This window comes from Benincasa hispida, chromosome 4 (assembly GCF_027475165.1).
Source record: "Benincasa hispida cultivar pf3 chromosome 4, pf3_genome.v1.1, whole genome shotgun sequence".
NCBI lineage: Eukaryota > Viridiplantae > Streptophyta > Magnoliopsida > Cucurbitales > Cucurbitaceae > Benincasa > Benincasa hispida.
Genome location: NC_143481.1, coordinates 64,702,611 through 64,774,699, shown reverse-complemented (window position 1 = coordinate 64,774,699; position 72,089 = coordinate 64,702,611). Strand labels below are relative to the sequence as shown.

General features: G+C 37.5%; 1 protein-coding gene across 1 annotated transcript; it reads left to right on the top strand.

Annotated features, from left to right (window-relative positions):
* Window positions 1-47,108: 47,108 nt before the first annotated feature.
* LOC120076576 (laccase-22-like) lies at window positions 47,109-51,089 on the top strand. Its single transcript, XM_039030448.2, has 6 exons — window positions 47,109-47,271; window positions 47,354-47,505; window positions 48,001-48,245; window positions 48,318-48,446; window positions 49,418-50,338; window positions 50,737-51,089. The coding sequence occupies exons 1-6, from the start codon at window positions 47,185-47,187 to the stop codon at window positions 50,865-50,867; spliced, it is 1,665 nt and encodes a 554-aa protein (XP_038886376.1). The 5' UTR covers window positions 47,109-47,184; the 3' UTR covers window positions 50,868-51,089.
* The last annotated feature ends 21,000 nt before the right edge of the window (window positions 51,090-72,089 follow it).

The following is a 72,089-nucleotide window of genomic DNA, read 5'->3' as shown; positions in this document are numbered from 1 at the left end:
GAAGGATAATATAATTTAAATTAAGCATGATAAGGATGTAGATTTTCAATTTAAAGTGAAAAGATTTTAAGGATTTAAAGGTTTGAGATTTAATTTATATTAAATTGAGTTTGAACTAAAATTATATGGGCTTCGATTAGTTTAATTTGGAATTTAGGAAGGAAAAGAGGGAAGGAAGAATATATATTTAGGTATTAGAGTTTTAAGGTTTTAAAATAATATAAATAAATAAATAATCAAGAAGAAATGCCTTTTTCTTCTTGCTTACGCCACAAGCACTCCCTGGAAGCTCTCTCCCTCTCTTCAACTAGAAGTCATCTCTTCTAGCACAAGGGTTTGGGTCTGACCACGTCCGACCTCATTCTCGCGTTCGACGTCCATGCGACGTCGGTTTGTTCAGCCATTGCAGATCTGGTGCATAGTGCAAATTCAGCGTCGTCGACATCCTTAGCGCCGCCACCCGACTCTGATTCATGCCACGTCTACCGTTTGAGTTCTAGACTTCTCTTAAGCAGTCATCACTCGTCAGATATACTAGTTGGGTGAGATTTTGGTGTTTTCTTGTGGGTTTCTTGATTTATCTTGGTTACCCATTAATTTTTTATCCATTTCATTGATACCCATTGCGTTTTAGTTCTAGATTAAAGATTGAGAGTATAACTTTAGCTACTGTTATGCAAGTTTGAAACTGGTTATGGTGGGTTTTTTTGGTAAGTATTTCAAGTTTAGAGCTGTTGGGTATGTTAAGTATGTTGCCAATTAAGTTTATAACAATTATGGTTTGTGTTCAGGTTGGGTTACTTATTGTGAGTCTTAAAGGTGATTTGGATTAAGGTATTAGTTGGGTAAATGAATTGAAGGCTTCTAAAATTATTTTATGTTTAGAATTGGGCTTAAAGGTTAAGGTTAATTTTTTTTCATGTCCTAGGATTGGATTCAAGGTTGTGAAGTTAGATAGAAAAATCATTTGAGTGCAGAATTGTTTTTTGGGTTTATTATTGAGGTAAGTGTCTTACTATTGGTTCGCCCTTGAGCAAGGTGCCCTAATCAGGTTGTTGATGTTAGGATTGAATATCTACTATGGAAGCATGCTTCTATGTATTGGGTTGACTTTCTATGTATCAATAATGTACGGTTTGCTATGGGCGAGCTCGAACCCTATGAGCTATATTCATATGAACATAACATGGGATCTTATGTTTACATTTTTCATGTTGGATATATTGACTAAGATAATTGTTGGTTTTTGTGCCATAAAACTCGTAGATAGTAAATGTAGCATTAGACCAATCATTAATAAATTGTTATTGATGTTTATTTCAATAAATTATTATTGTTTTATCTTGCCTAAATAACCATAATCCAATAAACTAAGATCCTAGGTTGTTGTATGAGTCTTGAACTGTACATGGTGACATATGGGGATCAGTATTCAAGATACAACTTAAAAGGTCTATGGGATAAGGTTGGGTACCTTATCCTAGTGACACTATGGATATGACCCACTTTGTATTTGATACAAACGCAAAAATCTAATGCATTCGTGTAGGGGACATGCAAGTGGAGGTATCCTATGTAATGAATTTGCGTTCGTTGTGTTCCCTTTAGTGGCGTCTTCGGATCATGAGCAAAGGGCCCTACTCTCTCGTCTGCTTGATAGGAGTTTTCTATTTGATGGTTGGACCATAAACAGAGTGTTCATTAGAGGAGCACTGGTACTTAAGAATGTAGAGGTAACCCAGGGGTAAAATGGTAATTTGATCTAGTTGGTGTTACAAACACTCATGAAAGACTAACTTGCTGTTATTAGTCAATATTCGTGGACACAAAAATATTCTGTCGTGAGATGAGTGAAACTGTGGATGTATAGTGGAGTATTCCCACAGTTAACGAATACTGATTAACTTTGTTAATGAGTTTAGTCAATTAATTTCATGACGTTGGAGCTTTTGATCTATAGTTCCATTAGGTCTCACTGGTATCAGAGTCATCAAAGAGAGTAAGGGTTTCAAGATTTTTATTTCCTCTGTTAATTTTTTATTAAAATTTGAGAATGGTCTGAAACTTTTTCTGCTGCGCTTGGAATTTTAACCCAGCAATTGGTATCAGAGCAAACTCATAATTTTAATTAACAAATTAAAATTTGCTTTGATTTTTTTAAGGTGGGATATGCATTATGAATTTTGGATTTTGAACTAATTTTGTTAATTGGTCTTAAAATTTACAATTTTTTTTTATGTGATTCATTCATGTAAGGGCCCCTGCATTTTGGGCATTTAAATTGTAAATTAAATCTTCTATAAGTCCGAACTACATTAGGTCTCTTTTTGATGAGGATTGGTGAAAATCAAGACCAAATTTGATTAAAAACGGTAGAAAACAGAGATTGACCAAATTTGGCTGAAAAAGGCAGAAAGCAGAGATTGAATGATGAATATAGAGGTTGAAGATCGAAAAAAAAAGAAAAAAAAATTGCGGCTGATGCCAGTGTGACGTCAGCATCACGTGTAAAACAAAAGATGCTGATGTCAGCCTTAGTTCAGCAGTCTGGTCGATTCTTCAACGGTCCAGTTCGATGTCTGGTGTGCGGTTTATTGATTGGTCCAGTGGTTCATTGACTAGGCTAGTGGTTTTGACTGGTTTAAGTGGTTTTCGACTGGTTCGAGCAATTTTGGCTGGTTCGAGCAGTTTTGGTTCAATTCTGGAGTAGCTGAAAACTTTTTAGATGAAATTTGTAAAATTAATGTAGTTTTATTCTTTAATTTTATCCTAGGGCCAGTTAACTGATTCATATGCTGTTTAAATGCTTTACGGATGTCATTTATGAAGGAAATCAAACATGAGAATTTCCATGACTAGTGGAAGGATCGTTCCAAACTCCATTCGAAATTGAACATCAACAATTGCAGTACAAGAATGGAAACTAATAGGTCATGCACAACAAGAAATTATAGCATGCTAAGATAGGAATCAAGAGATTAAGTATGTGTACCTCTAAACAACCATTCTTCAAACTCCCTCGATCAATCCAATGTGTCCAAGAACAGCAACGAACCCCATGAACGCAACGACTGGTGCAACACGATCACCAACACGAACACAACGAACACAAGAACACAATGACCATGAACTCAACAAACGGCCTCCAGATCCTTGAAATCAATCGAGTTGAGTGAGAACACCACCATAATAATTACCTAGGTATTCTCGGTGTGAGAATCTAGGAGTTGTGGGCTTTATATGGACTTGGTTAGAGGAAGAGGCAGGAGGACAACAATCATGTAGACGATAGAACAAGTGGGAGATAGCAAGCTGTCTACCATATAGACGAATGCTTGATCGTGTAGTAAATGGTAGCCTATCGTATAGACAATGCCACACGATTGTTTAGCCACGATCAGCTAATGAACTATCGTATAGTCAAACTCCATGATCATTTAGTCTCTCTATAGCTATCTCTTAGGGAAAAATTTTCACTTGATAGCCTTCTCCGTGAGTTTTTTTCCGAATCAAGTAACTTCTCCTTTTAGGAAAACATTTTTCCTTTTATCTCCGGTTATTATAAAACCACCAGTAACCTCCCACCCAATTGGTTATTAGAGAAAAAGAGATAATTATCAAATAATTAATATTATTATAAATAAATATGATAACCAATTTACCATATTATATTTATAATCTAGAGTTTTAATATTTCATCTCATGAAAACATATAAATCATAGTTCTTTTTCTATTTTATGGCACTTAATGTAAATCATATTTACATTAATCCTCCACTTGATGTATCTCATACATCACACCAATTATATCATATATAATTTAATTTTCTTATGTTAATTTGAACACTTCAAATCAACCCTAAGAACTAATTCTCAACTTGAATCCATTGAGCTACCAAGGGGACCTTATGGACCTGTAGCTTGAAGTTCCAACGGTACGTGAATAATTGATTAAACTGTTTAGTCACGGGATCCACCATCCGTTAACTACTGTGCACTTCTCTAAAGATCGACAACTGCACTCTCCTCACTACAGATATATTTATGTGTCCATATCAACCAATCAAAGTGCGATAACCCTTCACAGATCGCTCGTAAGTACAGCTGGACCAATTTACCATTTTGCCCCTATAGTTACATCTAACTCCTTAAGTACCACTGATTCCTCTAATGAACATAAGTCATAGTCCTACTATGACTGAGTCCTTTCTTCCAAAGAATGTGGCCACTATGTTCAAGACTCGGAATCAGCCTTTAAGGGAGCAATCTATCTACTTACTCCTACTTCGGGAAAAGAGTGAATTCCATCTTGTGTAGCTGAGTTCCCAGCTCCCCAATCAGACAAATCTCCAAAAAGGTAGGCTTGTTGAGTTGGAAATCTGGCCACTCTCACCCATACTAATCAAAGGACCGCCCTCAAAGGCAAGAGTTCCTAAAACACTAAGGATTAATGTCATGTCACCTATGGTCATTTTAGGTGAGATGTAAGTTTTAAATATCAATGGAGTTATATAAAGAGACTAATCATCTCGTGGTCTGATCTTATACAAACTCTTTGTATAGGACACCTCTGCTCGCATGTCTCTACATGAATGGTCAAGATCAGACAATCTGTAGTAGTTCATAACACCTGTAAACCTCTACAAAGTGGGCTGTATCCATAGTGCCACTATCCCTCCTTTATCCTTATAATATAGACCTTTTAGGTTATTACTTAAGGCATGATCCACTTTTATATCTTATATACATGCTTAAGTTTACATACAATAACCACGGATCTTTGTTTATTAGATATAAGTAAATGCAAATAAAATAACTCTTATTTTATTCATAACAATGTGTACAATGATTATAAACTACAAGACTCCAGGAGAATTAGGATACCAATCCCAACAATCTCCCACTTGTCCTAATGCCTCGAGAGACTAATGTACAATACATGAAAAAAATAAGTACTATATCCAATCAACTAGGGCATACTCTATACCTCAGTATCATCTCCCACTTGCCCTAGACAAGATGTCGCATGTCCCGTAGACGCAGACTCTCTAGATGACGCTCGAACACTTTAGCCGTGAGGGCCTTTGTAAACGGATCAGCAACGTTGTGCGCGAACTTTGTGACTATCACATCATCGCGATGCACAATCTCTTTGATCAAATGATATTTCCGTTCTATATGCTTGCCTTTACAATGACTCCGAAGTTCCTTCGAATTTGCCACAACCCCACTGTTATCACAATAGAGAGTGATCGATACAGACATATTTGGAACAACTTCCAAATCTGTGAGGAATTTTCTCAGCCAAACAACCTCTTTAGCTGCTTCACAAGCGGCTACGTATTCGGCTTCCATTGTGGAGTCCGCGATGCATCCTTGCTTGATGCTTCGCCACACTATAGCCTTTCCATTCAGAGTGAACACTGACCCTGATGTCGATTTCTAAGAATCTCGATCAGTCTGAAGGTCAGAGTCTATGTATCCTATAAGGATCAAATCCTTATCTCCATACACGAGCATGTAGTCCCTCATTCTCCGAAGATACTTGAGGATTGTTTTGACTGATAACGATTGACAATCCCTACTGCATAGCAAATGTCAGGTCTAGTACATAACATTGTATACATTAAGCTTCTAACAGCGGAAGCATAGGGAATCCGTCTCATCTTCTCAACCTCTTGAGGTGTCTTAGGACATTGATCCTTAGACAAAACAATTCCATGCTTGAAGGGTAACAAACACCTCTTGGAATCTTGCACCCTGTACTTGATCAACATTTGATCAATGTACGATGCCTGAGACAAGGGTAACCTTCTGTTTTTACAATCCTGAATGATTTGGATCCCTAGAACATACTGCGCCTCTCCTAAATCGTTCATTTGGAATTAGACAGCTAGCCACTTTTTAATGTCAATAAAAAAACCTACATCATTCCCAATGAGTAGGATATCATCCACATACAGTACCAGGAAAGCTATTGAGCTATCGATGATCTTCTTGTAAACACAAGGCTCATCAATGTTCTGATCAAAGCCAAACAATTCGATCACACTATTAAATCTAATGTTCCACGATTTAGATGCTTGTTTTAGCTCATAAATAAACCTATTAATCTTGCAAACTCTTTGATTTGATCTGGAACGATGAACACCTCTGGTTGAGCCACATAGATGGTCTTCAAGATTACCATTAAGAAAGGCAGTCTTGAAGCCCATTTTCCATATCTCGTAATCATAAAATGTGACTATGGACAAGAGTATCTTGATAGACTTCAACATGAAAATAGGTGAGAAAGTTTCCTCATAGTCCACTCTCTCGACCTGGGTATAACACTTTGTCACGAGTCTAACCTTAAAGGTTTGCACCTTTCCATCTACACCTTGTTTTCGCTTGTAGATCCACTTACACCCTATAGGTTTTACCCCATCAGGCTGATCCACAAATTCCCAGACATTATTGAAGTACATAGACTCCATCTCCTGGTTCATGGCTTTAATCTACTCATCTTTGTCAACATACTCCATTGCTTGTTTATAAGACAATGGAACCTCGACTCCATCATTAGAAATGATGTTCTGGGCATTCCGATGGATTCATTACCCTCCCACTATGTCAAGGCAGTCTCAATCTTGAGCTGGTTGACTAGATGTATCGACATCAACAACTTTTGTTGATCTATTGGCCTATTTAACAACTCTTGTTGATCTATTGGCCTGTTTAACAACTCTTGTTGAACCCTCAGTAGTCTCACTAGAAATCTCATGTAAAATAAGGTTGCTCGTGGTTTATGATCCCTGATATGGTCTTTTTCCAAGAAGATAGCGTTTTTCGACACAAACACTTTGTTCTCACTCAGATCATAGAAGTATCCATCCCTCGTTTATTAGAGTAGCCTACAAAGAGGCAAACTTTCAACGTGGTTTCAACTTCTTCAGGCTAGCCACACGCACGTGGGTCCTAGAGTGGTTTAAACTATCTTTACGGCTTTTCCACAGCTCAAAAGGTGTTTTAGAAACACTTTTTGAGGGAACGTTGTTTAGAATATACATGCAGTCTCCACTGCAAATCCCCAAAACGAGTTTGGAAGATGAGCATAACTCATCATAGACCGAACCATGTCCAACAAGGTTTTGTTTCTCCTTTCTGATACACCATTCTGCTAAGGTGTACCTGGGGCCGAGGGTTGAGACGTAATTCCATGTTCTATAATATAGTTCTAGAATTCGAGGTCCATATACTCTCCACCACAATCAAATCATAGTGTTTTTATCTTCTTACCTAACAAGTTTTCAACTTCAGCGTTGAACTTGTCAAGGGCTTCAGACTTACATTGCATTAGGTAGAGATATCCATACCTTGAACAATCATCTATGAAAGAGATGAAATATTTATACCTACCTCGAGCTCTCACACTTATCGAACCACATAGGTCTGAATGTACAAGCTCCAAGGTTTTCTTGGCTCTATAGCCTTTTCCAGTAAAAGGTCGTTTGATCATCATGCCTTCGAGGCATGATTCACACATCGACAAGGAGTTTTCTTCTAAACTCTTTAGAAGTAGTCCACATTTCACAAACTGCTCAATCCCATTGAGGTTGATGTGACCTAACCTTAGATACCAAAGATGGGCGTTTTCCTTAGGAGAAACCTTTGGTCTTTTAGTGTTGTCGCCGTACTGAACATTTCAGTATGAAGCAAGGCTTTTATGACTAATGGCCTTAGTACATATAAGTTATTTTCCATTGAACCAAAACCAATCTCCATACCATTTTTGAAAATAAATACTTTACTCTTAGAAAAGGAGACAGTGTAGCCTTGTTCAATGAGACAAGAAACCGAGATTAAGTTCCTTTTGATATGAAGAACTACAAAAACATTATCGAGTAACAGATAACGTTTCTTGTCCAAAAATAACTTCAGCTTGCCTACAAAAACAGCTGAAACAACCTCACCAGTAGCGACTCGAAGAGTCAGCTTTCTCTGTGGCAATGTTTGCCAGGAAGTAAATCCTTGGTAAGAGGAATTGACGTGATTTGTAGCACCCAAATCAAGGATCCAGACAGAATCATCATTCTCTACCAAACATGTCTCCAGGACCAATAAATCACATTTACTATCTTTAGACTTCCTCCTCTTTTGGAGAGTAGTTGGATTAGTATTAGAACCTAAACAAACTCCAAGTTCCATGTCAAAGAACACTTCTCGTCGATGAACTTTAACAGAGTCAGCAACATTTGCTTTCTCTTCCTGGAGGTTATCTTGGGAACTGACACTATTGGGTTTGTCATCCATCCCTTTTTGCTCGAAAAGTAAGAACTGACGTTCAAACAATTCTTGCAACGAGTCCATGATCTCATGTGCAATGACCATATTCTCAACCCTTTTGGCCAAAGCATCAGGTATGCTAGCCAATATGTGAAGTCGGGCCAACAAGTTAGCCTTCATCCATACCTCATATGCATTACGAACACTTCATAGTGCATCAAGGGTTGGAACTTGAGGACATTCATCAACCATGACAAACTCGAGGTCGTTTACTAAAAAATATGTTTTAACAAACTCTTTCCACTATATGTAATCGGTCAAACTAGAGGCATTTAACGGAAAAACATTCATGTTGCTGAAACAAATAAACACATTGACGTACGTTATGTTTTAAACAAATACTCGTTGAAAAACATACAAGATCCAATACGGTTTAGCAAAACTGAAATGGCAAAACTGTGCCAAATATCCCTTTAGAGCTACTCGAGAGAGAGTCTAAAGAAAGAACCTAATACTTGAGAAAGCTAGGTTAGAATCTAGACTCGAGAGAGCAAGATTAGAACTACATAAATAAGAGATAGGGACTTAGAGATAAGCTCTGTTTGCCAACCTGCATCGCATGCATCCTAGAGATGGGAATGATATTATGTGGTCACCTTATTTGTGTGTGTGTCATTTTATCATCGCATAAATAAGAATAGAGGCTTATGTTAGGTCCTATAGACTTATCGCATATATCGCATGTGTTTTAGCCTTAGAAGCCGTGGCATTCACACCGAGAGGTGGTTTACTGTTGTATGCATGTTGCATGATCGCATAGCATGAACGCATCCTAGGAAGTGTTAGCCGAAACTTTTCTCAACCCATTCACCACATACTCATCACATCTTCCGTTTTATCAACTCTTTTTAAACTCCGCCGCATTTGTTTATTTTTCATTACCGCAAACAACCACCTCAACAATTACTTATTTATTTGGTTACCGCAAAGTTTTCCTAAAATTACCACTGCATATTATTTTCCCAAGTCCCTGAGTTCGACCCTGGACTTACTAGGAACTCAGTGGGGTTTACACTTGGATTCCACTGAGAAAACTTAAGTTCTCAATGCAATTTCATCATCACATATCATTCATAATTTCATATCATAAAATAACGCATCAAGTTTTTGGCGCCATTGCTGGAGACTTCGGCAAAATAGTGTGCTAACGGTAATCTCTTTGATTTCTTTACAAACTCTCAATCTCTGGTGAATTACGACCAAAGATTGAGAGGACATTCAGAAGAGAATTAAGAGACCACTAACAAAAACAGTCAGATAAAGAAGAGATGGCGGAGCAGTCTGGAAACAGAGCACCAAACGAAAACAACGTCATAGCAAATCTAATCCTTCTGGCTAACGATCGCAATAGACCCATTAGGGACTATGCATCGTTAAACCTCTATGATTTTTCTCTAGGAATCATGAGGCCTGCCCTCGATGGAAGGAGATTCGAAATGAAACTGGTGATGCTGCAGATGATCCAGACTGCAGGACAATTCGAAGGCCGGCGTGGCGAGGACCCGCATGCCCATCTCTGTAGCTTTATTGAAATTTGCAATACTTTTGTGTTCCTGAACATCTTTGCCGAAGAAGTTTGACTAACTTTGTTTCCATTTTCTCTTTGTGATCAGGCAAGAAAATGGGCGTATTCTCTCGAGTCGGGAGAGATCACTTCATGGGAACAGGTCGTAGAGAAATTTATGAAGAAATATTTTCTGCCTACTGAGAATGCTAGATGAAGGAAACTCATAACAAATTTTGAACAAGACATGGACGAATCGCTCAGCGATGCCTGGGCGAGGCTTAAGAGGTTGGTTCGGGACTGTCCACACAATGGTTTACTAGACTGCCTTCAGATGAAAATCTTTTATCATGGTTTAAATCCCGTTTCGTAGACCGTTGCCAATGCGGCAGCCGCTGGTGGTCTGCTTGACAAAATGTATGACGAGGTTAAGAATATCTTGGATCGCATCTCTAAGAACCACGAAGATTGGAGAGAGAGTTATCAGGGACTGATAATTAAGGATAACGACACAAGTAATGGTGCTATTGCTTCACTACAGAATCAGATGACTACAATGATGAACTTAATTCAGGGAATTACGATTAACAACCCAACACCGCAAAATGCACAAATAAACGCAATTAGTCAAAAAACCGCAAGGTGTGCGACTTGTGGTGATGGACACGCAATGGAAGAATGCCCGCAGAATCCACAGTCTGTTTACTTTGTAAAAAATAATCCCTTTTCGAATACCTACAACCTCGTGTGGAGAAACCACCTCAATTTTACATGGAAGAATCAACAGCAGAATTTCTAACCTGTGGCGCAGAAAGAAGGGTCACCTGGATTCTTCCCGCGCAATAGCGGTCAGAAAAGCAATCAAGCCAGTAGCTCACAACCGCCGCAATCTTCTTCCCTGGAAAGCCTACTGAAGCAATATATAGAGAAAAACAAAACTGTGCTTCAAAGTCAGACTACGTCCATCCGTATTCTAGAATTACAGATGGGCCAGATTGCGAGTGAGCTAAAGAACAGACCGCAAGGGGCTCTGCCAAGTTCAACAGAACTGCCATGCAACCTTGGGGGATCAGGTAAAGAGCAATGTCAAGTTGTGACATTGCGAAGTGGAAAAACTGTGGAGGGAGAAAGAAAGAAGCCCAGCTGGATTACTCCTATTGTGGCGGAACCTGAAATGGCGGTGACGTAAGAAGAAGAAGGAGAAAAAGAAGCAATAGAGCCGGAAGTTGCGTCGACCTCAAAGCCAACAGAGAAGGGGACCGTGAGAGTGCAGTTACCACCTTTCCCACAGAGGCTTAGAAAGAAAAAGAACAAAGAGGTACAGTACCAACGCTTCCTGTCTATGTTAAAAGAATTACATATTAATATTCCATTCAGTGAATCGATTGAGGAGATGTCTGCCTACGCAAAGTTTCTAAAGGATATGGTAACCAAGAAGAGGGGAGCTGGTAAGTTTGCCACGGTGGCTTTAACACAAAGTTCGAAATCAATCATTCCACCGAAGATGAGCGATCTTGGGAGCTTTACTATACCTTGCTCCATAGGAGGACTGTACATTGGGCAAGCACTATGTGACCTTGGAGCCAGCATCAATTTGATGCCTCTGTCGATCTTTAAGCAGCTGAATGTGGGGCAACTTGTGCCCACAACCGTGACTCTTCAACTGGTCGATAGATCTCTGGTGCATCCAGAGGGAAAGGTGAAGGACGTGCTGATCACCATTGAAAAATTTATCCTACCAGCCGACTTCATCGTCTTGGATTATGAGGCCGACAAAGATGTGCCCATCATTCTGAGGCGACCATTTTTATCAACAGGTCGTGTCTAGATTGATGTGCATAAAGGGGAGATCACTTTGAGCATCAATGGACAGAAGCTCAAGTTCAACATAATCCGTGCCATGAAGTTTCCTGACGAAGAAGACCTGCATGACTCAGATGACGACCAGAATTTGATTAAAGAAGAAAAGTTTGACGAAGAGAATGAAAAAGAGGATGCAAGCGCATCCATTGCTGCTTGTAATGCGATCATAACAAAAACAAGTAAGGAAGGAGAGATGATCACAAACCAAGAAGAAGAGCCAATAGAAAAAGAAGAAAGAAAAACAACGTAACCATCCCTAGTAGAACCACCAACACTGGAATTAAAGAACCTACTGAATCATTTAAAGTACACGTTTTTGGGGCAAAACGAGAAGCTGCCAGTAATTATTTCCTTCGAACTCAACGAAGACCAGGAGAATGCGTTGATGAGCATTCTGAGGAATCATGTGCGAGTAATTGGCTGGACGCTCGCCGACATTCGAGAAATTGGCCCAGTGTACTGTATGCACCGCATTCGTCTCGAAGAAGACCATAAGGCAACAATCGAACATCAGCGTAGGCTCAACCCTGCGATGAAAGAGGTCGTTAACAAGAAGATCATTAAATGGTTAGATACGGGCATTATTTATCCTATAGCAGATAGCACGTGGGTTAGCCTCGTGTAGTGTGTGCCAAAAAAGGGTGGCATGACGGTAGTCTCGAATGAAAACAATGAACTAATACCTTAAAGGACTGTCATTGGGTGGCGCATTTGCATGGACTACTGCAAGCTGATTGCAACCACAAAGAAAGATCATTTCCCCTCCCGTTCATTGATCAAACGCTAGACTGTCTAGCTGGAATTGACTTTTACTGCTTTTTGAATGGCTATGCCGGGTATAACCAAATTATGATAGCTCCAGAAGACCAAGACAAGACCACATTCACCTGCCCATATGGGACCTTTGTTTTCTGCCGCATGCCGTTCGGCCTCTGCAATGTGCCAAGCACGTTTCAAAGGTGCATGATGGCCATCTTTTCAGACTATCTTGAGGACTCTATTGAAATCTTTATGGACGACTTCTCTGTTTATGGGAACACCTATGAAGTTTGTCTAGCCAACCTGGAGAAGATACTTAAGAGATGCGAAGAGACGAATCTGATTCTTAACTGGGAAAAATACCATTTTATGGTTAAGGAGGGCATCATGTTGGGGCACAAGGTTTCCCAGGACGGGTTGGAGGTGGATAAAGCAAAAATCAAAGAAATTGAAAAACTTTCACCTCCAACAAGCGTGAAGGCTGTAGGAAGTTTCTTGGGGCATGTTGGATTCTATAAACGCTTTGTCAAAGACTTTTCCAAAATAGCACGATCACTGAGTGCATTGTTGAAGGCTGACAGAAAATTTGATTTTGACAACAATTGCCTCAACGCATTCAAAATTTTGAAGAATGCACTGATTACGGCACTCGTGTTAATCACACCTGATTGGACACTTCCTTTTGAATTGATGTGTGATGGGTGCAACTTTGGCACAGAAGAGAAAAAGAATCTTACATCCCTTCATATACGAGTAAGACATTAAATCCTGCTCAAACCAATTACACCACCACAGAGAAAGAGCTACTTGCGATAATTTTTGCGTTGGAAAAATTTCGAGCATATCTGCTGGGAGCAAAGGTACTCATTCGCACTGATCATTCGGCAATAAAGTATTTAATAACAAAGAAGGACGCAAAGTCGAGATTGATCAAATGAGTTCTCCTCCTTCAAGAATTTGACATAGAAATAATTGATTGAAAGAGGATGGAGAACCAAGTTGTGGATCACTTGTCCAGATTGGAAAACCTTGAGGTTGACCACAACGAGTCAGAGGTGAATGCGGTGTTCCCAAATGAGCAGCAGTTCCATATTGAAGTATTGCCTTAGTATGTTGACATAGTCAACTACCTGGTTTGTGGATAATTTCCTGAAGATTATACCTACCACCAATAGAGGAAGCTCAAACATGAATGTAGATATTATTATTGGGATGAGCTGAATCTGTATAAAAAGGGAGCAGACCAGATTCTGCAACTATGCGTACCAAATGCTACTCAACAATGCATATTATCACAGTTTCATGACTCACCATATGGTGGGCACTTTGGAGGATAGCGCACCGCAGCCAAGGTTTTACATAGTGGATTCTTTTAGCCTACATTGTTTAAGGATGTAGCTGACTACGTAATGAAGTGTGATCGGTGCCAACACACAGGTAACATTCATGGAAACATGCAATGCCGATGGACACCATCTTGGAGCTTGAATTGTTCGACGTGTGGGTATTGATTTCATTGGACCATTCCCTTCCTCGAATGGTAAACATTATATTTTATTAGCCGTTGACTATGTATCCAAGTGGGTAGAGGCAGTGGCATGCGCCGCAAGCGATGCGGCAGTAGTCTATCAATTTCTGAAAAAAAAACATTTTCACTCATTTTGGCACCCCACGTGCCATAATAAGTGATGTGGGGTCTCATTTTGTCAATCATACTGTTAAGGAGCTGCTGCGCATATACAACACTCACTTTGTCAATCATATTGTTAAGGAGTTGCTGCGCAAATACAACATTCTCCACAAAGTGGCCACCACATACCATCTGCAAACGAATGGTCAGGCTGAGGTGTCCAATCGAGAGATTAAGCTGATACTCGAGAAGTTAGTAGGACTTTCACGAACAGATTGGGCAACAAAGCTCGATGATGCATTGTAGGCATACCGGATTGCATTTAAAACACCCATAGGTGTGTCCCCATATGCGTTGGTATTTGGTAAGGCATGTCATTTGCCTCTGGAGTTGGAATACAAGGCGATGTGGGTGGTAAAGAAACTGAATTTTGATTTGAAGAAAGCAGAAGAAGCGCGAAAAATGCAACTGGTCGAGCTAGAAGAATGGAGGATTAACGCATATGAGAACGCTAGGATTTACAAGAAGCACACCAAGCGTTGGCACGACAAACACATATGCGGCAAAAACCTCAAAGTTGGGCAAAGGGTCTTACTATTCAACTCACGTCTACGACTCTTCCTGGGAAAACTAAAGTCACGTTGGTCTGGACCATTCATAGTTAGACAAGTATTCCCGCATGGCGCGGTTGAATTATCAAATGATGGTGGAACCAACATATTTAAAGTTAATGGGCAGCGAGTAAAGGTGTATCATGGAGAAGGCTGGCATCACCAAGTCGACTCCGTGGAACTAAGGAACTTTGAATAAAGAAGGAAGTAGGTGGTCCCTGCGTTATTAGACGATCGAAATTCATCAGGGACACAAGTTTTGAGAATCATGGAATCTTCAATTCTTCTCTACTACTCAGAATTTTCAATTCACTATATCTTTTCAGTCTTCTTATTCTAAAAAAAAAGCATTTGTTTTGTTTAAAAATTATTTGACCCTCTCTCTAGTTTTCTTGCAACGATCGAGGCGCAGGATTGCGGAGATGTTACACGAAGATCAACTTATTAAATTCCATCACTACAATCCAAAGAAGATAGATCGCCGCAAAGAAGGATACATCAATATACAGTACAGGCGACAGCGCAAATTTGGGGGTTGTATTCTTCCTTAACTTTATTTCAAATTTTGCGCCATCGCATCGCATTTTTGTTTTGAAAGTTTTATCACCGCATCCTCTTTGATTACCTCAATCATTTGACATGGATAAATTTAGTAAGTTACCACATGCTGTCTCTTTGCCAATTAGTATTTCAATGATGAAAAACATACTTCTATTTCTTTTGTATATACTAGAGTCAACTAACTTTAAGCTAGTCACCTCATGAAATATTTCTAGTAGTTAGGGGTTTGCTAGCTTTCTTTCAAACTCTCTTTATGAAGCTTTCTAAGAACATCGCATGACTTCTTTCAATCTTTTGGCAATGAGGACATTGCCGTATTTTAAATTTGGGGGTGAGGTATTTATTTTCGACCTTGCTATTTTGAAAAAAAAAAAGTGTTTTGAGAATAACAACTCCACTGTCAATGCAATGGGGAAACCCATGTTGATAAGAGTTAAGCTGAGAAGGGCACTTACTTGTAGTTGGATGTCCGCATGAGCGACGTGGGGGCAAGCCAAAACGAAAGTAAGTTTCCAGGATCAACACATAAATATAAATGATCGCAACTCCGCTGCCAAATAGGTATGAGTTTAATCTGAGAAAGAGTGCATTGCTCGTAGTTGGATGTCCGCATGACACACGTGGGGCAAGCCAAAACGAAGGCAAGGCACTTGGATCAGTGCAAGGTCAGGAAAAAAAAAAAATAATGTCAAGAAATATGCAAGGATAAAAATCAATTGACACCCCAGTGGAAAAGTTTTCTTTTTGAAATAAATCATGCAATGTTCCGGAATTTAGTAAAGTTATTTTGAAGGATAAGATTGCGATCCCTAGATCTTAGAAATATTTTAAGAAGAGACTTGAATAAGACTTAAGAAAAATTTGGTATATAGGATTTGAACGAAGTATCCTTGAGAAATCTAGAAAAAGAACATTGCGGTCGGCTTGCTAAAAGATATCTTTAGCTTATGCTTGAGGACAAGCATTGTTTAAATTTGAGGGTGTGATAACGAGCAGAAATGCACGTTATCATAGTGTTAAGTTCTTAAACAATGCTGGCTTACGTTGATAAAAGATGTTAATGAGTTGCTTCTTCCTAGAGGATATCCTAGTTCAGGTCAATGAGTTGCTTTTTCCTGCTAATTTCTATGTTCTTAAGATGGAAGAGCCCACATCCATCTCATTTACATCAATCTTGCTTGGGCGGCCTTTTATGAAGACAGCTAAGACTAAGATTGATGTAGATGAGGGTACTTTGTCTGTGGAGTTCGATGGTGAGTTGGTCAAGTTTAATATTTTTGATGCTATGAAAACTTCCACCATAGACAAGTACATTCTTTGTGCCAGATTGATATGTTTGACTCTCTTGAGCAGAAGGTTAAATGGGATGTCTATGACGATGATGAGGATGACTTAAGAGATTTAATCCCCCTTGGAGAGCTTGCCACCTTGTCCATGACAGAGTCGGTAAGTATGCCCTCATGTCCTGATGATGAATCTTCTAACAAGGTGCTTCCTTTTATTTTGCAGGAACCTAAATTAGAGCTGAATGAGCTTCTAGACCACCTAAAGTACGCCTATCTAGAGGAAGCTGAGACCTTGCCTATTATTATCTCCAAGAATCTAACTGAGGAACAAGAGAAGCAGCTGGTTGAGGTATTGTAGAAATATAAGCTGGCCATTGGATGGACGTTGGCCGACATTAAAGGCATTAGCCCCGTAGTGTGCATGCATCAAATCTCTTTGGAAGATGGAGCAAAGCCTTGTTGATAGCCCCTATGACGTCTGAATCCTATCTTGAATGAGGTAGTCATGAAAGAGGTCTTTAAACTCTTCGATGTAGGTATTATTTATTCTAACCCTGATAGCGAGTGGGTCAGTCCTATTCATGTAGTGCCTAAGAAAATGGGTATTGCTGTAGTAAAAAATGATGAGGGTAGTTTGATTCCTATTAGGGTCTAGAATTGATCGAGGATGTGCATAGATTTCAGGAAATTAAGTGTTGTAACTAGAAAATACCACTTCCCTATTCCCTTTATTGACCAGATGCTTGAAAGGCTTGCTGGAAAGCCATTCTTCTGTTTTCTCGATGGTTTTTCAGGTTTCTATCAGATCCTGATAAATCAAGAAGACCAACAGAAGATGACATTTACATGTCTCTATGGCACCTTCGCCTTTAGAAGAATGCCATTTGGACTATGTAACGCTCCCGACACTTTTCAGCGTTGTATGATGTCCATATTTCTGAGTATATTGAAAAATGCATAAAGGTTTTTATGAATGAATTTATGGTATATGGAAACTCATTTGTTGATTGTTTGTCTAATTTGTCTAGGCTGCTAGAAGATGCATTGAGTCTAACCTTGTTTTGAATTTTGAAAAGTGTCATTTCATGGCCTCGCGTGGCATAGTTTTAGGACACATAGTATCTGAGCATGGAATAAGGTAGATCCTGCTAAGATTGATGTTATTGCTAAGCTCCTTACCCAAAAAATGTGAGGGAGGTTCGTTCTTTCTTGATCATGCAGGTTTCTATCATAGGTTCATTAAAGATTTCAGTAAGATTGCTTAGCGATGATCTTTCTTCTCCAAAAGAACATGGCCTTTGATTTTAATGAGAATGCAGGAAAAGTTTTGATGTGCAAAAGAACGCCTTATCGTGTACTCCGATTATTCAGGCTCTTCGTTGGGACCTTCCCTTTGAGATCATGTGCGATGCGAGTGACCATGCTGTGGGAGCAGTGTTAGGGAAAAAGATCGATAGGAAACATCACGTCATATACTATGCTTTGAAGATCCTCAACCCAGCTCAATGCAGCTATGCCACGGCGGAAAAGGAGTTTGGCTATTATTTTTTCTTTAGAAAAATTTCACTCTTATATTTTTGGATATGAAATTACTGTTTTTTTTTACCATGCAACTTTATGCTACCTGATGTCAAAGAAGAAGTCCAAGCCTAGATTGCTGAGGGGGGTTCTTCTCCTTCAGGAGTTCAACTTGAAACTCCAAGATGAAAAAGGATGCGAGAATGACGTTGCCGATCACCTGAGTAGGATTGTAGTAGAGGGAGGTTGCCTCAGTTCTGATGGAGACTTCGCTGACCACACTTTGATGTAGGTAGATGGTATTTCTATGACTCCCTGATACGTTGACATTGTGAATTACTTAACCACTAGTAAGTTCCCACATGGGATGAACAAACATAGGCAAGATAAAATTAAAAGTGAGTCAAAATATTATGTTTGGGAGGATCCTATTCTGTGGAAGTTTTGTTTAGATTAGGTAGTTAGGAGGTGTGTCCCTAATGATGAGTTCTTTTTTGTTCTTGAATTTTTTCATAAGTATGCATATGGAGGGCACTTCAATCCCAAGAGAACCGCCAAGAAAGTGTTAGATTCTTGTGTATATTGGGACACATTATTTAAGGATGCATATTTTGTTTGCAAAACTTGTGAGCGGTGTCAGAAATATGGAGGGTTGTCTCGTAGGAATGAGATGCCACAATTCCCTATACTTTTTTGTGAGATATTTGATGTTTGGGGGATCAACTTTATGAGACTTTTTCCTTCTTCTTGTTAGTACAAATATATTTTATTAGCAGTGGACTATGTTTCCAAATGAGTGGAAGCAAAGGCTACAATTACTGATGATGCTAAAGTGGTTACAGGTTTTTTGAAGACTAACATTCTTAGCAGGTTTGGCTTCCTTAAAGCAATCATCAACAATTAGAGATCACACTTTTGCAATAAAGTCATTGCATCTTTGTTGAAGAAGTACGGTGTCCAACATTGTATTGCCACCCCATACCACCCTCAGACTAATGGGCAGGCAGAGGTGTCCAACAGGGAAGTAAAGACAATTTTTGAAAAGGTGGTCAACCCAGGAAGAAAGGATTGGAGCCTCCGGCTTGATAACACTCTATGGGCCTACAAGATAGCTTTGAAATGTCCCTTACCGGATGGTTTATGGTAAGGCTTGCCATCTTCTAGTTGAAATCCAGCACAAGGCTTATTGGGCTATCAAGAAGTGCAACTGGGACTTAGAGGCAGCTGGGGAAGCCAAACTTTTACAGCTTTAGAAGTTAGAAGAGCTGAGGTTAGAATGTTTTGATAATTCCTTGATTTATAAGCAAAGTGCGAAGGACCTTCATGACAAGATGCTTACACCCAAGGAGTTTCAGGTAGGACAAAAGGTACTCCTTTATAACTCTCGATTGAAATTTATGGCTAGTAAACTCCGATCCAAGTGGATTGGGCCCTTTGGTGTTTCTCACATTTATCCTTGGTGCAGTAAACATTGTTAATCTTTAGACAGGAAAAATCATCAAAGTTAATGAGCACAGGTTAAAGGTCTTTCATGATGGTGAATCTTTAGATTGTTTTGACATCGCCTACCGGTTGGACTCGCCGGTCTACATCTGAAATGAGCTATCTCGGTCTAGCAACCGACCATAAACATTTGTGCTACCTGGAGATAGACAGGATTCTAGGATTTTCAATGTCTCTTTTTATTTTTCATTTACTTGAGCCTAATTCTTTCTATTATTCTTGTTTGTAGGATTTTTTAGAAGAAAAAGAGGTTGAGTAGAGTGTCCGACATCCTTCCTTCATTCCATTGTTCAGGGAAGTATTCCAATCCCTTGTGCTTTACTTTTGATCACATTGGGGACAATGTGTGTTTTAAAAGTTGGGGGTGGGGTGTTTGGATTTTTGGTCCATTTTTTTTTCAAATTTTTATGATGATATTATTTGGGGTCCTTGAGCGCTGTGATCAGACAATGCATGCTTGTTTAAGTTTGTCTTGTTGTTGTGTTCCTTATGATGACTAGCCTATGACGCACTCGTAGGAATTGTTTTTGCATGAGAATAGGTCGGATGAAAAGGGTTCATAATTTTCATGATATTTTTGAAAATTCTGCTTGATTATTTTTATTACATCTCCAAGCCCTTTGCATATCTATCTTGACCATGTATGCTCGCTTAGAATTGAGTTATGAGACCATAAGTTTGTTGTCAGTCCGATAGGCCTTGATGATAGATATTAGTCTTTTTGCGGTTCAATTTAGTAATACATGCTTGAGATGTAGTCAATTGATATCACTGTCTCTTAGTTAGAAAAAAAAATCATTTATGCATGTTTAAGGGTCTACTTCTCTTCTTCAAGGGTATGATTAACCTGAAGCGGCCATGACACCCGTGGTTTCCTTTCCCCTCTGAGCTAAAGTATCCCAGAGGAATGAGTAAGCTTAGGCTCTTTTGAAGGGAAATTGACCGTAGTTGGATGATTCGCATGACACCCATGTGGACAAGCCAAAATGAAAGTCGATTTCCTGAATTAAGTTTTTCTTTTTTTTTTTTATTTCTATAAAATAAAATACTAAAAAAAGAGGGGGGTAAAAACATGTAAAAAGGGCGATGGTGAATAAATTTTGACCAATCCAATGATATATCATTGCCACTTTGAATTTAGGAAAGCTAATTCAAGATCCTTCGAGCCAGTGTAGGGGAAAATAAATGGAAGATTCACAAGACCATTCTGGGCTCGCTCTTGTTCAAAATAAATAACTTTGAGCTTGAACATACATTAAAAATATTTTTTAAAACGAACTTTCAAACTGTTGATGAAATGATGGAATGCTTTTTTATTACTCATTTGATTGTAAATCTGATTCTAGTTGACTATTGAGGCTTGAGTAGGGAACATTTTAGTTTAACAATTGCTTGAGGATGATCAAGAATTAAGTTGGGGGTGTTTGATAGCACTTGAAATGTGTTATCTTCTTCCTCTTAACTCAAGGTTGTTTAGCTACTTAATTTCATTTAATTGATTATTTTGTAGGACTCGGGTGTACAAGCAGTCGGATTAAGCATTCAGAACTAAAAGGCTCTAAAGCGACGAAGTTAGGAGCTAAATTGATCAAATGACGAAGTAAGAAGGCTGCTGCACTACCAAGTGTCAGCTATGCTCTGATTAAGCTTGAGTCCAACGCTAGCTTGATGCTATTGGACAAAATGCTTGGACGTAGGGCAGCATCACAACGCTGCCCCGAGCATTGCAACGCTCTGAAGATTCCATGACGCCACTGCTGCAATGCACTCTGATGCTTGAACCTTGATGCTGAAAGATAGAAGCATCAGCTTTGCAATGCTCATTCAGAGCGTTGCAATGCTACGGAGTTTGACGGATGCATAATCCTAACGCGCGCACAACACAACGTCAAGCCAGCGCTGTAACGCCTGCCTGACGCTTGGCTATTATGCGCTGCAGCGTTGTAACGCCCTTCCTAGCGTTGTTATGCTGCGGCAGTTTTATAAAAGGAGAATTTGGGTCCAGCCGATAGGGGGAGATCGAGTACACTCAATTGTGAATGCCGTCACTCTATCTCAGCCTAGTTTTAGCCCACTTTTGTACCAAAACTCTGAAAAGAATTCTTCCCCTTGCCAATTGTATTGAGTTCGAGTATGTTTAGTGGCTTAAGGGTAAGAACTTAGCTTGGGTTTGTTAGTTTAATTTCATTCCTATTTAATTCTCAAGACTGGTTTTGAAATTCTGTGAGTTTTATTATGAATTTTATGAAATTTATCTCGAGCATATTCTTTAATTTTCATGTATGGATAATCTGACAAATTAGTTATGCATGTTTAATTGATTGCTTTGATTGGCCCTAATTTGTAATTGTTAGGTAGTCGTCACCTAGAAGCATGAGTTAAGTTTGTTGTGTTAATTTGGGATTCCAATTAGCAAACATTTACTTTCTAACTTAGATCGATCAATTAAGATTCTAATCGAGTAGACTAAGTTTTTAATTCAAATAATCTCATGTATCTTTTGAGTAGTCTATGATAAACTTAATGAGGAATGAATTAAATTATAATTACCCAAGCTAAGTATTTGTTCGATAATAAAATTTTCTTAATTGTTTACATTGCACAATTTTTGCTTTCACGATTTATTTTAACAATTTTCACAAATCCCTCCCTTGGTTACTTCCTACAAGTTCCAAATTTTGAGGAATCCATATTTGGCTCTCTGTGATTCAATCTCGAACTTGATACTTGTACTACTAGTTAGTATAAAGAGTTAGTTCGATGCATATAAATTCATTGCACGGTCGTCTTTTGAGAACGACACCGTAAGGCCACACCGTCACATTGATTAGCGACGAGGGTATGCATGATAATGGGCAGAAATACACATTATTATAGCGCAAATAAGTAAAACAATGAGGGAATGCGACGGTAAAAATATACAAAATCATATCCAAAAGCGTTAAACTGAGAATATTGTGATCACATACACCCATCACATAAAAGTAGCTAATTTACTTATTTTGTGCAGGAAAAATGCATTGGCGAAAGTTAAATTGCGATCCAAGGAATTAGGTGTCCGTGCGCATTAAAAGATTGCGATTGCAAAGTCATGTGATCGTATGCGATCGCGAGAAGTTGCTCAAGAAGGTGGCTGCATAAAGATGGCGCATCAAAGTGAAAGCTTAATAAATCATGATGGGACGAAAAGCTGATAACGGTCGAATCTGAATTTAGTTGATAAGTCATTAATGACACACTGTAGCAAGTATACTCAACTTTTCGGTGACCATTAATCGGCGCATCAGAGCAGAAGATTTAATGACCGCCCATCATTGCAATCATTAGAGAGAAAAGCTTCTTCACCTTGAGCTCTATAAATATCGAAGGCCACCATTGTTAAAGAAGTTCACCATATAGAAGAGAGATCATATACGATAAAGAGCCGTTAGTTTGTTCATAGTTATTCTTGTACTTTGAAGATGGAGACGAGCGAAGGGAAGAAGACGCCGAGACACCGAGAGATCATTCCTGGACAGCTCGAAAGATTGCCAGGAAGCGTTGCAAAAGGAGAGAGGGCCAACACTTGCGAAAGCAAGGATATTCATCTAGGCAGAGTTGAAGTGAAGAGACAGTGTAAAAGGCCACGAGAAGCAAGACATTGCTACCGAGCTTCTTATATATATATTCTTACTGTTATTCTATATTCTGTATCTAATTTATAAACAATGGAAATTTCATTTCAACTTATGTTCAATCTCTCCTTACGTCACATGAGTAGCTAATTTTCTGAATGGGTTGAGAAGTACTTAGCTAGCATGACTTAAGAGCTACACTTTATGCAATCATCCTGTCTTATGTATGCATCATCTACCCTTTAGAGATACTTGAGAGAGTAGTCTAAAGAAAGAATCTAGACTTAAGAGAGTCAGATTAGAATCTAGGCTTGAGAGATTCAGATTAGAACCGCATAAGCAAGAGATAGAAACTTAGACATAAGTTCTGTTTGTTATTATGCATCGCATGCATCCTAGAAATAGGAACTATGGTATTTGCATTGAGAGATGACATGCTATTGTGTATGTGTAGCATGATCGTATAACTTGAACGCAATCTTAGAAAGTGTTTGCTAAATCCCTTCTCAACCCGTTCATCGCATAATTGTAATTTTTCATCAACTCTTTACTTGAATCCATCGCATAGGAAATATACGTAAACAAAACACCATCCAACTTATTTGTTTTTGCCATCGCAAAGGAATCAAATTCACTGTCGCATAGTAACTCAGTAGTCCCTATGTTCGACCCTAGACATTTCAGGAAACCTAGTGAGATTTATACTTGGGTTTTACTAGGAAAACTTACATGTGCAACGCATAACTCATCACCATAATTATACATCATAGTCGCATCACATTTACAATGCATCAAGTTTTTGGCATCATTGCTGGGGACTACGGCAGTACATATTGCGCTAACAGTAACTTTTTGATTTTCTTTGCAGCTTTCGACCTCTGTGCACTGCCATTCCTTTGGTAAGGAAAGAAGCAGGCGTTGTATGAGTGAAGGACACATTCCTGAGCCTAACTATGACCCGGAGATCGAAAGAACGTTCCGAAGAAGACAGAGAGACAACTGCCGACAACAACAAGAGAGAAATCCTAGAATGGTGGAACAACCGGAAGAAAGAGTAGCAAATGCGAACAATATCATGGAAAACCTTATTCTCTTGGCGAACGACTGCAATAGACCCATACGGGACTATGCTTCGCCCAACCTCTATGATTTCTCCTCAGGAATCATGAGACCTACTTTGGACGGATCAAGGTTTGAGATGAAGCCGGTTATGTTGTAGATGGTTCAGACGGCTAGACAGTTTAGTGGAAGGCATGGCGAGGACCCACATGCCCATCTCTGGAGTTTCATCGAAATCTGTAACACTTTTGTGTTCCCAAACATCTCAGCTGAAGAAGTTCGACTAACGTTGTTCCCATTTTCGTTATGCGATCAAGGAAGGAAATGGGCCTATTCTCTCAAACCAGGGGAGATAACCTCGTGGGAACAAGTTAGAGAAGTTCATAAAGAAATACGTCCCTTCTACCGAGAATGGAAGAAGAAGGAAGTTTATTACAAATTTTGAATAAGAAATTGATGAATCGCTCAGCGATGCTTGGGTGAGGTTTAAAAGATTGGTGTGAGATTGTCCGCACAACGACTTATCTGACTGTCTCCAGATGGAGATATTTAATCACGGTTTGAACCCTGCATCGTAGACAATTGCCAATGCAGCAGCAGCTGAAGGTCTACTTGACAAAACTTATGATGAGGCTAAAAATATTCTTGATCACATATCAAAGAATCATGAAGATTGGAGGGAAAGCGATCAACGACTAAAAATTCGAGAAGGTGACGTAAACAATGAGGCCATCACATCGCCACAAAATCAAATGAATGCGATGATTAATCTATTACAGGGCATCGCAATCAATAGCCCTAGAACGCAAAGAGGGCAGGTCAATGTAATTGAATAGACAGACACAAGTTGTGCTACACTTGGAGATTCACATCCGATGGAAGAATGTCTAAGGAACCCGCAATCAGTATACTTTGTAAAGAATAATCCTTTCTCTAACACATACAACCCCGGCTGGAGAAGCCACCCCAATTTCACGTGAAAAAATAATCAACAACAGAGTTATCAACCTATGGCGCAAAAGGAAGGGCCGCCAAGATTTTTCCCGCGAACTAACGGTCAACTGAAAAATCAAGCCAGCAGCTCACAAGTGCCGCCATCTTCCTCTCTGGAGAGCCTATTAAAGTAGTACATTGAAAAGAACGAGACGGTACTCCAGAATCAGGCGACTTCGATCTGCAATCTCGAAATTCAAATAGGATAGATTGTGGTAGAGCTTAAAAACAGACCGCAAGGGATGTTATCGAGCTCATTTGAGCTCCTTCGCAACCTGGGGAACACAGGAAAGGAGCAATGTCAAGTCGTGACTTTGCGAAGTGGAAAAACAATAGCGAAAGAAAAGAAGAAGCCAAGTAGGACTAATTCAGTTGCGATGGAATCCAAGACCCCGTTGACACAGGATGAACCAGAAGAAAATGAGCCAATGGAACCGGAAGTTGCGTCCACTTCTATGCCTATGGAACAGGAAATCGTGAAGGTACAGCTACCACCATTCCCGCAAAGACTTAAAAAGAAGCAAAATGATAAAGTGCAGTATCATCGCTTCATAGAAATGTTAAAACAGTTACACATCAACATTCCTTTCACAGAAGCGATTGAACAAATGCCAAAATATTCTAAATTTTTTAAGGACGTGCTAAGTTTTTGAATATTGGCGCAACCTGGCACCAAGTGGACCATCTCTCTGAATTTGGGTCTATTTGGTGAATGCTCGCATCCAACTGTCTACTGCCTGAAGCATACCTTTGGGTTTATTTGGTGAAGAAGAGACTCATCCTAACAACACACATTAAAAACATCTCAAGGGATAGAGGTATGGCCGTATACTGCATTGCATGCGACATTCTGATTAATGTTGGACATTTGATCGCAAGGAAAATTCGAGGGTATGTTGTCAGGATTCGTGGACAGTTTTTCTTTTCGTGGACTATCACAAGTCTGTGCCTATGGCCTATGGCCAAAGTCCACGACCTGATCAACACAAAGATTTTGTGGATCTTGTTGAAGGATTCGCCACACTGCCTAGAGCCTCCACCCAAGCGTCCTCTCATTGATCTGAATGTGCTGCAACCTCCTCGACCCAAAAGGCAGCGCAAGGGAAAAGAGATTGTGCAAGGAAGTTGTGAGCGCAACCTCCCTACTGAGCCCACTGATCAGCCCTCACCTTTGGCCTTCCTCTCTTCTAGCCCAACTATCCCTTTATCCCCTCTTCTCGAAGCTCTCACAAATATCCTTCTTATCCATAACTCAGATCCCCAATCACCAACAACTTCACCCTACCAACAATCACTAACCCACTCCTCACCATGCACTTTGCTTAATGTTAATGACCTACACGATTTGGGTGCTGGTCTCTCAACTCAGCCCCAAAACGATGTTGGTGAGACATCACAGGCATCCCTACCCCATCATCCTTCCATCGCATCCTTAGTTACTGTCGTTGATGAGATGCGAGCCCTTCTATCTCACAAGCTCTCCTTCTTCTAGCAATCACTTGCAGAGTTGCACACCAACAATGATATGCTGCGCCAGGTGCTGGTCAATGTACAACGCAACATCTTTACTATTCGATAGAACCAACAACAACAAGCTGAACGCAACCACGAGTATTTCAACTTCTTAACTGTCTACCTTCATGGGCCCATGGTTCCTACTCACCTGCGTCAGCCGTTGTATTTGTCAAATTTGATTATCAAAGTTTTGTTGGAGTTCATAGTCAGAGGTGATTTTCAGAGCTTGAAGTTAATTGCATGAAGGTGGTATTGGTTTTGATCTTCGGAGTTTGTCATCGATGGTGGTTATCGAAGCTCAAAGTTGGTCATGCAAAGGTGGTCGTTAAAATTGATCATTGAAGATGATTTTCCGTTAAAATTTTTAGTCTGGTGGTATAAAGGTGATGTTGGAGTTGGTTACAAGAGTTTTGTCTTCGAAGGTGGTTGTGAAGCCCAGAGTTGGTCGTTGGAGTTACTGGTTATCGAAGGTGATTTTCGTCAGAGTTTATAGTTGGAGGTGGTTGTGGGAGCCTATAAGGTGGTTGTCAGAGTTGGTCATCGAAGTTTGTTATTAGAGGTGGTTGCTGTAGCCTAAAATTGGTCATCGGAGTTGGTCATGTGAAGGTGGTCATCAAAGTTGTCACTGAAGCCAAGAATTGGTCATGCAAAGGTGGTCATTGGAGTTTTTATCGGAGGTGGTTGTCGGAGCCTAGAGTTAGTCACTGGAGTTTTCATTGGAGGTGGTTGTTGGAGCCCGAAGTTGGTTCCCGATGTGTGACAGTGATAGTCATCGACAGTGGTCGATGGGTGGAGCCATTGAAAACATTGGAAAAAGAGAGAGTTAGTTGGTAAAATAGTCCTATCTTAATTTAGGTTCGTAAATAGATTTTTAGTTTTAATTATCTTATTTTGTAGGTATCGAGCACCAAAAATCTAGAACCGAGCATTTAGAGTCAAATCGGGTTAATTTGAAGCAAATTGGAGGTAATTTGAGCATTCAAACTTCAAAGAAAAGGAAATGACCAAAATGCCCCTGACTCGAACGTATCAACCCTCTACAAAACATAGCTCTATGCTCTAAGACAGCCTCAGATGATCATCGCAGCGTTGCTCGTGACCCTATTGCTATGCTAGAAGGTAGAAAACTCAGTTGTAGGGCAACATCGCAACGCTGATGCTACGACTTTTGACGGAAAGTCAAGAACAACACGTGCGTGCCTCACCATCTAACTAGCATAGCATCAACATTGCACCCGTACCCTTACGCTCGAGGTCTGATTGCGGTTGGAGCATTACAACGCTTTTATTAGCGTCGCAATGCTATGCCTTTAATTATAAATTGATTTCTTCTATTTTTAGGGTTCTTCCCATGCAGATTTTGATGAAGGCTGAGGAGAGGCTTATTTTTCTTCCTCTTTCTTTATCTTTTCAGCATGATTAGGTTAGAATTTAATTTTCTTTTGGATTGTAAACCATAGGTTGGATCTTCCTCTTTAATTTGTCTATGAACTAATGAGGCAATTTTCTATCTCGTTTTTAGAGCAAGAATTATTTGTTAGTTTCTTGAGATTTTTGTTTCTTAAATTTTATGCATTCAAAATTTATGTTTTGTTTGAATCAATTTTAATTTCGACATGTATGATTATGTTGTTGACTTTTCACTCATTAGCTTGCATTCCCTTCCTAATCGATTTTTAGTTTCGTCACGTTCTTGCATGAATGTCTAGCTTAAATCACCTAAGTAGCAATAGTTAATTGTGCATTTGATGGCTATTCCTAGGATGCATTAATTGCTAGGTTCAAAGACAAATTTGGTTAATTAATTAGGCTATCCAGTTGATTATTCAACAAATAGAATCCTAAATCGTAATGCACATGTTTTTATTTCTATATGGATGCTATCGAATCCAATAGAAACTAGGATCATGTAGTTTAATTAGGGATTGGGCTTCCAACATTAATTAATGCTTAGGACACTTTCTAGGTTCGGTCCTTACTAGTTGTCCGCCTTTTTAGAGGCTAGTTAGGTCGTATCGAGCGAGTTGTTGTGCACGCATAAATCATATGCATATCTAATTTACGGAAGTCGATGATTGAAATTGCATCGAATATCCTTTTTGTTCTAAAAACTAGGTAATCCAATTCATAGTTTACATTTATCCTTACATTTTAATTTCTACATTTAGTTTTCCTATCAACCAAGCACAAATCCCCCCGTTTTTATTTCTTTCCATAGTAAAATTTAGCTTAGGAGAGATTTAATTCTTGGGCTTCTTGTGGTTCGACCTCGTACTTGCTGCTTGTGAAGGAAATTGAATTCGAGATTTTCATGAGCAACAGAATAAAGATCTTTCAAAATTACAATCATGAATGAACATTACAAATTACAGTCGTATAGAAACATGCGGTTATACAATCAATATAGAAATTACAGCATGATAACTAAAAATGAACAAGGCGAAAGCTACAAACATTTGTAGACTCATCTCCACGCTCCTTGCTCACGAATGCTCGAACATAGCTACCTTGAACACTCGAACACCACGACCGCAACACTGCACGAATACTTTGCACTCGTCCTCAGCGATCGCCTTGGTCACGAACACCCCAGCAACACGAATGGCCTCTACAGAACCTCGACGGTGTCGAGTTGAGTATGACACCACCAAGAAGGTTACCTTGGTATTCTTGGTGTGAGAATCCAGAGGGTGGGCTCTGTGTGGACTTGGTATGAGGCAGATGAAGGAGAAGAACAATCGTGTACACGATAGGGCAAGTGGGAGAAGATAGAGACCTATCGCATAGGTCGATGCCCAATTCTTTAGCTAAAGCTAAGCCATCGTCTAGCAAAAGCTAAGCGATCGTTTAGCTCATTGTTTAGCTCAGTGTCTGTCGCCTACAAAACACTATACGATCGTTTACTAAAACATGCCGTCGCTTAGTAAATCGATATTTACTTGACAAGCACCATGAGTTTCTTTTTGTAGAGAAAATTCAAAACAATTTTTGACCTTTTGTAAAAACTTACTAAAATTAGGACAACAATTTTTCTTTTATCTCACGATTACCATGAATCACCAATAACTACTCATTCAATTGATTATTAAAGAAAAAGAATTAATTATCCAATAATTAATATTATTATAAATATAAATGATAACCAACTTATCATATTATATTTATAACCTTTAGTTTTAATATTTCATCTCATGAAACATATAAACCATTGTTCTTTTTCTATTCCATGGTACTTAATGTAAATCTCATTTACATCAATCCTCCACTAGATGTATCTTATACATCATACCGATTATATCATATATAATCAAAATACGTTTTTTCAATTTGAACATTTCAAATCAACACCAAGAACTAATCCTCAACTGAATTCATTGAGCTACTGAGTGGATCTTATGGACCTGTAGCTCGAAGCTCCAATGGTATGTGAATAACTGACTAAACTCTTTAGTCACAGGATCCACCATCCGTTAGCTGCCAGGCACTCCGCTAAAGACCGACAGCTGAACTCTTCTTACCAGATATATTATGTGTCCATCTTAACCAATCAGAAGTGCAACAACCCTTCACAGATCGCTCATAATTACAGCTCGGCCAATAACCGTTATGCCCCTATAATTACATCTGAATGCTTAAATACCACTGATCTCTCTAATAACCATAAGTCATAGTCCTACTATGACTGAGTCTTCTCTTCCAAAGAGAAGTTGTGGCCACTATGTTCAAGCCCCGGAATCAGCCCTTAAAGGAGCAATCTCTCTACTTATCCCTGCTTCGGGAAAGGAGTGAATTTCATCTTGTAGATTGAGTTCCCAACTCCCAGATTAGACAAGTCCCCAAAAAGGTAGGCATGTTGAGTTGGCAATCTGGCCACTCTCACCCATACTAATCAAAGGACCGCCTTAAAGGCAGGAGTTCCCAAAACACTTAGGATTGAGGTTGTGTCACCTATGGTCGTTTAGGTGAGATGTAACTCTCTAGTACCAACGACGTTATATACGGAGTCTAGTCATCTTGTGGTCTAGGTCTTATACAAACTCTTTGTATAGGACACCTCTGCTCGCACCTCTCCATATGAATGGTCAGGATCTACCATCTGTAGTAGTTTACAACACTTCAAACCTCACGGGCCGTATCCGTAGTGTCACGAGGATCAGGTATCCCACCTTAATCCTTATACTCAGACCTATTTAGGTTATCACTTAAGGCATGATCCACTTGTATATCACATATACATGCTTAAGTTCACATAAGATAACCAAGGAGCTTTGTTTATTGGATATGAGTAAATGCTGGAATTAAATAATAATTATTTTATTCATTAAACAATGTGTATCTTTACAAAACAACGAGACTCCGAGAGAATTAGGATACTAATCCCGACAACTTGTGCTACCTAGTACCATAAGTAATGGTTCAGAGAATTATAAATACCATTTTCTTAGTAAGGATTTATAACGACAATAAATCCCAACCTAACAATATATTAACTCAACTCCACCAACTTAACAATAATTAGGGAATGGGTTTCCAACATTAATTAATGCTTAGGACACTTTCTAGGTTCGGTCCTTACTAATTGTCCACCTTTGTAGAAGTTAGTTAGGTCATATCGAGCGAGTTATTGTGCACACATAACTTGGATGCATATCTAATTTACGGAAGTTGATGATTGAAATTGCATTTAATATCCCTCTTATTCTAAAAACTAGGTAATCCAATTCATAGTTTACATTTATTCTTACATTTTAATTTCCACATTAGTTTTCCTGTCAACCAAACACAAAACCCCCCGTTTTTATTGCTTTCCATAGTAAAATTTAGCTGAGGAGAGGTTTAATTCTTGGGCTTCTTGTGGTTCGACCTCATACTTGTCACTTGTGCTATCTAGTAGCATAAGTAGTGGTTCGGAGAATTATAAATATCATTTGCTTAGTAAGGGTTTGTAGGCGACAATAAATCCCAACCTAACAAATATTAACTCAACTCCACCAACATTGAAAGTTGGTGGACCAAATATTGAGTTGGTATATTATACCAACTCAACATAACTTATGTTGGTGAACCAAACACCCCATAAACTTCTATTGTTGCTCTCTCTACGATTAAACTTTCTTCTTTTCTTCTTAATTTCTTCAGAGAGATACTTTATGTGGTGAAGATTGGTTTATTTTGAGCTTAAACTTGTAAGTCTACTCTTTGGAGAGTTTTTCAAGTTTGTTTATAATTCTTCCAAACTAATTATAAAGGGTTACTTTTGATCTCGAAAAAAAGCAGTTGTAACAATTTCATTATTTGTGGAAACAATTGAGTTTGCTCTTGAACTCACGAAAAGAACGGTATAGCGATCACTCTAATCTGTGGGAAGAGTCAGTGGAAGTTTTATCTAAATACCCAAGGAGTCTTGGGAGTAGAGTAGGGGTTCTAAACCACTATAAAGTTTGAGTGTCAATATCTCTATCCCATTTAGTTTTGCTATTAATTTATTATTACATTTTCTTGATTGAAATTAATTACAATTTTTATTCTTGAAATTGATTGCTTATATTGGTTTATCTTGATTGATAGTTATTAAATTTTCATATCATTTATCAATCTTATTATTAGAATTAAATTGGGTGCTTGAATTTGTTTATCCCACTTTATTGGTTATTTTGAAGTGAATGCATATGTATGAAAGCATTGTTTAAATTGCTTATTAGTTAAAAGTTTATTAATTTTCTTAGTTGAGTCCACTTAAAGAAAAAATTTCAATTAATTTGAATATACCCTATTCATCCCCCTTCTAGGATTGTCGTACGGATAAGGGTTGAAAGCCATTGGTAGTGGCAGTGGTAATGGTGTTATTAGACCAAAGTTGGTTTGAAAAACCTCAGAAGGCTACCCAAAATTATGATAGGACATTGTTAATCATGCAAACACCACAAAGAATCAACCAAGATAAGACTCAAAATAAAAATAAAAAATAATAATAAACAAAATAAATAAAAATAATCTACACCTGAAATTAAGATTAGTTAAATCCTAAATATTTAAAGAAATCAAAACACAATTTCCTAGTAACGGTGCCAAAAATTTGATATGTGCAAGCACATGCATCGAGTAATAATATAGTTTGAATGATCAAGAGACCAGTATCATACTCTAGGAAATTAGTTTTCAATTCTTTTAGCTATTCAAAAATCTTTCCAATTTTATCCAGCGGACCGAACTGTGATGAAAATCTAAACTAATCTAATCTTAGAAAACAAATAAAGGGAACAATGGATTAACTAAATTAATTGTTTAAACATTAAATTGATTAAATACTAACTATAAACCTAGAAGTCTTATTTCTAGATATCCTCTCTCGAGTTCAACATTTTCTAATACCTAATCATTAACCCATTTTCATGCAATCAATTAAATAGGTATAGCATAACACTCTTGTCATTGATCCATATTAATCTTCTATCATTTTCGTGCATAATTGATTAACAGTTTAGCATATTAGATCCTACCTAAAGCCCTCCCTCTCAAGCAAGACATTAAATAATTATCATCCAAGCAATGGCCAATTGTTCGAAAGCAAGAAACACAAACATGCTAAAATAGTTTATGCATTCATCAAATCAAGAAACAAATAAAATAGTATGCAACAATCCAAAAACTAATTCATAAACTCTAAGGACAACGAACTTAGTCACTCATGGTTGCAATACAAATAAAGACAGTTCATATCGTATCCAAAATACAAAGGAATAGAAGATTAAAAAAGGAAAGAGATGCAAGACACTATTTGTTATCGTTCTCAAGTTCGGAATCACCTCCAACAATCTCCTCGATCATCCGCTCCTTTGGAAGCTCCAAGACATGCGTCTCTGCCCAGAAATCAACTCCCGATGAAGACCTTAGAAGAACTCTAAATAAACCCTAAAAACTAGCCTACTCTTCTCGGTGAAATAACACATTTATTTATAAAATCGGGATAGCGTTGCGGTGCTCTAAGGTAATGTCGTAGTGCTATCTTAAAAAAAACACAAAACATGCAATAAATCACCGTAGTGCTACGACATTACCCTGTTTTGCTACTTCTGTCCGTAGCACATTGTACACGCCCTCTTCTGCGTTTTTTCACCTCTTTTCACCTATTTTCACATCACATCTTGCCCTAGATTAAAGTTTGACATACTCTGGGGGTATTTTCATTATTTTTCATTCAAATCGGCTTGTTTTGTCCAAATGGCTCAATTTCCTATAAATTAAACATAAAAAGCATCAACGAACATAAAATGATAATAAAATGAACGAAATTTTAAGCCCAAGGAAGCACTTTTTGAGTGCTTTTCAACACACTACATTCATTTTGGCTTACCCACATGGATTTCATGAATGACATCCAACTACAAGTAGAGTCTCTACCTAAGTGACTAAGCTTACTCACTTTCCTAAGATAACATGCAATCAAAGGAGGAGTAATTTTCTTCAAAAACTATTTTTCTTTTGATTTTTGATTTTTGATTTTTTCTTTTTCATTTAATCTAGTAGAAGAACTACACAACCCATATAGATTTTTCTAACTTATTTAAGTACCTTTTCAGGTGATAGGCTGATTAATTCAAATAAACACATGCTTCACTAATAAGAATCTTAAAAAAAAACAAAAATGGCTACGTGCCAAAATATGCAAGGGACTAAAAAATAACTTGACTTAAGTCTATGTTATCCTATTTCCATGATAGATAATCTAACATGTATACTTAGAATAACTCATAGAAAATCATAATCATCACATACTCATAGAATTTCTCACAACATGAAAGCACAACATCATATTTTCTATTCAAAATAAAAAAGACTTTACCGAAATTTCAGCCACTCAAAATGTTCATTCAATTAACATGCCTAAGTACTTTTTTCCTAAACAACATGCATAGCATGATTAAAACAAGCAAGCAAGCAAGCAAAAGTACGCAGTACTTCCCCACCCCAAACTTAAAAGTAATGCATTATCCTCGATGCAATAATATAAAATAAAGCACAGAGAGTGAACTAAAGTGGCCTCATTAGTGAAGTGGTCCACATGTGTCAAGCTTGTTAATAACTACTTTATGTAAGGACTATTGTAAGACAGAGGCTCAAAATATATAAGACAGAACACCATGAGACCTGATTTAATTTTTTTTTTTTTTAAATAACTGAAATAATTGAAGCAAGTAAGCTTAAATTGCCCCCCAAGAAGCACTGGGTTTAACGTCTTGAGCTAGACAACAAAGGAGATTATACTTCAACGTATGTAAAAGTTCTCCCATTTTTTAAGTATTTTCTTGCTTGAATCTATGTTACCTACAAAGTCTTGTAGGCTTACCTTCTTCTCATGACCACCTAAATTCATAATATTTTTGGTATTTTAAAAATTTTCAAAATAAAGAGACAAAAAGTTAAATTCAGACTCATATTTACTAGGCTCATAAGAATAAGGGAGAGAAATATAAACAATGGGCGGACTCTCAAGGGATAGATAACTAGGCTTTTAAACCTCAACTTTAGTCACTTGAACTTCCTCAGCTAAATTAAGCACATTTTCTCTTCCATTTCATAAACCTGGTCATGGTGTATCTCTAGATCCTCCAACTCATTCTCACCATCAGAATATGGAATATTAAATCTCCCTACCTCAATGGCATCAAAAATCTCCTCATCGTACAAGGCTTTAATTGCATCAACTATGAGATTAAGTTAAGCTTCTATACATTTAAGAGTCTTCTTATTCTCTACCACTTGAGCTTTTATCCAATCCAATCTCTCCATCTCAAACATGTGAAACCTTCTAAGCTTGGACTCTAGAATATATTCTTTTAATTGGTCTTCTAAGGAAGGTTTCTCCTCTACTAGGATCGAATGAACATACTCATATGGTCATAGGAAAGATCTGTTAAGTTAAGGACAAGAAATGAAAGGTATTAGTGGTGATGGTATTAGACCTACGTTGGGTTGAAATATCACATAAGGCTAGAGATGGCAATGGGGAGAGACAGGGCTGGAGATGCATTCCCCATCCATGTCTTTTCTTCATTCCCCATTTTGGAGAGGAGGTCAGAGGATCCTTGTTCAAGGATCGTGTTCCTGTAGGAAAAAATCTCCATTTTCATTTTTTCTTTTTAATTATTTTTGTTAAAAAATTAATTATATTTTAGAATTTATATATGAAATGAAAATTTTAGGTTAGAAGTTAGTATTACTATTGTTTTATTCATCTAAATGTATATTCTAAAAGAAAAGGTTATAGCATTTCATAGTGTAAATTGAATTAAAAAACAAATATATTATATATATACACAGTAGTTCTTTTTTTTTTTTTTTTTTTTTTTTTTTTTTGAAATACATACACTAGCTTAACACACATATATATGTGTTATGAATAATATTATAAATGACTATTGTATATATTAATATATTATTAAAATAATAATCAATAAATATTTGGGGTGGGATCCTTGCCCTGTCCCTGACTAGGGACCCGACTAAATCTCCAATTTGGTCCCATACCTGGTCAAACTAGGGATTTTCCGCACCGGTTAGGTCGGGGACCTATGAGAAATTCTACCATCCCTACATAAGGCCACCTAAAATTAAAATAACATATAATATGCAAGCATCGCAATGAATCAACCAAGAAAAGACTCAAACAAAAACAATAAAAATAAATTACACCCTAAACTAAGATCAATCAAATCTTATAAATATCAAAAGAAATCAAAACAAAATTCCCTGGCAACGACACTAAAAACTTGATACATGCAAGCACACACGACGAATAGCTAAAAGAATTGAAAACAATTTTTTTTAGAGGATGATACTCAGTCTCTTAACCATTTTAATTACATTATTACTCGACTCGTGCGCTTGCATGTATCAAGCACCCTTGCACATGGATTTGGTGAGAAGTCACTTGCCAATATAGAGCGCCCATCTGAACTCTGATTGATACAAAATTTGATGTGCTTGCATATCTCATCAATATGCATCTAACTCTAGAGTTGCTCACCAAAACTCGTGATGGAACCTTTGAAGGAACTCTTATTCAAGAGTACCTACGAGCGGAAGCGGATCTTTCCGATTCATTGTGATAGAATTACTGCATATACATTCAAACATACTTTCATAATACTAAAGGGATCAAGAAATCATACCATATGAAGATTTCTTCTTCACAGCGAGTCTGAAGCCCAACCGTCTACCTCAAACAACCACCATTCGGACAGAAGGAAACGGAGAAGACAACACCACTCAGAACCCTCAGTATTCTTAGAGTGAGAATCCAAAGTGTGGGCTCTGTTCGGATTTGGTAGAGGGAAGAAGGAAGAGAGACCGTATACAATGATCAAGCAAGTGGGAGATGCGATCGTCTATCGCATAGACAATATGCTTGATTGTTTAGGTGAAGTATACGATCATGTAGTAAAAGTAAGCAATCGTCTAAACGATCGTGTAGGAAAAGGTAAACGATCGTCCAAGCAATCGTGTAGGAAAAGGGTGAGTGATCATCCAAACGATCGCGTAGGAAAAACTAAGCGATCGTCTACACGATCGTTTAGTAAATATTAGGAGCTAAACGATCGCTTAGGAAAAAGGTAAACGATCGTTTAGATAATAGCGCGACGGTGTAATCAGCATGTGATCGCTTAGCAATATTGTATATGTAAGCGATCGTGCAGTCACTATCGTATAGGCACTGATTTTCTAAACGATGACACTATCTCTTTCAAAATACCTGCGCACACCGAGACCAACACACCGTCTGCTATTTATAATGCACTCATCCATTATTTAGAACGAAGAGGCACCTTCCCATTTCTTTTATAACTTTCCAATGAATGTGATCTTATCACATTCATAACTTATAAATTAATATCATATATTAATTATAATATTTTTCCCCTACTAGATATAAATCATATTTATATCTAATTTCCTCCAAATTAATGTATCTCATACATAAAGTTAACTATATCATATTTAATTAACTCGTTCAATTATATCATATATAATCAACTCCCTCTTGTCAATTTGAACATTTCAAATTGACCTAAATACTGACTCTCAACTTGTGTCCAAGCTACCAAGGGGACCTTATGAACCTATGGCTCGAAACTCCAACAGTACGTGAATAGCTGACTAAACTCTTTAGTCACGATGTCCACCATCCGTTAACTGCCAAGCATTCCACTAAAGACCAATAGTTGAACTCTTCTTGCCATAGATATATTTCTATGTCCATTGGATATAACCAATCATCAGTACGATGACCTTTCACAGATGCTCGTAATTACAGAAGGCCAATTTATCGTTTTGCCCCTGAAATTACATCTTTCTCTTTAAGTACCACTGATCTCTCTAATGAACAATACAACATAGTCCTACTATGTATGAACATTTCTAGGCCATGAGAAGGTGTATGGCACCACATCGTTCTAGGGTATAAAAACCCAGTGCAACAAAATCTCCCACTTGCCCTAGTCCAGCCGCGGGCGGTCCCATAGACCCATGCTCTGATGGTGACTTTCAAACACTATAGCCGTGAGAGCCTTCATAAACAAATTAACAACGGTTTTCTCCGAGACGATCTTCGTGATGATCATGTCACCTCGATGCACTATCATGCAGATCCACTTTAACATGGCAATAGGTGTGAAAGTCTCCTCATAGTCAACTCCCTCTACCTGGGTATAACCCTTTGCCACAAGTCGAACCTTGAAGGTTTGCACCTTCCCATCAACACCTCGTTTGCGCTTGTAGATCCATTTAAAACCTATAGGTCTTACCCCATCAGGCTGATCTACAAGATCTCATACCGAGTTGAAGTACATCGACTCTATCTCAAGATTCATGGCTTTAACCCATTCATCCCGGTCAAGATCCTCCATTGCCTTTTTATAGGACAACGGATCCTCACCGTCGCCATCTATCACCAGAGCTAGGATTTTCGTGGAACCCAAATAGCGATTAAGCGGGTTCGTAACCCTCCCACTATGTCGAGGTTCCCTCAACTCTTGAGGTGGAACCGAACTACCAGATGAACTATCATCAACAATTCTGGTTGATGAGTAAGATCCTTCAACAACTCTTGTTGAAGCTTCAGTAGTTTCTTTGGAATGCTCACTTAACACGACTTTACTACGTGGACTGTGCTACCTGATATGATTCTCCTCCAGGAAAGTAGCGTTTGTGGAAACAAACATCTTATTTTCGGATGGATTATAAAAGTAACCTCCTCGTGTACCTTTGGGGTAGCCTACAAAGAGGCACAACCTCGATCGTGATTCCAACTTCTTGGGATTTGACTTAAGCACATGTGTTGGGCAACCCCATATGCGGAAGGCGAAAGCGACGTAAACTAGTTTACTTAAGCACATGTGTTGGGCAACCTCATATGCGGAAGGCGAAAGCGACGTAAACTAGTTTTACGCCCGTTCCACAACTTCAGAGGTGTTCTTGCAACATTCTGAGAAGGAACAAAGTTGAGAATGTATACCACAGTCTCCACTGCGAAACCTCAAAGCGAGTCCGGTAAGAAAGCGTAACTCATCATCGAACGAACCATATCCAACAAGGTTCTGGAGAAATTCGTTGGCATTTAGATTGAGTTACGATAGATTTAAACATCTCTATGTTATGGAGGGAACTTACGGCTAAAGGTCTTAGCATATACAAGTTATTTTCCAGTTTAGTTGTATACATTTCAACACCATCCTTATGAACGTTTTATTCAATTTTAAAAGAAATAGTGTAATTGTATTTTAACATACACTTTACAGAAATAAGGTTCCTTTATAGTTCAGGAACTACAAAGACATCTTGTAATATAAGAAACCTATTCTGTAAAGTAAACTGGATGTTTCCCACTGGACGACGTGTCCGATGCCTACTCGCAACATCATCTCACTAGCCTCCAACTGTCGCCAGGATCTAATTCTCTCTGTCTGCCTTGGCCTTAGCCTTAGCAACCTTATTTTCCTTTAGATAACGAGGACAATTCCTCTTCCAATGTCCATTCTGATTATAGTGGAAACATTTTCCTTTTTCAACCGGCGGTGGACGATTCTTCTGGGTGATAGGTGGCGGGTTAGCAGACGCATTCCCTTTCCATTTACCACCCTTTTTCTTCTTCCCCTTTCTAGAGTTAGAAGTAGAAGGTGCAGACTTTGTTCCTGAGGTCGAACCTTGATAGAACCTTTTAGAGGACGAGACAATATTTGCCTTACCTCCCTTTTTCTTCTTACTTTTCAGCAAGGATTGGTAAGTCTGCAACTCGTTGAGGAGAGTGGTAAGGGAGTATTCCACTTTGTTAAGAATCGTATTGCTAACAAAGTGGAGGAAGCTCTCCGGCAATGAATGCAGGATAATGCTAACCTAACTGCCCTCATCAATTTTAGACTCATTCATCTCCGCCACGTTAAAGTTGACCATCATATTCAGCACGTGTTCACGAAAAGAGGTGCCTTCCTCCATTTTGGAGTTGAAGATGTGTTTCAAAGCCAAATGTTTGAGTTGTCCAGACGGCTGTCCGAACATTCCCCATAGGGATTCCATGATCTCACAAGTTGAGACCATGGACTCGTGTTTCTTGGCCAACAAGTCACTAAGATTGGCCAGAATATAGGCTCGGGCCTTCTCATTTGCCCATGTCCAATGCTCATATGCCGCTCGAACATTTCGAGTAGCGTCCTAAGGTGGAATAGGAGGACATTCCTCCATAAGGACAAACTTCAGATCCTTGATGATGAGTATCATCGTGAGCATATGTTTCCAACTTGAATAGTTCTAGCCATTCCGTTTTTCGGCGCTAAGTAAATTGATAGTGGCTGATGCCATTTAAAATCGTTGTTGAAAAAAACAAATAACTTTTTATAAGACTTTGCAAAAACCACATTTTAATTAACCAATTATTTTTTAGCAAAACAGATTCCAAGTACCCTAAATGAAAAGACTTCTATTTTGAAATGATGCCCTAGTGAAGCAGGACAAACGTCACCGGTGGGGTGATCGGATGACCCTTCACTAGGATGAAATATTCTCAACCATTAGGCAGAACCAACTCTTTGAATTAAACCTAATAGCCACCATTTGTTCGGTCCATAATAGTTAACCCTTAACAATCCAGTGTAAGTGTAAGCCCTCGTTTTCGGCCCCAGAGTCCCACCCTAATTCGCTCACCGTAGGGAAAAAGACAGATTAGGATAAGAGACTAAGTAACCTTATCCTCTTACAGGAGATTAAATAAAGAAATGCGCAAAACAACCATCCTATAGTAGGATATACCCAGGGTGCCACGAAGCGATGCAAAGAAACTTTATTCAATCCAACGAGGGAGACCGAGGGATATGCTGTCGCATTTCCCGCTCCCACTTACTATGAACACTCTATCCACCTTGATATTGACCTACCTAAACACGATCCGTTGGGGGGCACGCCAAAGGTGCCTTGAGGCCGAGGGTAGATCTCATGGTGTGGACTATGGAGGAGAAATGCGAGAGGTGAAAATGAAGCATCAAATGCCCCAAGAACCTCCCATGAATGTTCTACCTAGGTGTTTATTAATCTAGACAATCCGGCTACTGATTATGATCTAAGTCATTTATAAAGTTTGCTCAAAAACAACTTTTGTCTTTGAAATCGAAAAAGAAAATCCAAGTAGTCACATTAAACTCTTTAATGGACTGGCATTAGTTTTCATCCATCAAATCTATCTAAATTACCTTTCTAGGTAAGTTCCCAGGTAGGGGTGTTCCGTTGCCGTCATCTTAAATACCCTAGCCTAGACAGAACCCACCTTCGTCAAAAGGTCTACTATAGATAGACTTGCTACATATTAATCTTTTACTAATTATTTTAGTTCTAATTTCATTTTATAACCATTTATAAAATAAACAACTAAAACACTCATCCAACATAACGAAGTAATTATAACACTTATAAATAAAACATTAAAAGAATAAAGTATACATAAATATAACCCTTATATTATATAATGCATGAGCATGCATTTATGTAAATTAAAACATGCTTCTCTAAATTATAACACTTATAATAAAGAGAATATGCATGACCTAAGGTGGGATTTATCTATATGTGCATACCATATGACACATTAAAAAACAAACCGGAATGAAATAACCCTATCTATTTCATTTTTTATCGAGCAAATCGGTTCACAGGCGAACCGGGTCTTGAACCGCCAGAAGGATTCCATCGTGTAGTAAATGTCGTAGGTAGACGATCGTCCAGCGCGAACTAGACGATAAGAGAAAAATTAAACGATCGTGTATACGAAAACGAGGCAACAAAGCCTGATCGTCTATGCGATCGCTCAACGGGGTGATAGGTAAACGATTTACCTTGCGTTACTAAGCGATCGTTTAGTCAGTTACTAAGCGATGAAGCTTGCTGACAAAAATGATCATCTATGCGATCACTTAACCGGTGTCATGTAAACGATTTACCTTTAATTACTAAGTGATCGTTTACTCAGTTACTAAGCGATGAAACTTGCTGACCAAAACGATCGTCAATGCGATCACTTAATGCGGCGTCAGGTAAATGATTTACCTTACGTTACTAAGAGATCGTTTAGTCAGTTACTAAGCGATGAAGCTTGCTAACCAAAACGATCGTCTATGCAATCACTTAACGTGGCGTCAGGTAAATGATTTACCTTGCGTTACTAAGCGATCGTTTAGTCAGTTACTAAGTGATGAAGCTTGCTGACCAAAATGATCTTCCAGTGCGCGCGTGCGTTAAGCGATACGTGAACATCACATCGTCTACACGACCCGATACTCAGTGATCGCGCAACCAATCTTTGAAACGATGTGATCAACCCTTGATCGCTTACTCGATCATCAACACAATGTGATCATCAGCGGTCGCATGCCTCATCGACTGCACGATGCGATCAACTCTTGATCGCTTACCCGATCATCTACACAATGCGATCATCAGCGATCGCGTACCCCATCGGTTGCACGATGCGATCAACACTTGATCGCATACCCTATCGTTTAACCGATACAATCAACGACGATCGCGTACTCCATCGTCAGCACGATGCGATCAACCCTTGATCGTCTCCTTCCTCGAAGAACCACAACGCTTACTTCGATCTTCTTCACAAACGACTCAAAACTCAAACAGACTTTGAATATAGACTCAATAACGATTATTAATGCCAAAAAAATAGAGGCCTTTACAAACAACCGCAAATGTAAAAGAATTAAAACAAACTAAGGCTAACATCCACGAAAATATCCATAAATCCGCACATCCACAATAATTTAACGATTAAACAGTGTAGAAATGCACCCACTAAGCACATATTTGCAATTCTTTTGTAGCAATGAATTGGAATATCAGAAAACCTGGCTCTGATACCAATTGAAGGAACTCTTATTCAAGAGTACCTACGAGCGAAAGTGGATCTTTCTAATTCATTGTGACAGAATTACCGCATATACATTCAAACATACTTTCATAATGCTAAAGGGATCAAGAAATCATACTAGATGAAGATTTCTTCTTCACAGCGAGTTTGAAACCCAACCGTCTACCTTAAACAATCACCACTCGAATAGAAGAAAATGGAGAAGACAACACCACTCAAAACCCTCAATATTCTTGCAGTGAGAATCCAAAGTGTGGGCTTTTTTCGGATTTGGTAGAGGGAAGGAGGAAGAGAGACCGTACACAACGATCAAGCAAGTGGGAGATACGGTCATCTATCGCATAGACAACATGCTTGATCATTTAGGTGAAGTATATGATCGTATAGTAAAAGTAAGCGATCATCTAAACGATCGTGTAGGAAAAGATAAACGATTGTCTAAACGATAATGTAGGAAAAGGGTGAGCGATTGTTCAAACGATCGCGTAGGAAAAACTAAGCGGTCATCTATATGATCGTTTAGTAAATACCGAGAGTTAAACAATCGCTTAGGAAAAAGGTAAACGATCGGTTAGATAATAGTGTGTGATGGTGTAATCGGTATGCGATCGCTTAACAATATCGTTTATGTAAGCGATCGTTCAGTCACTATCATATAGGTACTGATTTTCTAAACAATGACACTATCTTTTTCACAATACCCGCGCACATTGAGATCAGCACACCGCCTGCTATTTATAATGCACTCATTCGTTATTTAGAACGAAGAGGTGCCTTCTTATTTCCTTTATAACCATCTAATGAATGTGATCTTATCACGTTCATAACTTATAAATTAATATCATATATAATTATAATATTTTTCCTTTACTAGATATAAATCATATATATATACAATTTCCTCCAAATTAATGTATCTCATACATAAAGTTAACTATATCATATTTAGTTAACTCGTTCAATTATATCATATATAATCGAACTCCCTCTTGTAAATTGAAACATTTCAAAGTGACCCAAAAACTGACTCTCAACTTGTATCCAAACTATCAAGGGGACCTTATGAACCTATAGCTTGAAGCTCCAACGGTACGTGAATAGCTAACTAAACTCTTTAGTCACGATGTCCACCATCCGTTAACTGCCAAGCATTCCACTAAAGACCAATAGTTGAACTCTTCTTGCCATAGATATATTTCTATGTCCATTGGATATAACCAATCATCAGTATGATGACCCTTCACAGATGCTCGTAATTACAGAAGGCCAATTTATCGTTTTGCCTTTGAAATTACATCTTTCTCCTTAAGTACCACTGATCTCTCTAATGAACAATACAACATAGTTCTACTATTTGTGAACACCTCTTGGGCCATAAGAAGGTGCGTGACACCACATCGTTCAAGCCCTGGAATCAGCCCTTAAGGGAGCTATCTATCTACTTGCCCCCACCTCGGGGAAGGAGTGAATTTCATCTTGTGTAGCTGAGTTCCCAGCTAGCAAATCAGACAATCCCCAAAATGATAGGTTTGAGTCGGCGTTCTGGCCACTCGCACCCATGCAAATCAAAGGACCGCCCTCAATGGCGGGAGTTCCTAACTCACTCAGGATTGAGGTCATGTTACCTATGGTCATCCTAGTGAAGTGAAGTCTCAATTATGAACGGTGTTATATAACGAGACGTTAACACTTTGTGGTCAGGTCTTAAACAAACTCTTTGTATAGGACGATCCTACTCGCATGTCCCCTACACGAATGATTAGGATCAGACTATCTGTGACAAGTCACAACACTTGTGACCATTCCACAAAGTGGGCCGCATCCGTACCGTTACCAGGATAAGGTTTCCCTCTTATATCCATATACTACAGACCATTTTGGTTATCACTCAAGACAATGATGCACTTGTATGTCACCACATACATACTTAAGTTACATACAGATAACCAGGGATATTAAGTTTATTGGTTTGTGGTAAAATCTAAATGTGCAAAGTCAAGTAGTGAAGTAAATATCATTTACATTATATATCACAAGTGTTCGTACAAAGTTGTTTACGAACTACTAGACATGAGACTTTAGGGCACAAACCCCAACAACCTTGACTTTTAAGGTCATGGCCTGGGGCTCCATCTGGCTCCCATTGAGCTTGTCACTGATACCACCAATGACACTGATGTTTGTCTTCTTGTTTGTTTCTCAATTTGGCATGCTTGCCCACTATGCACCATCCTCCTTGGTCGCATCACAACACTTCTCTCAGCCCTCTGACTTTTCCTGATGTGTTGATACTTATGTATCGCCATTGTACTGCCTGCACTAGTGGGGTCACCTTCTATTACCTTCAAGTATGATTATGATACCGAGTACATCCCCTAGGCCCATTTTGGTCCTAGAATGATGTTTTTGGTTTGGGACATGTACAGGCATGGCCTGTTAGGCATTTTGTTAGTGGCCTCGCCCAAGCACATTGGCTTAAGTCAACCCTCTTCCTTAAGTCCATTTTTGTCTTAGGGTTCTACTTTTGACCCAAATCTTGTTATTTTCTTGGCTTTGTCTCTTTTATTTCTTTTTTATGTCGAATATGCCCGCGGTCTAAAATCACTCATAACAATCCTTGTTTCTCATAGGCTTTATAAGATTCTCAACCCAAATCTAAGATCGAGGGAATAGGTGCACCTCCTTCATTTTTATTTTTGAATAAAAACAGGAAGAGAGAAAGGAGGATGAAAAGGAAAAGAGAAAAAAGAGGAAAGAAGGCGAAGGAAAAAGAAAAATATAAGTTTGTGTTAATAGCTAGTGGAGTGGCAACCATGAGAGGAAGAGGGGGAGAACTTTGAAGGAGAAGGGAGAATATATATATATATATATAGTTTTTAAAAAGTATACTTTTAGTCCCTAGATCTTACCATTGAACAATTATGTTCCAACATTTAGGAAATTCTCGATTTTGGTCCCTTTACTCACAGAATCTGTTAAATACTTAATGGTTCACTAACGTGGTATTTAAAAATCAAGTATTTCCTAAATGTTGGTTAATTGTTCAATTTTGAAACTTATGGACTAATTTGAACCAAATTTTAAAATTCAAAAACATAATTTTTCAATATTTTTTAATTCAATAACTTATTTTAAAAATTATATTTTTATTTAAAATAGGTAGGTTAGGTTGGCCAGAGTAAAGTTGTTGATTTCAAAAGCTCAAAAAGCTCAAATGTAATTTAAATAAAACTTTGGAGACTAAAAGTGTATTTTTCTTTAGTTATATTGATGGGAATCACATATTTAATCACATGAAGTTCGAAATTTGAGGGGGAGAGACTAAAGCTTATATAAAAATAAGGGATTGCTTCAAGCTGTAAGAGAAAAGGCCTATTAAGGGTGACAAACAATCCTTGTTCTTTCCCAATTGAGTAGCCGTCAGTTCAACTAAACAGCCATTGTTCAATTTTCTGTTGTTTCATATGTACATATATAGCCTTTATATAACCTTCATATAGATGCCTCAAAAACTCCTCAATAAGGTTTAATTTCTTCAGCTAAATATTGGCTCATTAAACACACAATTATGAAACAAGCTCCCTCAGGTTCAATCTATAATTTATCTAGGATTATCATCTCACTTGTAGAATATCCTCCAAAATGATGATTTTAGAAACTAAAACAGTAGCAGAATTCTGATCATAATCCTTTCAGTGTTTTAGGTTTAATGAGATTGAGACAAGAAAAGAGGGTGGCTGCCTGTGCCTTGATTGAGAGAGACAGATGGGGTGGATAAGTTAAGCAGCTGGGAAGTAAGTTTCAAGTGGACATAATTTTAATAATATGGTATTTGTGCCATTATATCATTGTGTAACATGCAAGAAAACCAAACAAAAGTATTTTTCAATATGGTTTGATTCTTTGTTTTCACCTTCCATTTTAAAAGGACATGACAAGCACTGAAATTTATTGCTTTATTATAAAGTTCTTTCAACCCCATTTTTTGATTCAAAATCCATTGTCTAGAAGCAGAGAAGAATTATGAGATGCATTGTTTTGATTACTCTTTTGGTAGCATTGTCTTGTGGTGCTGTGGTTGAGTCTCTTGTCCGTCATTATAGCTTTTTAGTTAAGTTATAATTTCCATTCCTTCTCATTTTTTAGGCTAAAACCAAAACATTTTTGTAATTCTCAAAAAGTTTGTGTGCAGGTTTTGTTGAAGAATGAAAGGAAAGTTTGTGGAAGGAAGAATATTATGACGGTGAATGGGAAGTTTCCAGGACCAACTTTGTATGCCAGAGAAGATGATACTGTCATTGTTAGAGTCACCAACCGAGCTAACCACAATCTCACTATCCACTGGTTTCAACCATTACATAACCTTAGCTTTTATGTATTTCATTGAGTTTGGAGTTAATATAAATTCGGGATCGTAATCAGTCAACCACATTTGTTAAAGTATTGATATGATTAAATTTACTTTAACCCTAAACTTAAGCTTGTTCATTCCATGTTTAAATCCTTTTAATGTTTTTGTGTTTATTAGTCCATGAAATTAATTGTCAAACATAGGTGTGAGATTCGAACTTATTGGAATGTCTTGAATCTATTATCTGGTACTTTGAAATACAAAGCACAAGTGCCACAATATCCGTATTTTCTTGAATTATCCTCAAATAATAAAACTGTCCTCTTCTTCAATCTGAATGTAACGACTAACACGTTAATAAATCATGTAAATTTTTATATCGTAACTGTTTACACTTTCTTTGCTTGTCGATTTTCGTTTGTATCATAATAGAACTTTTTAACTTCAAGTAAGGTAGTATATGTCTCATATCCAATGACGTATGGCAGGCATGGGGTACGACAACTCCGAAGCGGGTGGGCAGATGGACCAGCATATATCACACAGTGTCCGATTCAACCGGGCCAAAACTATGTCTACAATTTCACTCTACATTCCCAAAGAGGCACCCTTCTTTGGCACGCTCATATCTCTTGGATTAGAGCCACAGTTCACGGCGCCATTGTCATCTTCCCCAAGCTTGGTGTTCCTTATCCTTTTCCCCATCCACATAAAGAAAAGATCATCATTTTAGGTGAATTCGGTTTTTGTTAATTAGTGATGTTTTAACTGTTGAGTTATGCTTTATGTTCTGCATTATATTCAGGCGAATGGTGGAAGGCCGATGTGGAAGCTATGATCAACAACAGCACAAAATTGGGTCTGCCACCCAACGTATCAGACGCCCACACAATCAATGGCCACTCCGGCCCTGTTCCTGGCTGCGCTACTAGCGGTGATCAAATCCAAAACTAAAACAAAAATCTCTAAGAGCTTATTTGGTTGCAAATCCACATTTCTTTTTTATGTTTTTATATTCACTAAATTAAGTAAATATATGTTTGGTAAACCATTTAAAAATATATTTTTTAAAATCTATTTTTGAATTCTATGATCAAGACAATGTAACATGATTTTAAATGTATAGTTATATTAAATAAAGATAAAAACTATAAGAAATATAATGTTTTATGTTATAAATTCAATTCGTTTTATAAAAGGATAATTGCAATAGGTAGTATTTTGAAATCTAATAACTGAGTGTATACCAACATTTTTAAATAATTGCAACTATAACAAAATCAATTAGCAATAGATTTATCATTTGTAAACTCCTATTAGTTATATAGTTTATCAATAGACTTTTAAGTTTGATCTAAATTTTATTATATCTAATATTCTGACCTAACTGCGATATTTACAAGTGTTTCAAAATTAAGATGTATATTATATAATGTATTATAAATTATATGATATTACAAAATAATAATTAAAAAAAATTGAACTTAATTAATAATAGTTTATACTCGACCTAATATTTAGTGAATAACTATTTTGCTTTATAAATGTAAATATGGTATCAAATACGTTTAAAATAATTGTTTAAACTTAAATTAGAATAAAATTCTTGAAATTTACTACAAAATACATATGTAGTTTTGGAACACTTGCAAATATAGTAGTTAAAAATAATTCTTTTACATTAAATTCGATGTTTTTAAAATTTCTTGTTTTCAAATTTTCCATCAAAGAACCCTAAATATAGAAACTTGATTGAGTAATCATTTGGTTTTTTATTTTTGTTGAGAAGTAATAGTCTATATAGACTTATTTTTCGAAAACAAAATTATTACTAAAAGGATAGATAGTTTTTGTTATAAATTTCTAATGATGTTCGCTTTGTAATATAATGTGATGGATGTGCAGGAAGCTTCACATTACACGTTGAAAGTGGGAAGACTTATCTTCTTCGCATCATAAACGCAGCTCTGAACGAAGATTTCTTCTTCAAAATCGCAGATCACCATTTCACCATTGTTGAAGTCGATGCTTCTTACACTAAACCTTTCAAAACAGACACCATTTTCATAAGCCCGGGCCAAACTACAAATGCTCTTCTTACAACCAATAAACCCATCGGAAAATACTTAATTACAGCTTCCCCTTTCATGGATGCCCCTGTTCCAATCAATAACTTAACTGCAACAGCTTTTCTTCGCTACAAAGGAACTCCCATTAATCCCCCAATTGTATTCACTCAAATTCCTCCTCAAAATTCAACCCTTTTAACAAATCAGTTCATCGATTCTCTACGAAGTCTCAATTCAGAGAAATACCCAGCAAAAGTCCCATTGTTTATCGACCATACTCTGTTTTTCACAGTTGGAGTTGGGGTTAATCCTTGTGAAACTTGTGTTAATGGAGTGAGAATTGTGGCGGCGGTTAATAATGTAACGTTCTTAATGCCCAAAATTTCACTTCTTCAATCACATTACTACAAAATTCCAGGGGTTTTTACAGAGGATTTTCCGGCGAATCCGACGTTTGTTTACGATTATACTGGTAAACCACCGGCAAATATTCAGACTTCAAATGGGACAAAGGTGTATAGGCTTTGTTATAATTCGACGGTTCAATTGGTAATTCAAGACACTTCTGTGATTGCTCCAGAGAGTCATCCTATTCATTTACATGGTTTCAATGTATTCGTTGTCGGGAAAGGATTAGGAAATTTCGATCCGACTGAAGATCCGAAAGTGTTTAATCTTGTTGACCCAGTTGAGAGGAACACTTTTGGAGTTCCAAATGGAGGGTGGACTGCCATAAGGTTCAGAGCAGATAACCCAGGTAAATACATTTATCCCATTGGTGTAATCATAGAATTTTATCAATAGATTCAGTCACAATCACAAAAGTAATTAAATTGTTAATTTATAATAATGAATTTGTCACATTTATATGTTTCTTAGTAATGATAACGTAATTTTAAAATACAAATCGATCGATCACCTTCCATCAATCAATTTACATTTTTTATTATAAATTGGATAGTGAGTCTCACGTATCCATTAAAGATAGGAGTGTAAGGAGTTCGATTCTGCTTGGTTTGAGTGTCAAATCAGACCCTTAGTAAAAAATAAACAATAAGAAGCGGAATTTATTGAGGTCTACTTTTTAGACTACTCTTTGTAGTCTTAGTTGTTCTTCTTGTTTTTGACTCTTGAGTTGCATTTTTTTGTGGGCAGGGATTTGGTTTTTGCATTGCCATTTGGAAGTACATACGACATGGGGATTAAGAATGGCGTTTTTAGTTGAAAATGGGGAAGGCCCTAATGAATCTTTGCCGCCGCCGCCGAGTGATCTCCCGCAGTGTTAGGATTTCTCTGGTTTTTTTAAAAGCTTAAAAAACAGAGCAAAGAATCTGGTGAAGGGGAGGGAATTGATTTGTTGTGTTGTCTTGTGTGAAAAAATCAAAACAACGAGGTAGATTATACCAAGTTAAGATTGAAGAATATGTTGTGTTTTGCTGTATTATTTCAAATTAAATGTCAAAAGGATTTTTTTTTTTTTTTTAATAAAGTATATGCTTTATAAAAAATATATACTTTATTTCTAATATGTGATCTTTAAATTAAAAAATATATAAAATAGGAAAAAATGATGTTTGAAAGTTTGAATCAATACTTAGTTACCAACTAACCCACTTCCTTCATACTTTAAATAGCCCACTTATTTCAATGATTAAAGTATCTCTACAATTCCTTAGGACTTAAGTTGCTTTTGGCATTGCTGCAGAAGAGTTAAAAAACCATTTTTAAAAACAAATCTTAACGTTTTATATAATCACCTTTTAAATTTTTTGATTTTTAAAAGCTAATCTCTATTCTTTTCTATTTCAATTATGTTCTTCTCTCTCTTTTTTTTTTTTTTCCTATGATCATGTCACTTCCATTCCATTAGAGCATGGAATCAAATTATACAAATTCAAGATCAACCACAATTCAGGCTTTTTTAATTTACTTGTTTTTACTTTTTTTTTGTTCGATCATCTTTTTCTTTTAATTGCCATTTTCTTATTCCTTTCTCTCATTTTGTATCCAAATTGTTATTGGTTGATTTTTTTTTCTTCGTATAACTTTTAAATTTTAAGTATAGTATATTTTTAGTATTATTTTTTTAAAATTATTTCAAATTAGATGAATTAGAATTTTGTTTTAAATAGTTTGAGAAATTTTTTATTTGCTAGTGAGGTACTGCAATATTTCATTGATCTTTTGGAGTATTTTGTTTCTTTATGCCACTTTCTTTAGCAATCCCGTAGTAAATTTTTTCAATTAATTTTTGTTTATTTGTTATAGATATCTTCTCATATAAGATCTTTATTGATTTAAGAACATACCATAAAACTTTATTGATGCAGCGAAAAAGTATTTAGACCAAATTCATGGTCAAGCAAGGTAAATCCATCCCTAAATAAGAGAAAACTCTCTAAAAACACATGTTCTATTTCAAAGATGTTCAAAAACTTCTATTACAATCCTAAATTTGGCTATTTGTCTTACAAGAAAATAGATTAATTAACTAATTAATTCTAAGATATTAATTAAATACTAATTAATCTAAATTAATAACTAAATAAATATTAAAGTAAAATATATTAATTATCCTATAATTATCCACATCATTTTCTTATTAATATCTTTGTTTATTTGCTAAGCAATCTCCCAGTACAATTATTATTATTATTATTTTTTATTTATTTGTCATAGATATCTTGTCATATAAGATCTTTATCGATTTAGAAATCTACTCTAAAAAAATTTTATCAATATTTTTGTTTATTTGCTAAGCAATCTCCCAGTATAATTTTTTATTATTTCTTTTATTTGCCATTGATATCGTGTCATATAAGACCTTTATTGATTTAGATATCTACTATAATTTAAAGTAAAAAAAATATTAATATTTTTGTTTATTTGCTATTAATATATTGTCAATGGGGATGAACAACATCAATCTTAAAAGTGTCATACTTAGGTGGTTGTGGTACCCTTTAAGAAATGAATCAAAACATAATGTAGTTTAAAAGAATGTTTTTTTCATGTGACTGGATTAAATTTCTTTATATTGCCTACGTAACCTTTGTAATGATAGGGATCAAATCATAATGTAGTTCATCAAAAGTTTGCTTTTTTAGGGTCGTTTACCTTTTCAGCTCTTGAGGGCCAGGAGCAGCATGCAATTTAGGCTCTTGTAATGAGAAGCTTCTACATTTAAACTTCAGAAGCACTTATTTTATCACATCTTTGATCATCCTCTTCATTGTAGGATTTGTCAATATGATGAGCTTTGGCTTTACCATCAAATAACCTTTTGTATTTATATCAACTGACAACTTCCTCTTCATGCATGAAGGGACACTGACTGTGAATCTTCTCGTCGTTGTTTCTTTTCATGAAATGGTCTTACCTTCAAGGTTTTTATCTTTCTTTTATGTTGATCGCTTGTCATCATAAGACGATCAAAAGCAGATGTTGAAGGTCGATCTTTCTTTGATGTGAAGATACTTAGCCTCTTGAAAGCTGAAGTTCGAGTTGCAGTAGATGTTGGACATTGGCTTTCTTCTTCTATCGTGGTCATACTCAATCTTTAGAAGACTAAAAATCGAGTAGTTGAAGGCTTAATATGATCGAAGACAAAAATTATTTGTTCAATTTCTTTTGAATCATCGACTTCTTCAGTAGTTATATGATTGTTGTCAACTTCTGCTATGCTGACAGCGTAACATGTAATAACTTTTGATACTTTATTTGGATGATTATCGAGGAAGCTTCCTGCAAAAAATTCTGTTAAAGTTACCGACCGTCGAAGTTTAGGGAAGTCCTTGTCTTCTTCTTTAGTAGGCTTACACTTCCATGCCATCCTTTTGCCTTTCTTTTTATGAGTCTTGTTCCTTCTTCTATAGCTTTGATAGGAGTGCGACTCTTTTTGGGTGAGATTTGATTGTCTTCTCTTTCGACGAGTCACGAGGATCCGCCCTTTGTTGTTATCTTCAACAGGTTCATCTTTCTTTTGGGAGTCTATTGTTTAAATATCTTGTTGATATCGAACAACTATAGGCTTGAAGGTTCCAAACTGGATCATGTTTTCTCTTTGATCATAAGACGCAGACGGTGTTGGAACATTTGAAGTCGTCACTACTGTGGCGTGATTTGTTTGAGCTACTTCATCCAAATCTAGCTCAATCTTCTTTTCACGAGCCAACTTCAAAATTAGCTCCTTCAATATGAAACACTTTTTCACTAGGTGGCTAATGACCGGATGATACTCGCAGTAGTTAGGTGAAGGAAGTCTTTTGACAGAGAACCTATGAACGGAAGTGGATCGTCCAAATCCCATTTTGGTTGAACTCATACATTTACAGTAAAATAAACATATTATGCATAAAACATAAATTGCAGCATGCCTTTTAATAATTGACAAGAGTTTAGAGATTATACCTTTGAAGAACTCTTCTTCAAGTATATCCCTCGAACTAACTCGTTCACGAACACATCGAACAAGTCACGAATACTCCAAACAAAGAACACAAACAACACCACAAATCGAACTAAAAGGTAGAGCACACTACCACTTAGTTACCTTGGTATTTTCGGTCTGAGAACCCAGGAGTGGTGGGCTCTGACTATTTTGGTTAGGAGGGTGTTTTGGAGTTGGAGGAGGAAGACGATCGAGGAAGACAACTCTATCGCATAGACAAGTCTCTTGATCATTTAGTCTAAGTATTTATAGCATAGACCCTCAAGCAGATCGTGTAGTCTCTCAAAAAATGTTAAATGCTTGTCTACTGGAATCATAAAATCATATTTTATTTTATTCCAAAAGCCACAAAAACTAATTAACTTCCCATTAAGGGTGGTTAGAGATAAAATTGGAATTAATTATCAAATAATTAATAATTATAAATAAATATGATAACCAACTTATCATTTATATTTATAACCTATAGTTTTAATATTGCATCATATACAATATATAAACCATAGTTATTTTTCTCTATTGTATGGCATTTAATATAAATCATATTTATATTAAATTTAACAACTATGAATCTTATTCATAGAAAATATATCTGAATTTATTCAAATATTAATTCCTCCAATTAAACAATAAAGTTTCAAATACATTATGTCAATTATATCATATAATTGAATTATATCATATATAATTAAATTCTCTCTTATTAATTTGAACATTTCAAATTAACCTAAAAACTGATTCTCAACTTAAATCATTTGAGCTACCAAGGGGACCTTATGGACCTATAACTTGAAGCTCCAACGGTACGTGAATAACTAATTAAACTCTTTAATCACATCCATCATCCGTTAACTGTCGGGCACTCCACTAAAGACCGATAGTTACACTCTTCGCACTACAGATATATTTCTGTGTCTATTGGATATAACCAATCAACAATACGATGACCCTTCACAAATTGTTCGTAAGTACAGCTAGGCCAAATTACCATTTTGCCCCTGTAGTTACATCTAACTTTTTAAGTACCACTAATCCCTCTAATGCACAATAAATCATAGTCCCACTATGACTAAACCCCTCTCGGGCCAGGAGAGGGTGTGGTGCCACATTGTTCAAGACCCAAAATTAGCTCTTAAGGGAGCAATTTATCTACTTACCCCTACTTCGGGGAAGGAGTGAATTCCATCTTATGTAGCTGAGTTCCCAACTCCCCAATCAGATGAATTTCCAAAATGGTAGGCTTGTTGAGTCGGCAATCAGGCCACTTCTCACCTATACAAATCAAAGGACCGCCCTCATAGGCATGAGTTCACAACTCGCTCAGGATTAAGTCATGTTACCTATGATCATCCTAGTGAAATGAAAGTTTCTATTATGAACGACGTTATATAATGAGACTAAACATTTCGTGGTCCGGTCTTATACAAACTCCTTTGTATAAATATTCCCTCTCACATGTCTAATACATGAATGATCAGGATCAGATCATTTGTAGCACTTTACAACATTTATAACACCTACAAAGCGGGCCATACTCGTAGTGTCACCAAGATAAGGTACCCAACCTTATCCATATACTACAGATCATTTAGGTTATCACTTAAACATGATCCACCTGTATGTCTCCACATACATGTTTAAGTTACAATGATAACCTTGAATGTTAGTTTATTAGTTTGTGGTTAATGCAACTAAAATATCATATATTTCATAGACAAGGTGAATAAAATATTATATATTATTAATCACAGAAATGTTTACTCATACAATGTTTACAAACTATAAAACCCTACGAGATTTAGGACATCAACCCCAACAATCTCCCACTTGTCCTAAAGCTAGTGGGGTGTACAATATAATCAAATTACAAGTACACAAAATAATAAACTAGCCCAGTACAAGATTTCCCACTTGCCCTAATCCAACCGTGGTCTGTCCCATAGAACCATACTTTGCAGATGACCCTCAAACACTTTAGCCGTGAGGGCCTTCGTAAATGGATCAGCAACGTTGTGCTCTAAAGCTATCTTCGTGAAAATTACGTCCCCTCGATGCACAATCTCACGGATGAGATGGTATTTTTGCTCAATGTGCTTGCCACGTTTATGACTCCTAGGCTCATGGGAATTTTCCATAGCACCACTATTATCACAATAAACTGTGATGGGCTTAGACATGTCTAGAAGAACTTCCAGATCAGTCAGAAATTTCCTTAGCCAAATGGCCTCCTTAGCAGCTTCACAAGCCGCTACATACTCAGCCTCCATAATGGAATCCACGATACACCCTTGCTTGGTGCTTCGCCATACTACAGCTCCTCCGTTAAGAGTGAACACTGATCCTAAAGTGGATTTCCGAGAATCCCTATCAGTTTCAAAATCAAAGTTCGTGTATCCTGTAAGGATTAAATCCCTAGAACCATATACAAGCATGTAGTCTCCCGTTCTCCATAGATACTTGAGGATGTTCTTGACGGCTATCCAGTGATCATATCTTGGATTAGATTGATATCTACTAACTATTCCCACTGCGTAGCAGATGTCAGATCTAGTACATAACATTGCATACATCAAACTGCCCACGATAAATGCATAGAGGACCCGTCTCATTTCCTCAACCTCTTGAGGTGTCTTAGGACACTGTTCCTTAGACAAAGTAACTCCGTGTCTGAAAGGCAATAGGTCTCTCTTGAGTTATGCATCGAATATTTAATCAACATCTTGTCAATATACGATGCCTGAGACAGTGCTAGCATTTTGTTCTTCTGATCTTAAAAGATCTGAATATTAAAAAAAACTGAGCCTCTCCCAAATATTTCATTTGGAATTGGGTCACTAGCCAGTTTTGAACTGTAGTCAGTAAGCCAACATCATTCCTAATGAGTAGGATATCATTTATATATAACACTAGGAAAACTACTGAACTGTTAATATCTTCTTGTAGACACAAGGCCCATCAACGTTCTGATCAAAGGCATAAGATTTGATCGTAGTATCCAATCTTATATTCCAAGATCGAGATGCCTGTTTCAGTCCATAAATGGATCGATTCAGCTTACAAACCTTTTGCTCTTGACTTTGGATTATGAATCCCTTGGACTGCACCATATAAATGGTCTCCTCAATATTACCATTCAAAAAAGCAGTCTTGACATCCATTTTCCATATCTCATAGTCATAACATGAGGCAATGGATGAGAGGATCTGAATAAACTTCAACATGACAACAAGCGAGAAAGTTTCCTCATAGTCGACTCCCTCTACCTAGGTATAACCATTTCCACAAGTCTAGCCTTAAAGGTTTGCACCTTCTCATCAGCACCCCGTTTCCTCTTATAGATTCATTTACAACCAATAGGTTTAACCCCATCAGGTTGATCTATAAGATCCCAAACCGAATTGAAGTACATAGACTCCAATTCGAGATCCATGGCTTTGATTCATTCATCTCTGTCAACATCCTCCATTGCCTTCTTGTAAGACAATGGATCCTCAACCTCACCATCAGTTACCATAGCTAGGATTTCAGTTAAACCCATATAGCGAATAGGTAGCTTCGCAACCCTCCCACTACATCAAGGTTCCCTTAACACTTGAGGTGGATTTGACCACTAGATGAACCTACTTCAACAACTTTTGTTGAGGTAACAGGCTCTTTAACAACTCTTGTTGAGGTAACAGGCTCTTCAACAACTCTTGTTGAAGATTCAGTAGTTTCTTTGGAAAGCTCATTCAACACAATTTTTCTTCTAGGTCTGTGCTCCCTTATATGATCCTCCTCAAGAAAAGTAGCATTTATCGATACAAATACTTTGTTTTCTTTAAGATCATAAAAATAACCTTCTCTCGTTTCTTTTGGGTAGTCTACAAATAGGCATAGCCTCGAACGTGCTTCCAATTTCTTAGTATTATCCTTAAACACATGTGCTAGGCAACCCCAAATACGAAGACGTAAACTAACTTTACGACCATTCCATAACTCCAAAGTTGTTCTAGCAACACTCATGAACGGAACACAGTTCAGGATATAAGCTATAGTTTCTACTGAAAAACGCCAAAACGAGTCAGGTAAGGAAGTGTAACTCATCATCGACCAAACCATGTCCAACAGGACATGGTTTCTTCTCTCTGATACACTATTCTGCTGAGGTGTACCAGTTGCTGAGAGTTGGGAAACGATTCCATATTCTATCATATAGTTCTGGAAATTAGAATCCAAAAACTCTCCACCTCGATCAGATCGAAGTGTTTTAATCGTTCTATTTAATGCGTTTTCAACTTCAGCCTTGAACTCTTTGAACTTTTCAAAGGACTCAGACTTATGTTGCATTAAATAAACGTACCTATATCTTGAATAATCATTAGTAAAAGTGATGAAATATTCATAGCCTCCCTTGGCTCATACATTCATCGGACCATAAAGGTCTAAATGCACTAGCTCTAGAGGCTCTTTGGCCCTATAACCTTTTCCAACAAAAGGCCTTTTAGTCATTTTGCCTTCAAGGCATGACTCGCACACAGGTAAATAAATTTCTTCTAACTCGCTTAGAAGTCTATTCTTCATCAATCTCTCAATCCTATTGATATTAATATGCCCTAATCTTAGGTGTCAAAGTTGGTCGTTTTCTTGAGGAGAAATTTTAAGTCGCTTATTTTGAGTTACAACAGTTTTAAACAACTCTATGTTATGGAGGGCATTTGTTGCTAACAGCCTTAACACATACAAATTATTTTCCAGTTGAGCTAAACATATATCAACACCATTTTTCGAAATGAACACTTTATTAACAGAAAAATTTAGTTGAGATTTACATTCAAGCGAAGACTTTACAGAAATTAAATTTCTTTTTAACTCAGAAACTACATATACATCATTTAGAATGATAAAACTATTCTATAAAGTCAACCGAGGACCTCCTACTGCCACAGCTGAGAAGATGTGTGCGGTTTCAACTCGCATCATCATCTCACTAGCACCAAGCTACCGCCAGGATAATTCCCTAAAATGAAGAACAAACATGGTTAGTGGCCCTAGAGTCAATAATCCAGGCAGTTCGGCCTTCTTCTTCTCAGCTAAATGTCTTGGGTAGTTCTGCTTCTAGTGCCCATTCTGGTTGCAATAGAAACATTTTCCCTTGTCAACCCTCACTAGTTGCCTACCCTTTGAAGCAGCAAGTTGTGTGTTAGCAGGCGCCTTCTCCTTACCACCCTTCTTCTTCTTCCACTTTCTAGTGCAGGAGGAAGAAGGTACAGACTTAGTTCGAGAGGTCAAACCTTTATGGAATTTTTTGGAAGATGAAGCAACATTTTCCTCACCAACCTTCTTCTCCTTGCTTTTTAGCAAAGATTGGAAAGTTTGCAACTCATTGAGTAAAGTTGTAAGGTTGTAGTCAACCCTGTTCAGAACAACATTGCTAACGAAGTGAATGAAGCTTTTTGGTAACGACTCCAGAATTATGCTAACCTAGCTAGCCTCATTGATGCTCAACCCATTCATCTCCACCACGTTGAAGTGATCATATTGAGAACGTGTTCCCAAACAGATGTTCCCTCCTTCATGCGTGAGTTGAAGATGTACTTCCAAGCGTCGTGCTTGAGTTGCACGGACGATTGTCTGAACATTCCCCTCAGGAACTCCGTGATCTCGCATGCAATGATCATGAGCTCATGCTTCTTGGCCAAAACATCGTTAAGATTGGCCAAGATATAGGCTCGGGCCTTTTCGTTCGCCCGTATCTAGCGCTCATCACTTTTCAAACGTTTCGAGCAGTGGTAAGAGGTGGAATAGAGGGAAACTCCTCTGTAAGGATGAACCTAAGGTCATTGATGATTAGTATCGTGTTAATAGTGTTTTTCCAACTAGCGTAATTTTCACTGGTCAGTTTATCGGTGGCAAGTAAAGACAGTGTAGCAGTAGCCATAATAAAATTACTAAAAAATGAACAAACTTAATGAGTCTACTTGCACTAAACCACTTTTAAAAACAAATTAAGTCTTAGCAAAATAGTTCTAGTGTACCCTAAATGACATCTATTTTGCAATGATGCTCTAGTGAGGCAGGACAAAAGTCACTGTAGGGTGATCAAGTGCCCCTTCACTAGACTGAGACAATCTCAATCATTAGACAGAAAAAACTCCTTCTAACTGAATCTAATAGTCACTATTGTTCAGTCAAGAATTTGTTAACATCCTTAACAATTCCGTTTAAGTGTAACCCCTCGTTTTAGGCCCTAGAGTCCTGCCCTAATTAGGCAACCTTAGAGAAAAGTCGATTAAGACAAGAAACTAAAGCAACCTTATTCATTTATGGAGATCAAATAAAGAGATGTGCAAAACTGTCATCCTTTAGGGGGACACTCCCAGGGTGCCATAAGGTGATGCACAAAACTTTATCCAACCTATTGAGAGAGACCAAGGGATATGTTGTCACACGTCCCTCTCCCATTTACTATGAACATTCTCTCCATTCACCTTGGTATTGACCTACCCAAATTCCACCTATAGGGGGACACTTTAGAGGTGCCTCGAGGTCGAGGATAGATCTCAGGGTATGAATTTTTAGAGAGAAACGTTTAGAGGTTAAAATGAAGTATCATATACCTCATTTACCTCCCATTGAATATTCTACATAAGGTTTATTAACTTAGAAAATTTGGCTACTTATTTTATCTAAGTCGTTTGTTTAATTTGCTCAAAAACAATACTTGCTTTTGATGATTAAACCAGTTTGATTCAAGTCTTATTAAACTCTTTAACAGACTTTCATCAAATTTGCATGCATGTAACAAATCTATCTAATTCATCTTTCTAGGTAGGTTCTGTTAAGGTTGATGCCCTAAATCTCTTAGGGACCTATAGTTTGTAAACACTTGTATGAAAAAATATTTTTGTGGTTTATAATATATGATATTTTATTCACTTCTGTCTATAAAATATATGATATTTTAGTTGCATTAACCACAAACCAATAAAGTAAGATCCATGGTTATCGTTGTAACTTAAACATGTATGTGGAGACATACAAGTGCATCGTGTTTTAAGTGATAACCTAACTGGTTTGTAGTATATGGATAAGGTTGGATACCTTATCTTGGTGACACTACAAGTATGGACTGCTTTATAGGTGTTACGAATGTTGTAAAGTGCTACAAACGATCTGATCCTGATAATTCATGTATTAGACATGCGAGCGAGGATATTCTACATAAAAGAGTTCGTATAAGACCAGACCACGAAATGTTTAGTCTCTTTATATAACATCGTTCATAATTGAGACTTTCATTTCATTAGGATGACTATAGGTAACATGACCTTAATCTTGAGTAAGTTATGAACTTCTGCCTATGAGGGCGGTTCGTTATTTTGCATGGGTAAGAGTGGCCAGATCGCCGACTCAACAAGCTTACCATTTTGGGGATTTGTCTGATTGGAGAGCTAGGAACTCAACTACACAAGATGGAATTCACTTCTTCTCTGATGCAGGGGTATGTAGATAAATTGCTCCCTCAAGGGCTTATTTTGGGTCTTGAAAAATGTGGCGCCACACCCTCTCCTTGCTCGAGAAGGGTTTAGTCATAGTGGGACTATGATCTATTGTTCATTAGAGAGATCAATGGTACTTAAGAAGTTAGATGTAACTACAGGTGCAAAACGGTAATTTGGCCTAGCTATACTTACGAGCGATTTGTGAAGGGTCATCGTACTGTTGATTGGTTATATCCAATGGACATAAAAATATATCTGTAGCGCGAAGAGTGCAGCTGTCGGTCTTTAGTGGAGTGCCCGATAGTTAACGGATGGTGGATAATGTGATTAAAGAGTTTAATTAGTTATTCACGTACCGTTGGAGCTTCAAGCTACAGGTCCATAAGGTTCCCTTGATAGCTCAATGGATTTAAGTTGAGAATCAATTTTTGGGTTAATTTTAAATTTTCAAATTAATAAGAGGGAATTTGTTTATATATGATATAATTAAATTAATTAAATTATATATGATACAATTGATATAATGTATTTTATACATTATTGTTTGATTGGAGGAACTAATATTTGAATATGATTCAAATATAATTTTTATGAATGAGATTCATAGTTATTAAATTTAATATAAATATGATTTATATTAAATGCCATAAAATAAAGAAAAAGAACTATGGTTTATATATTGTATATGATGCAATATTAAAACTATAGGTTATAAATATAATATGATAAGTTAGTTATCATATTTATTTTTATTTATTAATTATTTGATAATTAAATTTCTTTTTCTCCATAACCACCCTTAGTGGGTAGTTATACAGTTTTATGGCAAAGTGCAATAAAGATGAAAATTGGTTTTCTAATTATTCTACGAAAAACACATTACTGACGTTTTTAGTAATCGAGTAAAAGAGTTTTACTACACGATGATTTGAGAGCCTAAATGATTGAGTAGCTAGTCTATGTGATAGGCTTTCTCATCTACACGATAAAGTTTTTTGTTTACTCGATCGTCTTCCTTCTGAACTCCAATCCTTCCCTCTAACCAAAATAAGCCAAAGCCCACCACTCCTGGATTCTCACACCGAGAATACCAAGGTAATATTATGGTAGTGTCTGATTAGTTCAAGGATCGAGTTGCTACTTGTTCGAGTAAGATCGAGTTGTTCGTTGTGTTCTTGTTGTTTGACGCGTTGGTGAATGTTCGAGGGATTATACTTGAAGAAGGATTCTTTAAAGGTATAGTTTCTTAATCATTTGTTTTTCATTATGAAAGCATGTTGTAATTTTGATTTAATACATAATCTATTATGTACAACTGTAAATGTATGAATTCATTCACAATGGAGTTTGGACGATCCGCTTCCGCTCAAAGGTCCTCTATATTTAGAGTTCCTTCAATTGGTAATAGAGCCATGTTATTCTGATTTCCAAATTCTATTACTGTATTGAATTTTGTTTATAGTTTTGGTGGGTTTTAACATTCTGTAATGCGTTTAAGTGTTAAGTGTTTTTGTGGATGTTGTTGATGGATTTTTGGGATAATTGTCTCTATTTTATGCTTTCATTTACTTTTACAAAAGTTAATTGTAAGGGCCCCTGTGTTTTTTGGCATAATAATTTGCAATTGAGTCTGTATTCATTTGTGTTTTTGAGTCATTCGTGAAGAAGCTTTAGACGCGAAGGTTGTTGTTCGCTTCGATGGAGGAGACGAAACGATGGTTGTATCATGTAACTCAAGCTAGAAGATCGTTTAGATTTAGCTATGCGTTTGTGTAGAAATGTTCTACTCGCTCGTGTAGTATTTTTTAGATGATCGCATAGCTAATACTACCTGATCATGTAAAGAGTTTACTCGATCATGTTGCATTGCCTACATGATCGCATAGACGCTCGAGGGTAAACGATCACATAGACGCTCGGGGGTAAACGATCACATAGTATTTGATACTCGATGCAAGCCATGCATGCTAAACGTTCGTGTAGACTATCATACTCATCGCATAGCCAGTAGCTATATGAACGCAAGGTATACGATACTCAGCGCTTGTTACTCGATCGTGTAAACTATCATGCTCATCACATAGTCGTTAGCTACACGATCGCATGGCATGCGTTACTCGAAGCGCGCTACATGATCACGTGGACTTTGATGCACAACTCATAGTCCTAAGCCACGCGATCATCGCTACACGATCGTTTATACTCGATGATCAAAAGGATTTGCTACATGATCAAGTGATGAGGCTTCAAGGCAGGCGGTTCAAGACCCGATTCACCTGTTCGAACCGTTTGACTCAAATCTTTTGTAATAATTTAGCATTTATTTTTCATTTTTTGAGATAAGTTATCCCGGTCCATCAACTTTTATTAAATGTGCATGTGATGTATATTTATTTTATATGCCATAATGTATGTTATATAGTTTAAAACCCACCATAGGTTATACATTTAATTCATGCATCATTTTTATATTATAAGAGTTATAATATATGAGTTTGCATGATTAAATTACATTAAATCATGCCCATGCACCATATAATATAAGAGTTATAATATATGCATGCATTAAAGCATATCCATGCATCTTCTATATTATAAATGTTATAATATATGGTTGTATGTTAGCATGGAACGTATGCTTAGTTCATTGTTATATAAAAGTTATATATTAGTAATGAATAAACCTTGCATAAAGCATGACACTTAGGTTTATTTATAGAAGTTATAAATACCTTGTGAATGTCTAGCCTAGCAATGTAGATAGTTTTAATTGTTTCATTCTTTATAAAAGTTATAATTAATGAAATTATAATTAAAATCAATAAAAAAAAAGTTGCATGCACACCTTAGGCTTTAATCATATTTTTAAAATGTTTTAAAATTTGATTGAGATAGACCTAAAATCACGTTTTTAATGAGATTAAAAACCTAAGTTTAATCTTTTAATTCAGTTTAATAGGATTAAATTGACTAATAAAAGATTAAATATGTAACAAATATATCTATAAGGGACCTTTTGACTAAGGCTGGTTCTGGCTAGGCTGGGGTACTTAAGTCAATGGAAACGTTGCACCCCTACTTGGGAACCTACCTGGAAAGGTGAATTAGATAGATCTATTATATACATGCAAATTTGATGAAAGTCTGTTAAAGTGTTTAATAAGACTTAAATCAAACTTGTTTAATCATAAAAAAACAGGTGTTGTTTTTTAGCAAATTAAACAACCACTTAGTTAAAATCAATAGCCGAATTTTCTAAGTTAATGAATCCCTAGGTAGAACATTCAATGGGAGGTAATTGAGGTATATGATACTTCACTTTACCTCTACACATTTCTCCCTAAAAAGTTCACACTGTGAGATCTATCCTCGGCCTCGAGGAACCCTGAGGGTGTCCCCCTACGGATGGCATTTGGGTAGGTCACTACTAAGGTGAATGGAGAGAATGTTCATAGTAAATGGGAGTGGGATGTGTGACAACAGATCCCTCGGTCTCTCTCATTAGGTTGGATTAAGTTTTAGTGCATCGCCTCAAGGCACCCTGGGAGTGTCCCCCTAAAGGTTGGCTGTTTTGCACAACTCTTTATCTAATCCCAAAAATGGATAGGGTTACTTTAGTCTTTTGTCCTAATATGCTTTTTCCTACGGTTGGCTCATTAGGGCGAGACTCTAGGGCCTAAAATGAAGGGTTACACTTACACAAAATTGTTAAGGATGTTAACAAATTCTGGATAGAACAATGGTGACTGTTAGATTCAGTTACAAGGAGTTGTTTTTGTCTAATAGTTGAGATTGTCTCATTCAAGTGAAGGGGCACTTGATCACCCTACGGTGACTTTTGTCCTGCCTCACTGAGGCATCATTGAAAAATAGATGTTACTTAGGTTACAATAGAACTATTTTGCTAAAACTTAATTGGTGTTAAAAGTGGTTTAATACAAGTAGACTTATTAAGTTTGTTCAATTTTTCATCGATGATTGGCAAAAGTTATGCTAGTTGGAAGAATACCATTAACATGATACTAATCATCGATGACATAAGGTTTGTCCTTATGGAGAAGTGTCCTCCTATTTGATAACTAGCAGAAATGCACGTTATTACAACGCAAAGATATAAAACAATGAAGGATTGCGACAGTAAAAATATATAAAATCGTGTACAAAAGCATTAAGTTTAGAATATTACGATTGCATGCGTCCACCGCATTAAAGCAACTAATTTATATATTTTGTGTAGAAAAATGTGTTGGCACAAGACAGAGTTGCGATCCAAGGAATTCAGCATCTGAACCCTTTAAGAGATTGCGACCGCAAGGCCATGCGGTCATTTGCATTCGCGAAAATCTGCTTAAGAAGGTGGCTGCATAGAGACGGCGCATCAAGGTGAAAGCTAAATAAATCACGATGGGACAGAAAGCTGATGACGGTCGAATCTGAATTAAGTTGACAAGCCATTAACGACACACTGTAGCAAGTATACTCAACTTTTCGGTGACAATTAATCGGTGCATCAGACAGAAAATTAATGATATCTCATCAGTCCAATCATTTGAGAGAAAAGCTCTTCACCCTAAAGCTCTATAAATACCGAAGGCCACCTTCATTAAAGGGGTTCCGCTATTCAGAATTTAGAGTTCTTTTTCACCATATACTTAGATAGCCATAGTTTGTAATTTTATATACTTAGAAGACGGAGGCAAGTGAAGGGAGAATACGCCGAAAGATCGTCCTGGTTAACTCAGAAGAGTGCCGAGAAGCGTTAAGAACAGAGAGAGGGCCGACTCTTGCAGAAGCAAGAACATTCTTTGAGCAGAGTAGAGAAACTTAGTGTAAAAGCCTTGGGATGCAAGACATTGCTACCAAACCCTCTATCTCTATTTCCATTGTCATTCTGTATTCTGATCTTATTTATAAAATGGAATTTGCATATTTATATCTATTCACTCTCTTTACATTACGCATGAGTAACTAAACTGTCGAATGGGTTGAGAAGCACTTAGCTAGCATGACCTAAGATCTTCACTTTATGCGATCATCTTGTATTATGTATGCGTCATTCGTCCTTTAGAGATGCTCAAAAGGGTGGCCTAAGGATAGAATCTAGGCTTGAAAAAGTCAGATTAGAATCTAGGCTCGGGAGAGTCAGATTAGAACCGCATAATCAAGAGATAAAAGCTTAGGAATAAGTTTTGTTTGCTATTAACGCATCGCATACACCCTAGAGATAAGATATGATGGTATGTGGCCACCTTGTACCTGTGTGCATCATTCATCATCACATCGACAAGAAATAGAGACTTAGGAATAAGTCCTATAGACATCATTGCATGCATCGCATGCATCCTAAAACTAGGAACTATAGCATTTACATTGGAAGATGAATTCTTGTTGTATGTGTGTAGCATGATCGCATAGCTTGAACACAATCTCAGGAAACACTAGCTAAATACCTTCTCAACCTGTTCCCTCACATACTCACTGTTACTTTCATTATTATTAACTCTTTTCTCAAGTTCGCCGCATAGAATGTATACATTAAACAAACATACCAACCAATGCATTGATTTATTTGTCATCGCAAAGTTATCAGAAATCACCGTCGCATACTGTTTCCATAGTCCCTGTGTTCGACCCTGGGCTTACCAGGCAACTTAGTAGGGTTTATACTTGGATCTTGCTAAGAAAACTTGCTTGCACAATGCATACATCTCCACCGAAATTTACACCATTATTTCATCGCATTAACCACGCATCACTATTCCACCTCCTAACGCTGCTCGAAACGTTTGAGACGCGAACGAGCACTGAAAACAGGCAAATAAATAGGCCCGAGCATATATCTTGGCCAGCCTTAATGACTTTTGGTCAAGAAGCATGAGCCCATGATCACTGCATGCAAGATCATGGAGTCCCTAAGAGGAATGTTCGGACAACCTTCTGTGCAACTTAGGCACGATGCTCTGAAGTACATCTTCAATTCATGGATGAAGGAGGGAACACTTATTAGGGAACACGTTCTCAATATGATGGCCCACTTCAACGTGGCAGAGATGAACGAGTCGAGCATCGATGAGGCCAGCTAGGATAGCATTATTCTGACTTCGTTACCAGAAAGCTTACTTCATTTAGTAAGCAATGTTGTTCTGAACAAGGTTGATTACAACCTTACAACTTTACTCAATGAGTTGCAGACTTTCCAATCTTTGTTGAAAAGCATGGAAAAGAAGGTTGGTGAGGCAAATGTTGCCTCATCATCCAAAAAGTTCCACAAAGGTTCGACCTTTGGATCTAAGTTTGCATCTTTTTCTTCTGACACCAGCAAGTGGAAGATGAAGAATGGTCGTAAAAGGAAGGCGCCTGCTAACCCACAACCAATTTCTCCTTGGGGTAGGCAACTAGTGCGGGTTAACAAGGGAAAGTGTTTCCACTACAATCAGGATGGGCACTAGAAGCGGAACTACCCACCTTATTTGGCTGAGAAGAAGGCCAAATAAGGTAAATATGATATACTAGTTCTGAAAACTTGTTTAGTGGAAAATGATGATTCTGCCTGGATATTGACTCTGAGGCCACTAACCATGTTCATTCTTCATTTCAGGGAATTAGTTCCTAGCGGCAATTTGGTGCTGGTAAGATGACGATGCAAGTTGGAACTGGGCATGTCGTTTCAACTGTGGCAGTGGGAGGTCTCCGGTTGACTTTACAGAATAGGTTTATCATTTTGAATGATGATTATGTAGATCCCGAGCTAAAGAGGAACTTAATTACTGTAAAGTTCTTGCTCGAATGTAATTATACACTTAATTTTTCTATAAATAAAGTGTTTATTTTGAAAAATGGTGTTGATATATATTCGGCTCAATTGGAAAATAATTTGTATGTGCTAAGGCCGTTAGCAACAAATTCCCTCCATAACATAGAGATGTTTAAAATTGTCATAACTCAACATAAACGACTTAAAGTTTCTCCTAAAGAAAATGCCCAACTTTGGCACCTACGTTTAGGGTACATTAATCTCAATAGGATTGAGAGGTTGGTGAAAAATGGACTTCTAAGCGAGTTAGAAGAAAAATTCTTTATCTATGTGTGAGTCATGTCTAAAGGAAATCGAACATGAGGATTTCTATGAGCAGCGAAAAGTCATTCGAAACTACAATCGTATATGAAATTTACAATTACAATCTCAAACAGAAACATACGATTATGCATTAAATACAGAAATTACAACATGTAATACATAAGATCAAGGACAACAGCTACAAGCTTTTGTAGACTCATCAGAAAGCTAGTTGATCAGAACGCTCGATCGCAGCAATCGTCTAGATCACGATCGCTACAAGCTTTTGTAGACTCATCCAACACGACCGCTACACTGCACGATCACCGCGTACTCGAACTCAGCTATCGTCTAGATTAAAAACACCCCGAACAACACAAAAAACCTCCACAGAACCTCGACAGTGTCGAGTTGAGTATGTCACCACCAAGAAGGCTACCTAGGTATTCTCGGTGTGAGAATCTAGATGGTGGGATCTGTGTGGACTTGGTATGAGGCAGAACAACGAAAGAAATAGAATCGTATAAACGATTGAGCAAGTGGAAGATGGCAGAACCTATCGTATAGGTCGATGCCCAATCGTTTAGGAAAAGCTAAGCGATCGTCTAGCAAAAGCTATGCGATCGTTTAGCTTATCGCTTAGCTGAGTGTCTATCGCCTACTAACACTCCATGATTGTTTACCTTATCCAAGCTATCGCTTAGTAAATCCTATTTACTTGACAACTTCAATGAGAATATTTTCGAGAGAGGAAATCTCAAATTCACAATTTTACCAACACTACTAAAATTAGGAAAACATTTTTCCTTTTATCTCACGGTTAACATGAAACTACCAATAACCTCCTACTCAATTGGTTATTGGAGAAAAAGAGATAATTATCCAATAATTAATATTATTATAAATATAAATCTCATTTACATTAACCCTCCACTAGATGTATCTCATACATCATACCGATCATATCATATACAATCGAAATACCTTTTGTCAATTTGAACATTTCAAATCAATACCAAGAACTGATCCTCAACTGAATCCATTGAGCTACCAAGAGGACCTTATGGACCTGTAGCTCGAAGCTCCAACGGTACATGAATAACTGACTAAACTCTTTAGTCACAGGATCTACCATCGTTAACTGCCAGGCACTCCACTAAAGACCGACAACTGAACTCTATTTACCACAGATATATTATGTGTCCATTTTAACCAATCAACAGTGCAACAATCCTTCACAAATCGCTTGTAAGTACAACTCGACCAATAACCGTTATGCCCCTGTAGTTACATCTAACTCCTTAAGTACCATTGATTCCTCTAATAAACATAAGTCATAGTCCTACTATGACTGAGTCCTCTCTTCGAAAGAGAAGTTGTGGTCACTATGTTCAAGCCCTGGAATCAGCCATTAAGGGAGCAATCTCTCTACTTACCCCTGCTTCGGGAAAGGAGTGAATTTCATCTTGTGGATTGAGTTCCTAGCTCCCAAATCACAAAAGTCCCCAAAAAAGTAAGCATGTTGAGTTGGAAATCTAGCCACTCTCACCCATACTAATCAAAGGACCACCCTCAAATGTAGAAATTCCCAAAACACTCAGGATTGAGGTTGTTTCACCTATGGTCGTTTAGGTGAGATGTAAGTCTCTAATATCAACGGCATTATATACAGAGTCTAGTCATCTCGTGGTCCGATCTTATACAAACTCTTTGTATAGGACACCCCCACTCACATGTCTCCACATGAATGGTTAGGATCTACCATCTATAGTAGTTTACAACACTTGCAAACCTCTACAAAGCGGGGCGTATCCGTAGTATCACCAGGATCAAGTATCCCACCTTAATCCTTATACTACAGACCTATTTAGGTTATCACTTAAGGCATGATTCACTTGTATATCACATACACATGTTGAAGTTTACATAAGATAACCATGGAGCTTTGTTTATTGGATATGAGTAAATGCCAGAATGAAATAACAATTATTTTACATAAAACAATGTGCATAATTACAAACAACGAGACTCTGAGAGAGTTACGACATCAATCCCAGCAATCTCCAACTTATCCTAATGCCTCGAGAGACAAATGTACAATACGATATACAATAAACTAGGGCATACCCCAATATCATCTCCCACTTGCCCTAGACAACGTGTTGCATATCTCCCAGACCCAGACTCTCCAGGTGAACCTCGAACACCTTAGCCGTGAGGGCCTTTGTAAAGGGATCAGCAACGTTGTGCTCCGACGCGATCTTCGTGACTATCACATCGCCACGATGCACAATCTTCCTGATCAAGTGATATTTCCACACTATGTGCTTACTCTGACGATGATTCCAAGGTTCCTTAGAATTTGTCACAGCCCCGCTGTTATCACAATACAGAGTGATTGGCAAATCCATATTTGGAACAACTTTCAAATCTGAAAGGAATTTCCTCAGCCAAACAACTCCTTAGCTGCTTCACATGCTGCTACGTAATTGGCTTTCATAGTGGAGTCCGCGATGCATCCTTGCTTGATGCTTCGCTAGATTACAGCCCCTCTATTCAGAGTGAACACTGACCCTGATGTCGATTTGCAAAAATCTCTATCGGTTTGAAAGCCAGAGTCCATGTATCTTGTAAGGATCAGTTCCTTATCTCTATACATGAGCATGTAGTCCTTCGTTCTCTGAAGATACTTGAGGATCGTCTTGACCGTCGTCCAGTGATCAAATCCTGGATTGGACTGATACCGACTGACAATCCTTACTGCATAGCAAATGTTGGGTCTGGTACACAACATTGCATACATTAAGCTTCCTATAACTGAAGCATAGGGAATCTATCTCATTTCCTCAACCTCTTGAGGTGTCTTAGGACATTTATCCTTAGACAAGATGATTCCATGCCTGAAGGGTAACAAACCCCTCTTGGAATCCTGCATCTTATACCTAATCAACATTTGATCAATGTACGATGCTTGAGATAGGGCTAACCGTTTGTTCTAACGATCCCGAAAGACCTTTATCCCTAGAACATATTGTGCCTCACCCAAATCATTTATTTGAAACTGGGCAGCTAGCCATTTCTTAATGTCAGTCAAATACCCTACATCATTCCCAATGAGTAGGATATCATCCACATACAATACCAGGAAAGCTACTGAGTTGTTGATGATTTTCTTCTAAACACAAGGCTCATTAACGTTCTGATCAAAGCCAAACGACTTGACCGCAGTGTCAAATCTTATGTTCCATGATCGAGATGCTTGTTTCAGCCCATAAATGGACCTATTAAGCTTGCAAACTTTTTGCTCTTGATCTGGAACTATGAACCTCTCTGGTTGAGTCATATAGATGGTCTCCTCAAGATTACCATTAAGAAAGGAAGTCTTGACGTCCATTTGCCATATTTCATAATCATAAAATGTGGCTATGGAAAGGAGAATCTTGATAGACTTGAGCATGACAACAGGTGAGAAAGTTTCCTCATAGTTAACTCCCTCGACCTGGGTATAACCTTTTTC

Excerpts from the sequence above, each read along its gene's own strand:
- LOC120076576 (XM_039030448.2), top strand. The coding sequence starts at position 47,185 with ATGAGATGCATTGTTTTGATTACTCTTTTGGTAGCATTGTCTTGTGGT. Across the intron at positions 47,272-47,353 it reads TCCGTCATTATAGCTTTTTA|GTTTTGTTGAAGAATGAAAG; the intron begins GTTAAGTTATAA and ends GTTTGTGTGCAG. Across the intron at positions 48,246-48,317 it reads AGAAAAGATCATCATTTTAG|GCGAATGGTGGAAGGCCGAT; the intron begins GTGAATTCGGTT and ends CATTATATTCAG.